General features: G+C 42.2%; 3 protein-coding genes across 3 annotated transcripts in view; 1 reads left to right on the top strand and 2 right to left on the bottom strand.

Annotated features, from left to right (window-relative positions):
* Window positions 1–35,355: 35,355 nt before the first annotated feature.
* Window positions 35,356–51,744, bottom strand: LOC118240641. Its single transcript, XM_035521712.1, has 7 exons — window positions 51,445–51,744; window positions 43,106–43,370; window positions 37,004–37,279; window positions 36,006–36,109; window positions 35,807–35,881; window positions 35,569–35,619; window positions 35,356–35,413 (listed from the first exon to the last, which is right to left on the bottom strand). The coding sequence occupies exons 1-7, from the start codon at window positions 51,742–51,744 to the stop codon at window positions 35,366–35,368; spliced, it is 1,119 nt and encodes a 372-aa protein (XP_035377605.1). The 3' UTR covers window positions 35,356–35,365.
* Window positions 51,745–62,373: 10,629 nt separating this feature from the next.
* On the top strand, window positions 62,374–67,029 carry LOC118240640 (asparagine--tRNA ligase, cytoplasmic-like; the record flags this gene model as incomplete). Its single annotated transcript, XM_035521711.1, has 10 exons — window positions 62,374–62,457; window positions 62,652–62,717; window positions 62,887–62,999; window positions 63,072–63,189; window positions 63,585–63,806; window positions 64,125–64,352; window positions 64,509–64,622; window positions 64,858–64,989; window positions 65,380–65,511; window positions 66,898–67,029. Coding segments are annotated over 10 exons (1,341 nt in total), but the record flags the coding sequence as incomplete, so codon positions are not given.
* A 1,164-nt stretch (window positions 67,030–68,193) lies between these two features.
* The window catches only part of LOC118240639 (Fc receptor-like protein 5), an 8,158-nt gene continuing 4,262 nt past the window's right edge, over window positions 68,194–72,089 (bottom strand). The window contains exons 4-6 of the mRNA XM_035521710.1: window positions 71,910–72,089; window positions 69,684–69,800; window positions 68,194–68,516 (exon numbers count right to left, since the gene is read on the bottom strand). The exon at window positions 71,910–72,089 is cut by the window's right edge and continues 96 nt beyond it. Of these exons, the coding sequence (XP_035377603.1) occupies window positions 68,473–68,516; window positions 69,684–69,800; window positions 71,910–72,089 (341 nt within the window). The 3' untranslated portion in view covers window positions 68,194–68,472. The remainder of the gene's footprint in view (window positions 68,517–69,683; window positions 69,801–71,909) is intronic.

Raw genomic sequence — 72,089 nt, 5'->3', positions numbered from 1 at the left:
ACACATGCATGGCTGTACATATGATCTCCATGGCGAAGTGTGTTAATGTGAATATGTGTGAACAATTCTTCAGCACAGGGCTGTGTGTCCTCCTCATGTCTTCCAGGCTCTGGACACCTTGACACCTGACCTGGACACCCACAGACACACACCTGACCTGTACACCACACACCTGACCTGGACACAATACGCACACATCTGACCGGATCTGAAACTCTGCTGCCTTACTGTTCTCTAGTGCTCATTATTATGATAATTACAGAGATCATTAAAGCTAAACCTGTATATGAGTGTAAAGAAAATATTTATTAAAATAATTAAATGTAGTTGTAGTTTTATTCTTTACCCCATAAAAAGATCAACACTTTAACATTATGGGACCACCATTATGGATAAGTGGAATTGCTGTTTTCCACTGAATGTGAAACTGTACCAGAAAAACAGAAAATGTGTGTATGATGGAGTTATGTATAATATTATGATGATGAATATTATTATTATGTGGATGTTGATTTGCTTTCAGTTTGAACACAGGTGATCAGAATTTAAAATGTCTGAAGCGAGTGAATGAATATTTACTAGCTATTGTGTACTAACTACACTTATTAGCTAGATACATTAATTTCTCTAGTACAACAATAAACCAAACATCAGACTTCATTTGAACAGAGATCATGAATGTAACTTACTACTGTATCATATAACAAGAGATCATGGATGTTACACTTACTACTGTATCATACAAGCAGTAGTGAACCCATAACAGAAGAACTTTGGTAAAGAACTGGAACTGCACCTTTAATACTGAGTGTGTGTTTGTGTGACTTTCCACTGTGGATACTGTGTGTCTGCTCAGTAGAAACCCACCATTGTTTAGAGGATCAATAAACACATCATGATCACAACAAACATGCTAATGTTCATATTTTTGCTTTTCACAGAGTAGGTGCTACATGTACAGTTCTACTTATGTTAGTGTAGCTTTATGCAGTATTTACTAGGGTTACCTGTATGGTTCTACTTATTTTAGTGTAGCTTTATGCAGTATTTACTGGGGCTACCTGTACAGTTCTACTTATGTTGGTGTATCTTAGCTTTCTTACTTACACCCTATTGAGAAGAGTGTGGACACATTTGTCCCTTATTTAATGGAAGGGATTTCTTTGGTTTTATTTGCAGTTCAAGAGACGGTTCGTGGGTCTCTTGGTGTTAGTCCTGCTCAATTAATGTTTGGACATAAAGTTAGAGGACCTCTGAAACTTTTGAAAGACAGATGGCTACAAAGCAATGAGCTGCAGTTGGGACAACTACATTATGTGAGTCATTTTAAAGAACAGGTAGAGTCTGCTTGTGAACTTGCTAAAAGGAGTTAGCCAGAGCTCAATCGAAAATGAAGAAAAGATACAATAAAAATGTGACAGTCCGTTCATTTCAGCCAGGTGATGAGGTGTTGGTTTTGTCGCCTCAAGTAGGGGCTTCACTGCAAACAAGATTTTCAGGACCATGTGCCATTGTGAATAAGATCAGACCAAACTGGACCAAAAACGTAAAACTTTGCCAGATCACTAGGTTAAAATGGTATATTCCACGGTCACATTCAACACCTGATGCTGTTCCTTCTGCTGTTGCTAAGTTGCTAAAAGATGAGAACGATGAGTTAGTCCTTTCTGCGGAAGTGACAGCTGTGCATTTGCCCAACTCCACTCAACTACAGGATTTATATTTATCGCTTCTAGAGCACTCTGATGTTAAGTCTTTAATTACACAATATCATGGTTTGTTTTCTGATATACCTACAAAGACCTCCGAGATAGTTTATAACATCGATGTGGGGGCTCATCCCTCAATCAAGAAACATGCATATTGAGTTAGTCCAGTAAAGTGTGCATGTATACAAGCCGAAAAGTGATACTTAGTAGAGAATAGATTTGCCGTTGTGAGCACATCCAGTCCTTTGAGTTTGCCATGCATTCTTATACCTAAGCCTGATGGTACTTCACATTTTTGCATGGACTACCACAAAGTAAATGCTGTTGCTAGAATGGGCGCTTTTCCTTTGCCACAAGTTGAAGATAGTATAGATAATATAGTGTAACAGTGAGCAGTGAGGAGGCGGACGCATGTGTGGAGATTTATTATGGGCAAATCCAAAATCAGAGTTGTTGTAGTAGTCCAGGGTCATATGACCAACACGGAAAGCAAACAGGGGAAACTGGCTATAATAGATACAAGGAAAAACTCCAAGAAAGAGTGCTAAGAAACACGAAGCCTAGGACACATGGAGTACAAACTTACAGGGATACAGAGACGGGCTTTCAAAAACATTCAGACATTAAACTAGTCAAACACGATGAACCTAACACATGCATTCAAATTAACAATGAACAGCCAAGACACAGGGATCAAGAAAGGATTTAAATACATGAACCTAACAAGACTAGAAACAAGGGGCAGGTATGGAAAATCAAACAAGGGGCAGAGAAAACTACGGCAAGGAACTAAAATACACAAGACAGGGAAAACATGGAACACGGAAACTGGGAGGGACTAATTGTGACACATAATTCAGCTCGGATGGCAGTAAGTTAGACCTGCTGAAGGGTTATTGGCAGGTCCCTTTGCCGTGCTTCTGGTATTTCTGCTTTTGTTACATTTAGAGAAGCGGAGAATCTCCTGCAAAGGTTGTGATAATGGATGTGGGTTCAAGTCCTTATCTGGGTGGAGTCTGCATGCTCTACCTGTTGTATTTGTGGGTTTCCCTTGGGGTCTCTGGTTTCCTCCCACAGGGAGGAACATGAAAACATGGAGGTTAGGTTGACGGGATACTCTAAATTATCCTGCATGAATGTGACCTGTGTAAGTGTATAATATCAATATCAAGTGCTGGTTGGTGCTCTGTCCTGTCTTAACCTCTGCACCTGATGCAGTTCCCTTGGGGGGGTTGTGGTTTCTAATGTGCAGGCTGTGCACAAATTGGCTTTGGCTTCTCGTTGGTGTGAGTGATTGGAGGGTAAAAGCTGATTTCTGTCTGTAAGGCGTCCTTGAGTTTGCAAAAGGTACTATATAAATGTGATTAATAATAATAGTTTATCGCAGGCACAATATACAGGTACATAGTACAGCATTCTTATTCAACAATAAGCACATAGAGATGAACTGTCCAATAGTAGTCGTAGAGAGCGAGCACAGGCTATAAATATCTGTAGGCTGGAAACTGGTAGCTGAAGTAAGTAAAAAAACTACAGGTCCCACAGAGGCAGAATATGATAGTGTACTCTGAAAGTAAACAGACAGTTTACAAAGTAAATAATTCCACTTCAGGATGCAGGAGATCAAACTTTTTAAAGGAAAAAGCACACAGACTTGGTCGCTGAGGTGAGAGAATGTGGGTAGCAAGTGTATATAAGACCAGTAGACATAGATGTTAGACCTGTAGATAGGTGTTAGACCAGTAGAGATAGGTGTTAGACCAGTAGAGATAGGTGTTATAGCAGTAGAGACATATGTTAGACCAGTAGAGACATATATTAGACCAGTAGGGATAGGTGTTAGACCAGTAGAGATAGGTGATATACCAGTAGAGATAGGTGTTAACCCAGTGGAGATAAGTGTTAGACCAGTAGATAGGTGTTAGACCAGTAGGGATAGGTGTTAGACCAGTGGAGATAAGTGTTAGACCAGTAGATAGGTGTTAGACCAGTGGAGACAGGTGAGAGGGAATGTCATTGTTGTAAGTGTTTCTTCTTCAGTCCTGTCTACGTCTGAAATAAACACGTCTGAACACTGAAATAAAGTCATTGAAAAGGCTCGTCAGTGGTTGTGGATGAGGAGAACAGACACTAGCTGGAGAAATGTACTATAAAGGTGGGATGGTTGAGGTGTTCAGTATTTCAGGTAGATGGAGGACTATGCATGTGAATGGGGTGTGTTGTGTCATTGTGTAATGTGATAGATCCAGATGGATCTGGTGGCACTGCGCGTACATTTGTAATGATCACACATAAAAAATAATGTTTACATGTGTAATAACCTTTTTTTTCTTTTTTGTTTTTTCTCGTGTTTTTTGTTGAGTGCATATCCCGTAAGGAGGGGATGTAGTACACAAGTTCCCCTTCCTGAACAGATGACTGTAGTTGGGACTGATCACTCAGTGGGCAGGACAATCGTGAATGGATTGACTGGGAAATAGGGAATCCCAGGAACCAGGGGGAAAAAAAAAACTTTTTTTTGGACACACGGAATTAGCCGGTTGTAGGATTTCACTTGGGGAAACCACATCTTCTCCCTCCACTTTCGTGCAGTGGAAACATACCTAGAGGTGTATGGTATTTTTATCATTCCTGACTATTGACGGAGTTTGCTGAGGGATTTACGAACATTGTTTTCCTGTCTACCAAAGGGGATGTTTGAGGTGAGCTTCGAAGTGGAAAAGAGGCTGCCGAGTCCCCATCCTGGTTTACCTTGCTCACTATTTCCTGATTACGAACACTTTTACCGCTGCCATAGTAGTTGTGTTGTCTGACCTGCGTGATATGTTTGGTATATTTGTATAATGCTACTACTTGTAGGGAATGTAGCATATACATATTGTTGAGTGTTATGAAATGTCATACATTTTTACATTAGTTTGTGATTTTGTGAGAAAGTATTTATGAAATAGCGCTAAAGTGTTAGTCACACCACCCCAACTTTGTTTGTTTGTGAAAGAGTCCTGGGGAAAATGGGGTTAATGTCATACATTAACAGAGCCAGTGGGGCTGGGTATGGTCTTAGTCACCAGGGAGGCCAGTTATGCTTTAAGGTTAAAGAGGTGTGGCTTGGTTTAAAAGTGAGTTTGGAGGGAGTTGGGGCTAGGATACCAGAGCTCACTGCTGAGACTTGTGGAGGTTTGCTGATGACACAACCATGGTGGGTCTCATCAACAAAGACAACAAGTCAGCATAAAGAGAGGAGGTGCGAGAACTGGTGAGCTGGTGTAAGGTCAACAACCTGTATCTGAATGTTGACAAGACAAAAGAAATGGTTGTTGACTTCAGGAGAGCAAGGCAAAATCACTCCCTGCTTGCCATCAATGGCTCCTCAGTGGAGATCGTCAAGAACATCAAGTTCCTTGGTGTTCACTTAGCGGAGAACCTCGCCTGGACCCTGAACACCAGTTCCATCACCAACAGAACCCAGCAATGTCTTTACTTCCTTCAGAAGCTGAGGGAAGTCCATCTCCCATCACCCATCCTCACTACCTTCTATAGAGGTACTGTAGAGCATCCTGAGCAGCTGCATCATTACCTGGTTTGTGAACTGCACCGCCTTTGACCACAAGAGCCTCTAAAGAATAATGAGAACAGCTGAGAAGATCATTGGGGTCTCTCTTCCCTCCATCATGAAAATCTACATAACACGCTGCATCCGGAAAGCCACCAACATTGTGAAAAACTGGTGGGGTGGGCACTGCAGGGGCCACTGCTACTGGTGGAGAGTGAGGCATTAGTGGGCAGGAGTCGGTATCGGGGTCAACCTTGGAAACCTGCACAGACTGAAGCATCTGAAACATGCGGTTAACATCCCGCTCCCTCTTTTTCCTCTCTCTCTCTTCTGCCTCCCCCATCCAACTCTCCCATGCTCCCCAAATGACTGTAATCAGTCTTTTCTTTTCTGCCTCCCTCAAATTATACTGTATACTGTGTACATTGTAGTTCATTTATCCCCATATAACCTCCCGGGGGAAATCCGCATTTACTCCATAATGCTATTTGAGCCGTTACGTCTGGCCCATATTTATTCTCATGTCTGTACATAACTGCGACTTCCATTTTCGAGGCTGCCACCCTGATGGTGCAGCTGTTTCAGCTTTTTGTGTCTTACTTTTATTGTTACCCATCACTGCATCAATAATAAAATCAAAATCAAGATATCAATAAAATGTGTTATTAACCCATTGGTGTTACAGAATAATATTATTCTCTCACTCTTTTTTTTTCTACACAATCAGAGGCATCAAACATTCAATTTCATACCAATACTGGAAAGTTATTTACTACTTACTCTACATCAATTGGCTTCGGTCATCCGCACAACGCTGACACTGTCGTCCTCCATTACGAAAATAAACTTTCCCGAGTGGCCCTGATCTGCAGCTCGTTAGAGTCGACTCTTTACTGCTCGTGTCCGTCGACGGGAGGGGACTCCGGTGCCACTGTTTCCTTACAGTCCACCTTTTGGAGTTTACACTTTTTGCCCCAGTGTGGTCACACTGCGCCGGGTCCCAGACCTCCCTACAACAGCCGCCGGATCTGCCGTACCCTCTGTTCAATCTACGGTCGATTACAGGAGTTCAGATCCCGCCTCTGGAACTCGTACTTTTCCTCTCATAGTTAACTTTTTTAAATGAGTCAGGTTCTATCACTTATGTTTCATTTTTATAGCATGGTCTTTCCATAAAGTTATTTTCATTTTTATAACATGGTCTTTCCATAAAGTTATTTTCATTTTTGATACCAGCCATGTTTCTATTACTCCTTTTAATAAAGTTTTTAGAAGGTTTAACAGTCTCATTCACCAACACTCAGTCTACATTTTCTACAACCCCTAGGCCCAACCACTACAGAACTTTGTGAACTTAAGGTCTGAAATTTCCAACTATGCAGAACTTTTAAAAGGTGTCTGCTTACCTTCAAAATGCAGACTTTGGAACTTTCAACCCTCACACACAGAACAATGCAGCTCTTAGGTCATCCGTCAGTTGGTGCTGATAAAGGTGTGGGTCCACAGCCAAAGGTCCCCGTAGTACGGGGCAACAATAAATGTCCTTCCTAAATCCTTAGTCAGTTAGTTGTAAAGTTAAACATTCAAATATAAAATGAAGATGCAGACTTCAGAATTAGTTCAAAAGAACAGCTCGTCTGTCTTTTATTGCAAGCTAACATTAACAAGCATTATTGCAGCACCCTCCAGAGAATGTTACAAGTGCCTGTTAACACTTTTTTATTACCTCAATGCTCTGGCATTACTCAATGATGAGGTAGATAAGATTCGCTGTTTAACAAAACCGCCTAGCCCTAGATCTCCTCTTGGGAAAAGAGGGAGGCGTCTGCAAGGTCATTAATGAAACATGTTGTTTTGACATCCCTAGTTATAACAACATTACTGACATCACTTCGCCCATGAAGGCCGCTATTGCTGAGCCTCCACTTGCTGATGATTCTTGGTTCAGTTGGCTGACGGGCCTTGTCAGCCCTTGTCGGCTCTTGGAGATCTTGACTCATAAACGTGTTCGCCCATAATCTTGATTATTGTGTTGATTCTTGTTTGTGGACCCTGCTTATTGTCACTGCTGTCTTCTTTCATAACTCGCATTTCTACCTCCGTGATTAATCATGCTAATGTTGCCTTGGTACCTGTGTATGAGAAAGGTTTATATACTGATATGTGAATCAAAGGGGGGAGTGTTAGATACTGGAGCCTTTCTGCCTTCAGGCACCCAACGCAATGTCTCTGCCTATCAGCCATGACATGACGGCTTGACCGCAAGCTGGTCACCTGAGGTCATCCGCTCCCTCTTCTTGTCTCCTTTACCCCTCCCTTTCTCTTTCTTTCTCTCTCTCTTTCTCTCTCTCTCTCTCTCTCTCTCTCTCTCTCTCTCTCTCTCTCTCTCTCTCTCTCTCTCTCTGTCTCTCTCTAAGCACAGGAGTGGCTCATGGCGGGCACGGGAACAGCTCGTGGCTCGTTTATATATATATATATATATATATATATATATATATATATATGTGTGTGTGTGTGCTTTCCTCAATAAAGTGGAACTCTCTTGATTCACTACCCTGGTGTCAGTTTTTCTTGACTTCCCTGTATCCGGCTACAGAGGACAAAGGGCAGAGGGTAACTTAGAAGATATCAAACCTGAAGTACTGGTCACTTTGAACCAGTTTCTAACAGCCTGGTGTCAGAAGTTGGATACTGCGCAAGTTAGTGATACCCCATTTAATGTGTCTGCTTCCTACTCAGTATGTCTGTGTTTAAATTTAGTTTAAATTCAGTTTAGGAGTGTTTTTGTCTCTAATAAAGTGGAAGAAGTCTTGTCCATTGGCACGAACTGAATGCTGAATTCTGTACGTACTGGTTATCCTGCCTGCTGATAGTGTGGAAGAAGTCTCGTCTGTTGGCATGAGCTGTACAAACTTGTTATCCTCCCTGTTGAGAAGGTGGAAGAAGTCTCATTTGTTGGCATGAGCTGAATTTTGTGAACACTGTGTAAAGATTTGTTATCCTGCCTGAGACTTATTGAAACACAATTTACTGTTTATTGGTGAACCCTCCCTCCTCTGTACCAATTTGAGCGCTCTTTGTATAGTTATATACTTGTGATTTTTGCTGTGTGACCCATGGGTTCTGGTATTAGTTATGTAAAACACAAAAAGGGGGAAACCCCAAAGAATTGGATATCCCAGTGTGGTTTGGGCTCACATTGTGATCCGTACACTGATTGTCTGGCTGGTTGGGCTGGGTTTAGACATTATCCATGTAGAGGCTCGTTTGAACGGGATTTTATAGTGCACTGTGCTATGTTTATTTATGAGGGATATGGGGACGCTAGCTGGGATGTTCAGTATATGAAGAATTCTTGGCAGACCTGGAGTAAGGTCAATCCGATGTGGGAAAAGGCGCATGGTGTAAAACCCAATAAGATGCCTGGGTCTGAAATAGCTGTTTTTGCTGCCACACAACTGAAAGGATCCCTTCATCCACTTGTGAAGCATGCACTGATAAGACAGGCTCCTGCTCAGGCAGATGTTTCTGTGCAGAAGGCCACAAACACATCTGAGCTAGATCAGGAATCTGAGAGGGGGCCTTCTGGAGGAGGAGGGGACACACCTGCCATCTATTCTAACCTCACCTCTCTACAGCAGGGTGAGACTTCGGGACATGGCTCCAGCCCACCCACTCCCCCTGAATATTTCTGCTCCATTTATGATGCTGGGTGAGAAACTGTGTAGAATTATGCCTCCTAACATGACTGATATTAAAAATATTTGTGACAGTTTACCTGATATGACTAATGTTTATGCATTTGTGGATGCTTTAAAGAAATGGACTGATCCACTGGTTCAGGAGGGCACTACCTCTGGTCACCAGGGATCAGCCCCACTGCAGCTCCTCCCTCTTGTCAATCACTCTATTGTGTTGCACCTTTTTTGGTGGTTAGTATTAGTGTGGTTAAGATTCTCTTGTTGTGTAGTTTAGTTGGGGAGTCTTGCTGCTACTTTGTAGTCTGCAATCCCAAAGCGTTCTTTAAGTCTTCATCAGTCTGACAGGTTTTGATCTGACTTTTGTCTGTTACTGTTGCTTTGTCTCTCTGTTACTTTGTTACTTCTGGTATTTTTGACCTTTGCCTGCTGTTTCAGATTGTGGTACTGGATGTGTGTTTAGGGTTTATCCACCACACATTAAACTCACTCGGGTTAAACTTTGGTTCCTCACATGTTTTCTGGTCTCGTGTGTGTGTGGACGTCACTTTCCTCTTTGTTGTCAGGTCTGATTTTCTCAGTATGTGTGTGAGGGCACTGAGACTCAAAACACAACATCTGAAACCCTTTTAACTGGTTGGATCATTTTATTGATGTTTTAGTAATACAAGCCTCTAAAGATTATATTTCAAATAAATAATTGTATTGGTGTTTTTTTTTGTTTTATTATTATTGTTAGACACTGGAGCCTTTCTGCCTTCAGGCACCCAATGCAAGGTCTCTGCTTATCAGCCATGACATGACGGCTTGAGCGCTAGCTGGTTGCCCGAGGTCGTCCGTTCCCTCTTCTGGCGTACTTTACTCCTCCCTTTCTCTTACAACAGCAGAGAACACAGCCAGGGGGTCCAGGAAGCCTTGGGGGAGCCGGCACCACGTGTATTGCCTACCCTGAAATGTAAATGCGAAAAGTGCTTGGCTGTCTGGGTGGATTGGTACAGAGAAAAAGGCAGAGCAAATATCTACAAAAGTAAAATAGTGATGGTGTGCAGGTATAGTGTTTAAAATGGCAGACACATCAGGCACCAGCGGGGCTATAGGAGCTACTATATTATTAATGTACCTGAGATCTTGTGTAAATCTCCACCCCTTACCGCCTGGTTTACGCACTGGGTTTACAGGGGTACTATAGGGTGACACAGTGGGAATGATTACACCTTGGGTGAGCAGGGAGTCATTGATAGGTGACAGACCTGCTTCTTTTTCAGGAGATAGCGGATACTGTTTACAGTAAACAGCGGTACCATGCTTGAGTCGAGCCTTGTAGGGCGGATAATCTACATCATTCTTATGGGTGGCCCACAGAGATTTAGGGATGTCTTCCAGCTCAGGAAATATAGAGTGCTTTGCTGTGTTGCTAGGCTGGCCCAGCATGTCTGTAAACATAAAGATATTTGGTCTGGAATGGATCATCATTTTTCCCTGCTCAACAGAGAGAGAGAGATTCATTTTAAACATCAAATCGTGACCCAACACGAACCGAAGAAGGATACCTGGGAAGGGCAAGAAGAAGGGGAAGAAGGGGAAAAGATGCATTCCATGTTCTCGGGTACCCTCCTGACTCCTGCAATAGGAGAGCATGGTCCAGGTGCAGAAGTGGAGGAGTCACATGGGACTATGTCTGACCAAAACAACTGGTATAATGATTTCTAGTCCTCGGAGTCGGACACTGCGGACTTCTCCCTTACTGCGGCGAGACCATCACTCATCCGGGCTTCAATCCATGGGATCACAACGGGGGAGGGACCCACTGGGTACTTGGCAGTGGAATTTGTAGGGTCCTAAATGGACCTCACAGAGGGCTATGCGGAGTATGAAGAGCGAAGGGAGCGCGGTGACGTCACGCTGGAGTTGGACCGGTGGTCCGATCAGGATGAGGACCCGTCGATGGAGGTGGAGGAGGTACCTCAGCGGGATCCCTCCGCTCAGACTGATACCATGGGCTCCAAGGGTGATGAGCCACCAGCAACCAAGGCCTCTCCTAAGGCTCTGCCCAGGGCAAGGTGCTCTAGGGGGAGACCTCCCCCTCCGAACAACGTCACGAGCTCCGAGGACGACGAGCCCCCAGCACCAAGCTTCACAGACTGTTTAATTTGTGTAGTGTTGTGCCTGTTCCCGTCACCATGTCTCTCCCCGTTACCATACATGTGCCTGTCCTGTTGTTCTGCTCTGTGTCCATGTCAGTCCCCATCAGTGTGTGCATTCCTGTGTCTGTCATTGTGTTAGTCCCAGTGTTCCTCCCTGTGCTCCTGCTCATGCTAGCCCGGGGCGGACTGCCCTGTCCTCTGGCCTCTCCGTTTGGCATTGGTCTCGGGTCCGCAGCCCGTTTAGCTGGCATGCCGGGAGTCGCGCCCTTAAAGGGGGGTTCTGTCACGTTATGGCCCTGCCCCCTCCTCAAACGTCTTGGTGTGTGTGTGGGTGTGTGTTTGTCCATGTTGCCACAACCTCTCATGTTATCCACCTGTTTTGCATTATGTGTAATCGTCTTTAGTGTATATATGTCTCCTGTGTCCTAACGTGTTTGTTGGTGTTTGAGATGTGCATAGCGTTAGGGCCTTGTCTTCTGTTTTTGAATGTTCGTAAGAATAAATGCCTGTTTCATCGTGCCTCATCCCCGCATCCTAGGTATCCTCGAATGGTCACAGGTTAAATGGAGAACCAGGAATAACTACAAACTGATGCATCAAAAAAATTGAGGGGCATCCGGACTTCTAACAGCCAGAGAGTGCACTTTAGGACAGTCTGCAGGGACCCCTGAAATTCCCACAGAGCTAACGGATGAGCCAGTGAGTGGACCAGTATAACAGTGCGAGCTAAAGGATGAATAAGTGGCACTGGAGTCCAAAAATGAATAAGAACAGATATTGACCAGCAGATCAGTAACGGGAAGCAAATGAACATCATTAGCTAGGATGGCATTTAAACCTGTAAACTGGTTCGGATCATTGTCCAGATGGCAGTGCTGGATGGGAAGGCAGGCACAGCCTGACAATTACTAGGATGTTGGAATATGTCCCTGGGCTGCTGACCCTTCCCATCGTCATTCTTTGACCTTGACTCATCCCACCGTTTCTTATGGCATTCACAAGCAAAATGACCCTTTTTGTGGCAATAATGGCACTCCAAGTTCTTCTTAGACTGGGTGCTAGCCATGGCAGGGACTGGTTGCTCTATTGTACATGCCTGCAGCCTGTAATTCACACACCCTAGCTGCAAACTCAGTTAGGGACTTACTAAAGAGGTTCCCTGTGTTACACCACAGAGTTTTTGCATGTTGGGGTTTCATATTTTGCAGACAAGTTGATTTGTACAGGTTCCTGTCTGACTCAGAGGTTGGTCCAAGGCCCGTCTGCGCAGTCCAGGCCTTAGAAAAACAGGAAACAAACACTAAGCACAGCTCATCAGGGCCATATCTGCAGTTGGTTGCCACATATATATTTCTCTGAGAGGCCTGTAGTTTAAGTAGGAATTCCCTCAGGTATCCTCGAATCCTCGAGGCGCTTCCGCTCCCTGAAGGCCAAGACAGAGAGGCTGAAGAGGAGCTTCTTCCCACAGGCCATTCGGGCCCTGAATCAGGGAAACTGATAAACTGTGGGGACCACCACCACCACCACCACGTAACATGACTGTATATCTGTACATCTGTATATATAGATTTAGATTTATACTCAATTAACCTGTTACACAACAACTGTAGATATGGTATTATACAAAATGGATCTGTACATTCTGTAGATTGTGTACATATATACCCAACCATATACATTGTACATTGTGTATATAATCATAATATACATATATTGTACATACATTGTTAATATACTTTTGTACATACATAGAATATATATATTTATCTGTATATATATTTTTTTCTCTATGCACCCCTGGTTCTCTTCCTCAGTTTGGACAGAGCACTCTCCACCATTTCACTGCGTGTTATACTGTGTATGACTATGTATGTGACGAATAAACCAAACTTGAACTTGAACTTGAACTTGAACTTGAAGGTCTTGATAAATGGTGTCTAGTGAGCTGGGCCCAGTAATAAACATTGTTGCAGTGACTTAATGCCATTAATCAGCTCCTCCTCAGTAAACGTGTGCTGTAAACAACACATCAGAATGTGTTCAAAACCTGTCAGACTGATGAAGACTTAAAGAACGCTTTGGGATTGCAGACTACAAAGTAGCAGCAAGACTCCCCAACTAAACTACACAACAAGAGAATCTTAACCACACTAATACTAACCACCAAAAAAGGTGCAACACAATAGAGTGATTGACAAGAGGGAGGAGCTGCAGTGGGGCTGATCCCTGGTGACCAGAGGTAGTGCCCTCCTGAACCAGTGGATCAGTCCATTTCTTTAAAGCATCCACAAATGCATAAACATTAGTCATATCAGGTAAACTGTCACAAATATTTTTAATATCAGTCATGTTAGGAGGCATAATTCTACACAGTTTCTCACCCAGCATCATAAATGGAGCAGAAATATTCAGGGGGAGTGGGTGGGCTGGAGCCATGTCCCGAAGTCTCACCCTGCTGTAGAGAGGTGAGGTTAGAATAGATGGCAGGTGTGTCCCCTCCTCCTCCAGAAGGCCCCCTCTCAGATTCCTGATCTAGCTCAGATGTGTTTGTGGCCTTCTGCACAGAAACATCTGCCTGAGCAGGAGCCTGTCTTATCAGTGCATGCTTCACAAGTGGATGAAGGGATCCTTTCAGTTGTGTGGCAGCAAAAACAGCTATTTCAGACCCAGGCATCTTATTGGGTTTTACACCATGCGCCTTTTCCCACATCGGATTGACCTTACTCCAGGTCTGCCAAGAATTCTTCATATACTGAACATCCCAGCTAGCGTCCCCATATCCCTCATAAATAAACATAGCACAGTGCACTATAAAATCCCGTTCAAACGAGCCTCTACATGGATAATGTCTAAACCCAGCCCAACCAGCCAGACAATCAGTGTACGGATCACAATGTGAGCCCAAACCACACTGGGATATCCAATTCTTTGGGGTTTCCCCCTTTTTGTGTTTTACATAACTAATACCAGAACCCATGGGTCACACAGCAAAAATCACAAGTATATAACTATACAAAGAGCGCTCAAATTGGTACAGAGGAGGGAGGGTTCACCAATAAACAGTAAATTGTGTTTCAATAAGTCTCAGGCAGGATAACAAATCTTTACACAGTGTTCACAAAATTCAGCTCATGCCAACAAATGAGACTTCTTCCACCTTCTCAACAGGGAGGATAACAAGTTTGTACAGCTCATGCCAACAGACGAGACTTCTTCCACACTATCAGCAGGCAGGATAACCAGTACGTACAGAATTCAGCATTCAGTTCGTGCCAATGGACAAGACTTCTTCCACTTTATTAGAGACAAAAACACTCCTAAACTGAATTTAAACTAAATTTAAACACAGACATACTGAGTAGGAAGCAGACACATTAAATGGGGTATCACTAACTTGCGCAGTATCCAACTTCTGACACCAGGCTGTTAGAAACTGGTTCAAAGTGACCAGTACTTCAGGTTTGATATCTTCTAAGTTACCCTCTGCCCTTTGTCCTCTGTAGCCGGATACAGGGAAGTCAAGAAAAACTGACACCAGGGTAGTGAATCAAGAGAGCCACTTTATTGAGGAAAGCACACACATATATTTATATATATATATATATATATATATATATATATGTCCTATATCTACTACCTAAATCTACAGGATGATGGGGAAAAGTGAGGCATGTTCTAAGGGTCTATGTAGAAAGGAAAAAAGCAAGGTTAGTAAAGATTAGATGTTCTCTGCATGAACGAGCCACGAGCTGTTCCCGTGCCCGCCATGAGCCACTCCTGTGCTTAGAGAGAGAGAGAGAGAGAGAGAGAAAGAAAGAGAAAGGGAGGGGTAAAGGAGACAAGAAGAGGGTGCGGATGACCTCAGGTGACCAGCTTGCAGTCAAGCTGTCATGTCATGGCTGATAGGCAGAGACATTGCGTTGGGTGCCTGAAGGCAGAAAGGCTCCAGTATCTAACACTCCCCCCTTTGATTCACATATCAGTATATAAACCTTTCTCATACACAGGTACCAAGGCAACATTAGCATGATTAATCATGGAGGTAGAAATGCAAGTTATGAAAGAAGACAGCAGTGACAATAAGCAGGGTCCACAAACAAGAATCAACACAATAATCAATTAATAATCATTAATGACCTTGCAGACGCCTCCCTCTTTTCCCAAAAGGAGATCTAGGGCTAGGCGGTTTTGTAAAACAGCGAATCTTATCTACCTCATCATTGAGTAATGCCAGAGCATTGAGATAATAAAAAAGTGTTAACAGGCAATTGTAACATTCTCTGGAGGGTGCTGCAATAATGCTTGTTAATGTTAGCTTGCAATAAAAGACAGACGAGCTGTTCTCTTGAACTAATTCTGAAGTCTGCATCTTCATTTTATATTTGAATGTTTAACTTTACAACTAACTGACTAGGGATTTAGGAAGGACATTTATTGTTGCCCCGTACTACGGGCACTTTGGCTGTGGACCCACACCGTTATCAGCACCAACTGACGGATGACCTAACAGCTGCATTGTTCTGTGTGTGAGGGTTGAAAGTTCCAAAGTCTGCATTTTGAAGGTAAGCAGACTCCTTTTAAAAGTTCTGCATAGTTGGAAATTTCAGACCTTAAGTTCACAAAGTTTATGGAGAGACCATGCTATAAAAATGAAAATAACTTTATGGAAAGACCATGCTATAAAAATGAAAATAACTTTATGGAAAGACCATGTTATAAAAATGAAAATAACTTTATGGAGAGACCATGCTATAAAAATGAAACATAAGTGATAGAACCTGACTCATTAAAAAAGTTAACTATGAGAGGAAAAGTATGAGTTCCAGAGGCGGGATCTGAACTCCTGTAATCGACCGTAGATTGAACGGAGGGTACGGCAGATCCGGCGGCTGTTGTAGGGAAGTCTGGGACCCGGCGCAGTGTGACCACACTGGGGCAAAAAGTGTAAACTCCAAAAGGTGGACTGTAAGGAAACAGTGGCACCGGAGTCCCTTCCTGTCGATGGATGCGAGCGGTAAAGAGTCGACTCTGACGAGCTGCAGATCAGGGCCACTCGGGAAAGTTTATTTTAGTACGGAGGACGACAGTGTCAGCGTTGTGCGGATGACCGAAGCCAATTGATGTAGAGTAAGTAGTAAATAACTTTCCAATATTGGTATGAAATTGATTGTTTGATGCCTCTGATTGTGTGAGAGAATAATATTATTCTGTAACACCAATGGGTTAATAACACATTTTATTGATATCTTGATTTTGATTTTATTATTGATGCAGTGATGGGTAACAATAAAAGTAAGACACAAAAAGCTGAAACAGCTGCACCATCAGGGTGTCAGCCTCGAAAATGGAAGTTGCAGTTATGTACAGACATGAGAATAAATATGGGCCAGACGTAACGGCTCAAATAGCATTATGGAGTAAATGCGGATTTCAACTGGGAGGTTGTACGGGGAAAAATAAACTACAATGTACACAGTATACAGTATAATTTGAGGGAGGCAGAAAAGAAAAGACTGATTACAGTCATTTGGGGAGCATGGGAGAGTTGGATGGGGGAGGCAGAAGAGAGAGAGAGGAAAAAGATGGAGTGGGATGCTAACCGCATGTTTCAGATGCTTCAGTCTGTGCAGGTTTCCAAGGTTGACCGCGATACCGACTCCTGCCCACTAATGCCTCACTCTCCACCAGTAGCAGCGGCCCCTGCAGTGCCCACCCCACCAGTTTTTCACAATGTTGGTGGCTTTCCGGATGCAGCGTGTTATGTAGATTTTCATGATGGAGGGAAGAGAGACCCCAATGATCTTCTCAGCTGTTCTCATTATTCTTTAGAGGCTCTTGTGGTCAAAGGCGGTGCAGTTCACAAACCAGGTAATGATGCAGCTGCTCAGGATGCTCTACAGTACCTCTATAGAAGGTAGTGAGGATGGGTGATGGGAGATGGGCTTCCCTCAGCTTCTGAAGGAAGTAAAGACATTGCTGGGTTCTGTTGGTGATGGAACTGGTGTTCAGGGTCCAGGTGAGGTTCTCCGCTAAGTGAACACCAAGGAACTTGATGTTCTTGACGATCTCCACTGAGGAGCCATTGATGGCAAGCAGGGAGTGATTTTGCCTTGCTCTCCTGAAGTCAACAACCATTTCTTTTGTCTTGTCAACATTCAGATACAGGTTGTTGACCTTACACCAGCTCACCAGTTCTCGCACCATGGTTGTGTCATCAGCAAACCTCCACAAGTCTCAGCAGTGAGCTCTGGTATCCTAGCCCCAACTCCCTCCAAACTCACTTTTAAACCAAGCCACACCTCTTTAACCTTAAAGCATAACTGGCCTCCCTGGTGACTAAGACCATACCCAGCCCCACTGGCTCTGTTAATGTATGACATTAACCCCATTTTCCCCAGGACTCTTTCACAAACAAACAAAGTTGGGGTGGTGTGACTAACACTTTAGCGCTATTTCATAAATACTTTCTCACAAAATCACAAACTAATGTAAAAATGTATGACATTTCATAACACTCAACAATATGTATATGCTACATTCCCTACAAGTAGTAGCATTATACAAATATACCAAACATATCACATCAGGTCAGACAACACAACTACTGTGGCAGCGGTAAAAGTGTTCGTAATCAGGAAATAGTGAGCAAGGTAAACCAGGATGGGGACTCGGCAGCCTCTTTTCCACTTCGAAGCTCACCTCAAACATCCCCTTTGGTAGACAGGAAAACAATGTTCGTAAATCCCTCAGCAAACTCCGTCAATAGTCAGGAATGATAAAAATACCATACACCTCTAGGTATGTTTCCACTGCACGAAAGTGGAGGGAGAAGATGTGGTTTCCCCAAGTGAAATCCTACAACCTGCTAATTCCGTGTGTCCAAAAAAAAGTTTTTTTTTTTCCCCCTGGTTCCTGGGATTCCCTATTTCCCAGTCAATCCATTCACGATTGTCCTGCCCACTGAGTGATCAGTCCCAACTACAGTCATCTGTTCAGGAAGGGGAACTTGTGTACTACATCCCCTCCTTACGGGATATGCACTCAACAAAAAACACGAGAAAAAACAAAAAAGAAAAAAAAGGTTATTACACATGTAAACATTATTTTTTATGTGTGATCATTACAAATGTACACGCAGTGCCACCAGATCCATCTGGATCTATCACATTACACAATGACACAACACACCCCATTCACATGCATAGTCCTCCATCTACCTGAAATACTGAACACCTCAACCATCCCACCTTTATAGTACATTTCTCCAGCTAGTGTCTGTTCTCCTCATCCACAACCACTGACGAGCCTTTTCAATGACTTTATTTCAGTGTTCAGATGTGTTTATTTCAGACGTAGACAGGACTGAAGAAGAAACGCTTACAACAATGACATTCCCTATCACCTGTCTCCACTGGTCTAACACCTATCTACTGGTCTAACACTTATCTCCACTGGTCTAACACCTATCCCTACTGGTCTAACACTTATCTCTACTGGTCTAACACCTATCTACTGGTCTAACACTTATCTCCAATGGTCTAACACCTATCCCTACTGGTCTAACACTTATCTCTACTGGTCTAACACCTATCTACTGGTCTAACACTTATCTCCACTGGTCTAACACCTATCCCTATTGGTCTAACACTTATCTCTACTGGTCTAACACCTATCTACTGATCTAACACTTATCTCCACTGGTCTAACACCTATCTACTGGTCTAACACTTGTCTCTACTGGTATAACACCTATCTACTGGTCTAACACCTATCTACTGGTCTAAAACTTATCTACACTGGTCTAACATCTATCTACTGGTCTAACACCTATCTACTGGTATATCACTTATCTCTACTGGTATAACACCTATCTACTGGTCTAACACTTATCTCTACTGGTCTAACACCTATCTACTGGTCTAACACTTATCTCTACTGGTCTAACACCTGTCTCTACTGGTATATCACTTATCCCTACTGGACTAACAACTATCTCTACTGCTCTAACACCTATCCCTACTGGTCTAACACCTATCTCTACTGGTATATCACCTATCTCTACTGGTCTAACACCTATCCCTACTGGTCTAATATATGTCTCTACTGGTCTAACATATGTATCTACTGCTATAACACCTATCTCTACTGGACTAACACCTATCTCTACTGGTCTAACACCTATCTCTACTGGTCTAACACCTATCTACAGGTCTAACATCTATGTCTACTGGTCTTATATATACTTGCTACCCACATTCTCTCACCTCAGCGACCAAGTCTGTGTGCTTTTTCCTTTAAAAAGTTTGATCTCCTGCATCCTGAAGTGGAATTATTTACTTTGTAAACTGTCTTTTTACTTTCAGAGTACACTATCATATTCTGCCTCTGTGGGACCTGTAGTTTTTTTACTTACTTCAGCTACCAGTTTCCAGCCTACAGATATTTATAGCCTGTGCTCGCTCTCTACGACTACTATTGGACAGTTCATCTCTATGTGCTTATTGTTGAATAAGAATGCTGTACTGTGTACCTGTATATGGTGCCTGCGATAAACTATTATTATTAATCACATTTATATAGTACCTTTTGCAAACTCAAGGACACCTTACAGACAGAAATCAGCTTTTACCCTCCAATCACTCACACCAACGAGAAGCCAAAGCCAATTTGTGCACAGCGTGCACATTAGAAACCACAACCCCCCAAGGGAACTGCATCAGGTGCAGAGGTTAAGACAGGACAGAGCACCAACCAGCACTTGATATTGATATTAAACCCTTACACAGGTCACATTCATGCAGGATAATTTAGAGTACCCCGTCAACCTAACCTCCATGTTTTCATCTTCCTCCCTGTGGGAGGAAACCAGAGACCCCAAGGGAAACCCACAAATACAACAGGTAGAGCATGCAGACTCCACCCAGATAAGGACTTGAACCCACATCCATTATCACAACCTTTGCAGGTGATTCTCCGCTTCTCTAAATGTAACAAAAGCAGAAATACCAGAAGCACGGCAAAGGGACCTGCCAATAACCCTTCAGCAGGTCTAATTTACTGCCATCCGAGCTGAACTTATGTGTCACAATTAGTCCCTCCCAGTTTCCGTGTTCCATGTTTTCCCTGTCTTGTGTATTTTAGTTCCTTGCCGTAGTTTTCTCTGCCCCTTGTTTGATTTTCCATACCTGCCCCTTGTTTCTAGTCTTGTTAGGTTCATGTATTTAAATCCTGTCTTGATCCCTGTGTCTTGGCTGTTAATTGTTAATTTGAATGCATGTGTTAGGTTCATTGTGTTTGACTGGTTTAATGTCTGAATGTTTTTGAAAGCCCGTCTCTGTATCCCTGTAAGTTTGTACTCCGTGTGTCCTAGGCTTCGTGTTTCTTAGCACTCTTTCTCAGAGTTTTTCCTCGTATCTATTATAGCCAGTTTCCCCTGTTTGCTTTCCGTGTTGGTCATATGACCCTGGACTACTACAACAACTCTGATTTTGGATTTGCCCATAAATCTCCACACATGCGTCCACCTCCTCACTGCTCACTGTTACACTATATTATCTATACTATCTTCAACTTGTGGTAAAGGAAAAGCACCCATTCTAGCAACAGCATTTATGTGAAGTACCATCAGGCTTAGGTATAAGAATGCATGGCAAACTCAAAGGACTGGATTTGGTCACAACGGCAAATCCATTCTCTACTAAGTATCACTTTTCAGCTTACATACATGCACACTTAACTGGACTAACTCAATATGCATGTTTCTTGATTGAGGGATAAGCACCCACATCGATGTTATAAACTATCTCGGAGGTCTTTGTAGGTATATCAGAAAACAAACCATGATATTGTGTAATTAAAGACTTAACATCAGAGTGCTCTAGAAGCAATAAATATAAATCCTGTAGTTGCCTGGAGTTTGGCAAATGCACAGCTGTCACTTCCGCAGAAAGAACTAACTCATCGTTCTCATCCTTTAGCAACTTAGCAACAACAGAAGGAACAGCATCAGGTGTTGAATGTGACCGTGGAATATACCATTTTAACCTAGTGATCTGGCAAACACAAGTTTTACGTTTTTGGTCCAGTTTGGTCTGATCTTATTCACAATGGCACATGGTCCTGAAAATCTTGTTTGCAGTGAAGCCCCTACTTGAGGCGACAAAACCAACACCTCATCACCTGGCTGAAATGAACGGACTGTCACATTTTTATTTATCTTTTCTTCATTTTCGATTGAGCTGTGGCTAACTCCTTTTAGCAAGTTCACAAGCAGACTCTACCTATTCTTTAAAATGACTCACATAATGTAGTTGTCCCAACTGCAGCTCATTGCTTTGTAGCCATCTCTCTTTCAAAAGTTTCAGAGGTCCTCTAACTTTATGTCCAAACACTAATTGAGCAGGACTAACACCAAGAGACCCACGAACAGTCTCTTGAACTGCAAATAAAACCAAAGAAATCCCTTCCATTAAATAAGGGACAAATGTGTCCACGCTCTTCTCAATAGGGTGTAAGTGAGAAAGCCAAGAAACACCAACATAAGTAGAATCGTACAGGTAACCCCAGTAAATACTGCATAAAGCTACACTAACATAAGTAGAACCGTACAGGTAACCCCAGTAAATACTGCCTAAAGCTACACTAACATAAGTAGAACCATACAGGTAACCCCAGTAAATACTGCATAAAGCTACACTAACATAAGTAGAACCGTACAGGTAACCCCAGTAAATACTGCATAAATCTACACTAACATAAGTAGAACCGTACAGGTAACCCCAGTAAATACTGCATAAAGCTACACTAACATAAATAGAACCGTACAGGTAACCCCAGTAAATACTGCATAAAGCTACACTAACATAAGTAGAACCGTACAGGTAACCCCAGTAAATACAGCATAAAGCTACACTAACATAAGTAGAACCGTACAGGTAACCCCAGTAAATACTGCATAAAGCTACACTAACATAAGTAGAACCATACAGGTAACCCCAGTAAATACTGCATAAAGCTACACTAAAATAAGCAGAACCATACAGGTAACCCCAGTAAATACTGCATAAAGCTACACTACCTTAAATAGAACTGTACATGTAGCACCTACTCTGTGAAAAGCAAAAATATGAACATTAACATGTTTGTTGTGATCATGATGTGTTTATTGATCCTCTGAACAATGGTGGGTTTCTACTGAACAGACACACAGTATTCACAGCGGAAAGTCACACAAACACACACTCAGTATTAAAGGTGCAGTTCCAGTTCTTTACCAAAGTTCTTCTGTTATGGGTTCACTGCTGCTTGTATGATACAGTAGTAAGTGTAACATCCATGATCTCTTGTTATATGATACAGTAGTAAGTAACATTCATGATCTCTGTTCAAATGAAGTCTAATGTTTGGTTTATTGTTGTACTAGAGAAATTAATGTATCTAGCTAATAAATGTAGTTAGTACACATTAGCTAGTAAATATTCATTCACTTGCTTCAGACATTTTAAATTCTGATCACCTGTGTTCAAACTGAAACACACTGAAGTTCAAACTGAAAGCAAATCAACATCCACGTAAGTGCATCATCCACATAACTGTCATATACATATCTTCATCATCATAATATTATACATAACTCCATCACACACAAATTTTCTGTTTTTCTGGTACAGTTTCACATTCAGTGGAAAACAGCAATTCCACTTATCCATAATGGTGGTCCCATAATGTTAAAGTGTTGAGCTTTTTATGGGGTAAAGAATAAAACTACATTTAATTATTTTAATAAATCTTTTCTTTACACTCATATACAGGTTTAGCTTTAATGATCTCTGTAATTATCATAATAATGAGCACTAGAGAACAGTAAGGCCGCAGAGTTTCAGATCCGGTCAGATGTGTGCGTATTGTGTCCAGGTCAGGTGTGTGGTGTACAGGTCAGGTGTGTGTCTGTGGGTGTCCAGATCCTGGAAGACATGAGGAGGACCCACAGCCCTGTGCTGAAGAAATGTTCACACATATTCACATTAACACACTTCACCATGGAGATCATATGTACAGCCATGCATATGTGTGTTTGGTCATCCTCTTCTCTGTGTGGGAGACTCAGACCACGTCAGCAGTGTGGTGTCCAAGTCAGATCTCCATCCATCCCACAGGTGCACACACACCAGACTGGTACCTGTTGTGTAGGGTTGAAAGATGTATGATTCTTATAGGTTTAAATTGTATTATGTCAATCCCTACAGTCTTTGAAAACATGTAAATATTAGCTCACACTCTCTCTCTCATACACACACACACACACACACACACACACACACTCACATACAGTGGGAAAATCATGTGCTGAACCTTTCATACTTCACGAGAAGTGATCATGCGCGTGCCCTGCGGTTTGTCACCGATATCATAAATATCATCCGTAACAATGCAACAGCTAAAATCACGCAGTAATGGGTAGCGGTAGCTCAGTGGTTTAGGTACTCGACTTAGAGTTGGAAGGTTGCTGCTTCAACCCCTACCAAGTTGTCACTGTTGGGCTCTTGAGCAACTTAACTCTCCACTTTCATTTGCCAAGTTGTACTCAGTTGTATATAATTGTAAGTTACTTTGGATAAAAGTGTCAGGTAAATGAAAGACTGTTAGTATTTACATCACCAAAACACATCTGCTTCTTAAACACCTATAATGCTTGATTGTAACCAATTGATTTTACAGTCTCATTGGAAATGTGCTAGCTACCTAAACGATGACCTTCGCTTGTGTTGTTTAATGTTAACAATTATCTGTTTATTCGACTCCAGATACCACATGAATAATCTTACTTTCATTTATCAATAACAGCAGGTGAAATAAAGTGTGTGAATCACCGTCTGTACGCTAATACACCGTTAGATGTTCGACACATAATCCACCCCTCCCCCACTGAATCTCCATAGTCAGACATACAGTGAACTCCCCATAACTCCCCATACCCTTAACCCTCAAGTTGTAAGTTGCTTTGGATAAAAGCATCAGCTAAATAATTTAAATGTAAACCTGGTGGGTGGGACACAGATGTGAAATACAAAATGATAGCAGGACACAAACATATACAAGCCCACAGCAAGGTGGCAGTTACACAAACAGCACACAGAGAGCACAAGACACTGTCAAGACAATGACCAACAAAGCAGATGTTTAACCCAGGGATTTAAATACACGCAAGAGGCAGGTGTGTGTACATGGAAGCACATGACACCTCAAACACAGGAACAACAACACAGCCACATGGTGGGCTGTACCATCTAGAGGAGAGTGGAGCACACCATTACAGCTGAGTGGTAAACCTCTGACAGAGCAGGTGTCTTAGCATTAACAAACTTTATAAAGGTAATTACACAGATTCTCATGACACTGGGCTACACAATAGAATTTACTATAATACCTTTGTAATAATAATTTGCAGTCAGACACATGTATGAAATTTTACACACATTACACACATTAATGAGACATAGAGTGATAATGTCAGTGTGTGTAAGAGAAAGATATACACTTACAGTGTGTGTGTGTGTGTGTGTGTGTGTGTGTGTGTGTGTGTGTGTGTGTGTGTGAGTGAGACAGAGAGAAAGAAGTGTGTGATAGGTTTTTATGGTGTATTTGATGGTCACTGCCTGTAGTCAGACGAAAGGCAGTACAAAGACATTTAAGAAGCACTTTAGGATTAATGAGTGGGTCTACTAACACCTTAAATAGTGATTAGGGCACATGATACATTAATTACAAAGGGGTCTATGTAATGGCTCGAGTACCACAGGGTGAGGAGCAGGACACACAGGCTCGCTTGACATAGACAGACATTTATTATAAATACACGAAGGATGAATATATTGGCACTGACAGAAAACCAGGTAGGTGAACATGTACAACAGGTTACAAACAACACACAATACTGCCGTGACCTGAACAAAGACTGACAATTCTGCACTCTCCTGCAACAGTGTAAATACATACAGACATTATGTATGCCGGTGCAGGTGTGCAAACACGGGCGTGGTTACAAACGTGGTTACATACAACATGACCAGTGAGACTGGGAGCAGTCTGTGACAGTTCAGGAAACACTCACAAATTAACAAATGACTTTACAATAGAGTTAATGATGTACTGATCCCAGCACAGTAATATGTCTATGAATGAATATACTCACTCAGATTTTCTGGATGCTGTGACCACTCGCAGCAGTCTCAGTAGACATTCCTCTGATGGGTCATATTTACCCAGGTCAAACACATCCAGCTCCTCTTCTGAGTTCAGCAACACAAACACCAGAGCTGACCACAAAGCAGGTGAGAGCCTGACTCCATCTAGATGACAGTAACCTCCTCTGATCATATACATTTGGACTTCATGCACTACAGAATGATCATTCATTTCATTCAGACAGTGGAAAAGACTGATGGATTTCTCTGGAGAGGGATTCTTCCTGATCTTCTTCTTGATGTACTTCACTGTTTTCTCTTTGCTGTGAGAGCTGCTTCCTGTCTGTGTCAGTAGGCACAGAGTCTGTGCCTGTAAAAGAGTCTGACTGGACTCCAGTGAGAGACCCAGAAGGAAGTGGAGGAAAAGGTCCAGGTGTCCATTCTTTCTCTGTAAGGCCTTGTCCACTGTATTCATAAGGAATACAGACATTGTTGATCTTTTAAAGATTTATTTTTCTGGTCCAACACATTTGTGTTGTTGGAGATGAAGGAGAGAAATGTGTATAAAGCAGCCAGAAACTCCTGAAAGCTCAGATGCACAAAGCTAAACATTTTCCCCAGGTGCAGCCCAGACTCCTCTCTGAAGATTTGGGTACACACTCCTGAGTACACTGACACCTCTGTAACTTCAATGCCACACTCTCTCAGGTCTTCCTCATGGAAGATCAGGTTTCCCTTTTCCAGCTGTTGGAAAGCCAGTTTTCCCAGTGCCACAACAACATTTCTAGTCTGCAGAAAATCAGTCTCAGTTTTGCCATGGTACTTTCTGTCCTTGTGTTTGATCTGAAAGATCAGGAATTTTATGAACATTTGAGTCTTGGGGATCTCTACACTCTCGGCGTCACACACCATTGTCTCTAGAACAGTGGCTGCAATCCAACAGAAGAATGTGGCACAAGATGTAGAGGCTTCTTGATGACTTCATTTGTGTGATGATTCTATTGGCCAGGCTCTGATCACTGATTCTCTTCCTGAAGTACTCCTCTTTCTGAGGGTCGCTGAACCCTCGTACCTCTGTTACCTGGTCAACACACTCAGGAGGGATCTGACTGATTGCTGCTGGTTGAGAGGTTATCCAAAGGAGAGCAGAAGGAAGCAGATTCTCCACGATGAGGTTTGTTAGTAACACATCCACTGAGGTCGACTCTGTTACATCCGATAAGCTCACATGGTTGTGGAAGTCTAGAGGAGGTTGACACTCATCCATACCATCAAAGATGAAAATGACTTTGTAAGCATCACAGTCTATTAACTGTAATTGTTTTGTTTCTGTGAAAACGTCATGAAGCAAATCCATCAGACTGAACTTTTTCTCCTTCTTCAAATTCAGCTCCCTAAAAGGAAGTGGAAATATGAAGACGACATCCTGATTTGCTCTTCCTTCAGCCCAGTCCAGAATGAACTTTTGCACAGAGATTGTTTTCTCAATTCCAGCAACTCCTTTAGTCAGCACTCTTCTGATGGGTTTGTCTTTAAAGAGGTATTTGATGGGTGTCTCCTTTGTTCCTCTTCTCCTGGATGCTGTCTCAATCTGTCTCACCTCATGTTCATTATTGACCTCTCTAGTCCCTCCCTCTGTGATATAGAGTTCTGTGTAGATCTAATTCAGAAGGACTGAGCTTCCATGATGTGAGATTCCTTCATTAATTTCTTGTATTTCTTCTCCAGTTTGGATTTGCGGAGTTTAGATTTTTCATACATAATTTCTAATAAGAAAACAGAAAACAACACATAGCATATTAATTTCAATTGCTATAATCAGTCAAGTGTATCTACCAGTAAAATCTGGTACAGTATACAGTAGTGTTGCACCATGTCTGGCTCCGAATCCATGAACTTGTATTCGTATTACACATGCTACCTACCCTTGGATATGTGTATGAATATCTTAATTTTCTCTTGGTGACATACTGAGGAGTCATAAATTAACTAATACGGTAAATCAGTATTTGCTATATGGTTATAAGCATGTTAACAAATGTGTTTTTAATAGGTAAGTAAACTATGAAAAATGTATTGTTTGTGTATTGTTCCTCAGTTAGATAATACAAACTAATCAGACTATGTAAGGTGTGCTGTCACCAGTGTTATTACATTTGTTTGAGCAGATTTAATGAGGTGTTAAACTAAACAAAGTGTGAAACGAAACATGTTTGATACATGTAACAGTGTAGTCCAGGCTATGCCATCTTTGGCCACCAGAGGGAGATACAGAGTGTACTCATAATAAACAGAGGCAATCAATTACAACTGTCATTCAGCCTACTTGAGAGGTGCTCACAGACACCCTGATGCTCAGTCTTTGTTCAGAGTTCTGGTGAATGATAAAGTGGATCTGTTGGGTCTGAAGTTCTCCCTATCCTTGCTTGGTTGAGAAGGTTGTTTTAAGCAGTTTTAAGTGCTCCAGACCTTTCCCCTAACAGCCCTAGTTGTCGAAGTTTTCTGTGCTGGTAGCACACTGGCTTGGGCACCCTGAGGGTGGTGATTCCTTCCCCTCCATGGGTGTTTTGGACTTCTTCTTTTGGGAGGCTCTTCTAATCCTCCCCCATACCCAGTAGCTGTGAGCTCTCCAGTAGGTCTGGTGTCTCCTCTAATCCTCCCCCAGACCCAGTAGGTGTGAGCTCCCCAGTGGGTCTGGTCTCCTCTAATCCTCCCCCAGTCACAGTAAGTTTGAGCTCTCCAGTGAGTCTGGAGTGTTAGTTCCTTGCTGGCTGCTCACTCAGTTTTTTGGAATCTGTTGGAGTCACTCCTCCATCTTAGGGGTCACAGCCCCAAGTGCCCCCATCACCACTGGTACAACCTTGGTGTTAACCCTCCACATTCTCTATTACTACTTTAAGTCCCTGATATTTATCCAACTTCTCATATTCCTTCCTTTGGATGTTTCCATCACTCAGGACTGGTACATCTATTAATCCTGCTGTTTATGCTTCTTGTCCACTGAGTGCTTCAGTCATACAGAACACACACTATTGCTTACACAAGGTTCTATATTGTCACAGTATGGCCCCTGCTCCCAAACTTCCCCTTGTGTGTGTGTGTGTGTGTGTGTGTGTGTGTGTGTGTGTGTGTGTGTGTGTGTGTGTGTTCATCTGTATGGCCATGCCCTCCCTGTGTTTCACACCTGCTCCTCATTTTGTATCGTTAATGTGCATGTATAAGTCTTGTGTTTTGAATGTGAATGTTGTCTATGTTTGAACCTGATTAGCCTGCTAGCCACATTTACATTTACGGCATTTAGCATACGCTCTTATCCAGCGCGACTTACAAAAGTGTTTTGTTATTTACTGATACCTAGAAGTGCAAAATACATAAGGTCTATCTTAAACAATGATAAGTGCTATAAACAATAAGTGCTAGAGTTTGTTAAAAAGCATAAATAGTGCCCTACAATAAGTACTAAATTAGTCAGTCAATAAGAGAGCAGTGTCAGTTGTCCCTTAAATATTCTGCAAATAGATGGGGCTTCAGTCTGCGTTTGAATACTGCAAGGGACTCTGCTGTCCGGACAGCAAGCGGGAGTTTATTCCACCATCTTGGAGCCAAGACAGAAAATAGTCTCGATGCTTGTCATCCATGAGACCTGAAGCAAGGTATTTCAAGCCGAGCCGTACTTGAGGTTCGAAGTACTCGAGGTACAGATCGCGCTTTGACCATTGACCTCATGTATGAAGGGGCTGGTCCATTTTTGGCTTTGTAGGCAAGCATCAAGGTTTTAAATCTGATGCGTGCAGCTACAGGGAGCCAGTGAAGGGAGTGCAGCAGTGGAGTAACGTGTGAACTTTGGAAGATTGAAGACCAGTCGTGCTGCTGCATTCTGGAGAAGTTGTAGAGGTTTGATGGTTCTTAGAGGAAGACCAGCAAGTAGCGAGTTGCAGTAGTCTAGCTTTGAGATCACAAGAGACTGCACAAGCACCTGGGTAGCTTCCTGTGAGAGAAAGGGTCGAATTCTTTGTATGTTACAAAGGAGGAATCTGCAAGACCGGGTTAGATTAGAAACATGAGTTGAGAACGACAACTGGTTGTCCAAAGTTACGCCCAGGCTACGAGCAGCTTTGAATGGTGATACCAGAGAGTTCTCAAAGGAAACAGTGAGGTCATGGTAAGGGTTTGGAGTACCTGGAATGAACAGAAGCTCAGTTTTACTGGGGTTGAGCTTCAAGTGGTGGGCTGTCATCCATGACGCGATGTCAGTCAAGCATGCTGAGATACCTCTGGAGACCTGCGTGTCAGAGGGTGGAAAAGAAAGAAATAATCGAGTTTCATCAGCATAGCAGTGGTAGGAGAAACCATGAGAAGATATTACATCACCAAGAAAACGAGTATACAAAGAGAAGAGAAGGGGGTCTAATACTGAACCTTCTAGAACACCAGTGCAGAGTCTACACGGTTTGGATGTGGATCCTCTCCATGTCATCTGATATGACCGTCCCTCCAGATAGGACTGAAACCATCTCCAAGCAGAGCCAGTCACACCAAGCCTGGAGAGAACAGAGAGAAGAATGTTGTGGTTGACTGCGTCAAAGGCTGCTGAAAGGTCTAGAAGTATCAAAACAGAGGACTGTTTGGCAGCTTTAGCAGCATGATGTTTCTCAGTTAACTGTTATTAAAAGTCCCCATTAACCTTACTAGTAATAAAAGTCCCCATTAACCTTACTAGTAATAAAAGTCTCCATTAAGCTTACTGGTAATAAAAGATCACTTCACCTATACCATTAATAAAAGTTCAGGTCAAATATATCATTAATAAAATGTCCCATTAAACATGTGCAGAATCACAATTACAAATAAATGCAAACACTCACACAGACACACACATCCAACAAATACAAATGTTTTTGTTAATATTCACACAAAGGTTCATTTTAATATTCACTCAAATGATCATACTGATGAGTATGTCCAGTGCATCCTTTGGTCAGGTTCCTACCTGCACATTCTCTCTTCTACACTCCACAAACTGTGTTGAGTTTGCATGAATCTGGTGTTAAAGTGTTTAGAATGTGATCATCTGTGGTGTCTGAGTGATGAGGGCTTGATACTAGAACACATGTGTCTGTCCAGAGAATAGTGAGAACAGCTGAGAAGATCATTGGGGTCTCTCTGTCCTCCATCACAGACATCTACACAACACGTTGCATCCGAAAAGCCACCAGCAATGTGGAAGACCCCATGCACCCCTCACACAAACTGTTCACCCTTTTTCCATCTGGAAAAAGGTAACGCAGCATCCGGTCCCTTACCTCTAGACTGTGCAACAGCTTCTTCCCAGAATCCATCAGACTCCTGAACTCTGGCTAATTCCAATTACAAACAAATGGACACTTCTATACAAACACACACACACACACACACACACACACACACACACATGCTTATACACAGTAATGCACACGCGCGCACAGACACGCACACACACACACACACACACACACACACACACACACACACCGGTTTTGTATTGAAGAAGTTGCTGAAGTCAAACTTCACACAAATATATGATCTCCTTTTGCACACTTGCACATTCTTCCTACTTGCTACTAGAGTGCTGTACTAAATCAGCACTGTACTCTGAAGTGTTCTGGCTGCTACCGGTGACTGCTATGTTCAGTACAGCATGTCACTGACTCCTGTGCACAATCCACTTTACATATTCCCAGTACTGTGTACTGGTAAAAATAAAGGCACTGTCTGTTCATTGTGTATTGGTCCTGTCCTGCATTTATTGTATGACAATATTGCACTGTACTGTATTGTTTGAACTCATGTAGTGCGTTGTCTGTTTCACTTGTTTTGTGTTGCACCATGGTCCTGGAGGAACTTTGTTTCATTTTTGCTGTGCACTTGTATATAGCTGAAATGACAATAAAGCCTTTTGAACCTTTGAAGTGGTCAGACGTTAATTTGAAAATTTAATTCAAAAGAATTGTGTTTTGACGTGGTGGTTGTTCTGGTTGAAACAGCACAAGTTTCCACATGGGAAATTATATGATGCTGTGTCAGAAATAAATACAGGCCTTGACCAACCTGTCCCACTCTGTAAAATAAAACACAGTTCCTGCTTCTGAAGGGTTAATTAACAGTCCACAATATCCACGTGTCTTTTTGTTAATGTTTTAATGTTAATGAGCCGCCCTCATACTGGAGAAGTAGATACGCATGCGCAGAAAGCCGTCCTTCTGCAGTTCGGATATCGTCTGGATAAATAGAAAGTAAACAGATCGGACGGAGGAGCAGACGAAGATATTACATTTGGGAAATAATTTCAAAAGTATTTTCTTTGATCGTCCAAGTTTTCCTTAGTTAACAGTTCCCCTGGTTGAGGAAGCTCATCGTAACTCGTAGATATATTTAATGTGGCGTTTCACAATCGTTCCTGAATCCAGAGGATGGGTTAATATATGAAATATTTTAAAGTATTTTTAAACATTATTCAGTAAATGTAATAACATTTGTTAATTCCAATAATACTGAGGCTTATGTCTGATAGTTATTAGAATATCCAGTGATTCTGGTCGGTACAATATCTTGAGTTGTCCTACTTCAGAAAAGCGTTGACAGGAACGCTGACGTCACTATAACCGTTACCAATCTGTGCACGAGGACAGTCCGCGTGAGACTCTACGTTTGCTCGTTCTAAATCAGAACACTTTTTAAAGTTCCGCGGGAAATTAAAGCCTCTGCTGTGAACCACGTGACATGACACCAATGGCAATTTGACTTTATGTTCGACTGGTAATAAAGAAATAAAACCATTGTCATGTCTGTGATGAAACTGATCATGAAGTAAACATAACCAAAACCAAAAGGTGGTTGATTATACAGCTACACAAATCAGTGGAAAATAATGAGCTTGATGACTGAATTTGCACTTTGCTAAAGTAGGAGAGTAACACTTGTGTAAATGGTGGCTGATAGGTAATTCTCCATAAGTAGGAGAGCATATCACTGTAAGTTCAAATGACATTATTTCTTTACGTATTTGAACAAGAACCACCGTCATACATGTTATACAGTATAAGAACTATATGTGTTAAATATTTATGTGAAATGGCACATGAAATATTACATTGTATATGAAAGGGGCCCCAGTTATAAATGTTTTATAATAATTTTATCAAGTTCATGAATGTTGCTTTACAGAATGTTTGCATCTGGTCAAGGTACATAAAGCACATCTTTGCCTTTTGCATTCACAGTAAATAATAATAAAACAAAGAAAACACCAATAAAATTCTTTATTTGAAATATAATCTCTAGAGGCTTGTATTACTAAAATATCAATAAAATGATCGAGCCAGTTAAAAGGGTTTCAGATGTTGTGCTTTGAGTCTCAGTGCCCTCACACACATACTAAGAAAACCAGACCTGACAACAAATAGGAAAGTGACGTCCACACACACACGAGACCAGAAAACATGTGAGGAACCAAAGTTTAACCCAAGTGAGTTTAACGTGTGGTGGATAAATCCTAAACACACATCCAGTACCACAATCTGAAACAGCAGGCATAGGTCAAAAATACCATGATGCATTTATCCAAAGCAACTTACAACTATGACAGAACACAACTTGAGGGTTAAGGGCCTTGCTCAGGGATTCAACAATGGCAATTTGGCAGTGTTGAGGCTTGAAACCACAACCTTCTGATTACAAGTCAAGTACCTTAACACTGAGCTACCACTGCGCCAAGAAATGACTAAATATCCAGGGAGACAAAGCAACTAACAGACAAAAGTAAGCTCAAAAACCTGTCAAACCGATAAAAACACGATGGAGTGATTGACAAGGGGGAGGAGCTCAGTACTACAGTGGGGCTGATCCCTGGTGACCAGAGGTAGTGTCCTTCTGAACCAGTGAAACAGTCCAGTTCTGTGATACTGACACTATAATAAAGTAATAGTGGTGGATCTGCTGTCATTAGTAACGGTGAGACAGTCCAGTTCTGTGATACTGATACTAGAGAGAGAGAGAGAGAGAGAGAGAGAGAGAGAGAGAGAGAGAGAGAGAGAGAGAGAGAGAGAGAGGAGGAGGAGGAGAGAGGAGGATGAGAGAGAGAGAGAGAGTGTAGATGAGGCCTGAGAGTCATCACCTCCTGAGAGTCATCACCTCCTGACCTTGATACCTCACATACAGACATCACGGCACAGAGGAGTTACAGAGACATTTAGGAAAGTACAGAAATACGAACATAATATAAAATTTAATCAAAAATATCACAAAATAAAAAAATACATATTGATTCCTTCACCCTAGTGAGGCTCACTACAGAAGATCACCAGGAATCTCCAGGTCTTTTATTTACAAAGTGCTGCAGTTACATAACACTGCAAAAAAAAATTAAAATCTTGGCTCAAAGGTTAAAAAGTGGAGCTTAATGTGTCTCTCTGAGTGACTCTAGTAACAGACACACAAACATAAACAGTCACTCAATCACAAGCTTCAGAACTTCTGAAAAGACAGAAAGTCTGTTGGCTGTGAAGCCCCACAGAACTCATACACGTATCTCCTCTACAGAAAAGGAACTCCAACACCACTGAATCTGATTCTCCTGGAATGTTTATGCTACAATCAGCACACTTCATATTTAGATTCACATGATAAAACAAACAAACAAAACAATTATAATGTTATCAAGCATTTCTACAATAAGAGTGAAACTAGTATGTTCATTATGGTGAAACTAAACTTTCACTGTAAGAGATTTTACCTCCAACCTGTTACATCTCCATCTGTTATAAAACACCTTCCTGTTGTAGACATGAGTATCTGACATGATCATTTAAAATGTGTTTAAATCAAAAAAATGAATGAACAGTTGGATAAGAGGGTTTAAACTTCTGGTCTTGTAGCAGCTTGAGTGAGTAACACAGGAGGATGAACTCTGTTTCCCAGCAGTCTGTGCTGTTCCTCAACAACCTTGACAAAGATGATTCAGAAAACATTCATTAGGATCAGTCATTATTTCTGTTTAATGTACATAGAATCACTGTCAGTTCAGCTCCACTCTGCCTGTCTTCTATTTAACAAAGTTGGTAAGTTCAGTCCTATGCACATAAACAGTGAAGGGCTCTTACATGTTTCAGGATTGTTTATTAATTATTATAAACCTGAGAAGAAGTCACTTTGCATTGTTATTCAGTTTCACTTGAAATAAGGTTTAAAATGAACACTGGCTCCTTTTTCTCTGAGTCATGTTTATTAAAAATCCTCCAACCACAGCAGCTGCTACTGACAGTAATGAATGGAGTGGAGATCAGTGAGCACTCTATGGAGTGATATCTGCTGACTGGCTTCAGCTCTGTTTCCTTCACTGTTAGCTGGTTTTGAAGGACTGGTTTAAGCTCTTCTTATGACCAGTTATAGTGTTCCTTTAGGTCTTTGCGTCCAGTAGTGGCTCAGTACAGCCTGGTACCTCTGAAATCATACCATAGATCTTGAAGCTCTGACCTTTGTGTGAGTCCTGCCTCAGCTGTGAGTACACACTGCTCTTCTCTAGTAGGGACAGAAGAGACTGAATTACACCACAGGAAGAAGTCCAACCCTCCAAATGAATAAACACAACATGACCTGAAAAACCTACAGTGGGTAACTAAACACACAATGTTACTAAGCAGTGAATCAAAATGTACAATTTTCTTCAATTCTTCAGGTCAGCTGTATCTTGGTGTGTCACTGCTGTAGGTAACTAAAGTTTCTCCTTTTCATGTACCTTCTTTTTTCTTTGCTTTCTGTTTTGGTTTCAGTTTGATCTCAGCATAAGTGACTTCACTGGGTCCAGCACCAGTGTCTGCAGTAACAGAGAACAAAACCAAAGCAAACACAGTTGTGACATCTTGCTGACCTTTAGCATTCTAACCCACCAGCCAATAACATCTCATCATACACACTTCATTCCCACAATGCACTGCTGCTGCTTTTGGAGACCAGCATGTGTTTCCTTTGTCTCATGTGTGAATTAAACCCCAGTGTGAGGGAGATGTGGATGTACCTTTATTCCTGCTTTTCTTGTTGTGTTTCATGACCTGAGCATAAGTGACATCACTGAGGTCGTCTGCAGGTTCATCTGACACAGAGTGCAGTGTGTTTATCACAGAGTTCAGTGTGTTTATCATAGAGTACACTGTGTTTATTACTACAAGAGGTTTCTGGTCTTTACTGTATAGCTGCACTCTGTCCAAAACTTTCAATGCTACATTCAGTGGGAATTGAAATCATTACCTGTGCTGCTCCTGTCTGCTGGCTCAGCTGTGTCATATATGTGGGCAGCTTCTGGGGTTAAAGGAAAATAAAGCTAAATTGAAAGTTTACTGGACACAGTAGAGAGTGAATCACAAGTCATGAAGGATTATTTAAATTGTCTTAGAGAAGATAAAGCTTTAAGTTGATTGTCAATAAGGAAAGTTGCTGTTGTCTCATGGTCTGAGCAGTGTGCAGTGGTATGACTGACACCCCTCACCTCCTGACTCTCTCTGGGTCTGATCTGATGTCTGATTGATGTCTGACTGACTCCCAGTACAGTGACACAGAGATTCTGCTCCAAGGCAACATGGAAATAAAAGAAAAGTGTTTAATACTGTAAAAGGTTTGATGATGTGTATCATACAAACATATAATAATTTAAACTATTCATAAATGACCTGCAGCTGATCTCAGACCTTTTTGGTTTTGTAGCACCACAGCAGGGTCAGTAAGATGAACAACACGACCAAACTCTGTCCCACAGTCAAACTAATCTGGCCAAGAGAGGAGGAATCAGCAGCTGAACTCATAGGAACAAAAACATCACATCAATCACAAAATAATGTGTCACATGTCTCTGCTCCAGACTATGTGAGGTCACTGTGTACTCTCTTCTTCACCACAGTAGGGGGCGCTATTAGTGAGATCAGGTCTTGTAGTGCAGGGTGCAAACAAATGCTTTTAAATCAGGGGTGCCAAAACAACAGTCCTGTGTATTATTTTTTAAGATCCATTATAAGTTGGTAATGATATTAACAAGAAATGTAGTAAGTTTGCATTTCATTGCTATAATACCATGCAGTATTACTGGAATAAAGGTACATTTACAGTATATTTTTTACCCTTAATAAGTAAACACAATACATGTGGACTGCGTGTGTTCTGCTCATTTCTATAAAGAGTTTAAATGAGTAAAATAGATGTTAAATTCATGAAATGACTGTGATCTTACCATGTACAGTCAGAGTTACTGTACAGACCTAAATCTATCACACAGATAACCAACACAATGTTTTCTATAATTATACACTTTAAACTCACTAGTATACAGAACTAAATCTAAATCTTTCAAACAAGTCAATGCTGTGTGGTCCAGTATGTTTTAATGCTGAATAAATACATACATTCAGGAACACATAAAGCATGTCCTGTAGCAGATATGACAGCTTCCTGTTATTCAGGACATCAAACATTTATTGATTTGCATTGTTATATTTCTACTAAAATATTATTGATTGCTGCCCTCTGGTGGCCAATCTGTGCACATGTCCAAGACTCCACAGTACAAGTAGTGACACTTGTAATCTAATATTGTGCCAACTTTTACTGAGGGTTGACAAGAACTGATATTGTTGAATATCTAACTGATGAATTTAATTTCTACGGTAGTTATACACTGTAAACTGTTCCTCACCAGTAACGTTTACCCACAGTGCATCACTGTAGTGTGTGTAGTAGACTGGGTTTCCTCTGCCAGCTCTGCACCAGTACTGGCCTCCATCAGAGGGCGCCACTGAGCTGATGTTGTAGGAGTTTGCTGCAGTGTTGGTCTCATTCTCAGGGTTCTGTGTGTGTCTGGACCAGTAAAAGCTCCAACCAGCAGACTGGTCCAGCTTACAGTGCAGAGTCACTGGGTTTCCCACTAGTGCAGCTCCTGTAAGGCTTGATGTGAGTTCAGGTGTAGGTTTAACTGCGGATGGAGATGAAACACACAGTTCAGGACATGTAATGGCGGAGCGCATAGAGATATCTATGAAATGACTAACATTCTCAGATTAAAAATAGATGAAGTATTTTAGTAGTTTAAATATTTTAAAATAAAAACAAGAGAATCTCAGTAACATGGTGTAGCAGTAGTGAAGCAGTAGATTAATCAACAGACTTTTAATTAACTGTTTATATCAGATTTGTTTATAATCTGATTAATTCAGTTGTTTTTCACTTTATTTGGGTGTCCAAGTTCATATCTGTAGATGTTAACCTGAGAAGTCACTGAACATGTAACAGGTATAATACATACCATCTTAGCATACTCAACAAGCTGTTATAGACATGCTGTTAACATTCTGTAACTGGATTTTAACTGGACTTTGAGAAGGGGTTGGGGTCAGGATTACAGTCCTGCTCATACACATGTGAGTCTGAGGGTTTCTCTACTCAATATTTGTGTCCAATTCGATTGCACAGTCTGAACCAACTCAGGCTCCCTTGTAGAAATCACACAGTACTTAGTAAATACAAAGTAAGTTTGCATTTCAGTTCCAGTCCCATGTAGTGGAACTGTAATTACAGTACAGGTCTAATACCATGCAGTGTAACTGTAATTACAATATATATCTAATACAATGTAGTGTGTAATTACTTTACATCTACAATTTCCTTTTTGCCTAGTAAACACAATACATGGAGTGTGTATTATGCTGATGAATACAAATAGTGTAAATTATTTAACAAACAATAATTTAAGTAAATGAAATAGACAATAAATTCATGAAATGACAGTAATCTTACCATGTACAGTGAGGGTAACATTGTTACTGTACTGTGATGTTGTTGGTCTGTCATGTCTCTCTCCTCTACACTGGTACTGATCTCCATTAACTACAGCATCTCCACTGATGGTGAGAGTGTCTCTGTTTACAGTGTCAAACACAGATTGAGACACTGTAGTCCACTGACTCTGTGCTTTCTTCTTATACCACTGATATGTCCACCAAACATAACCCTGAACCTCACACTTCAGAGTGACTGACTCTCCAGTGAACACAGGACTCTGAGACTCCACAGTCAGTGTAGTTGTGGGTAAATCTGTGGAAAGAGATGGAGAACACTGCATGTTACAGCTGACTGACCCCCAGTGTCTTCCTGGAGTCAATCTGTATTTACATATATTATAATAAACAGGTTAGACCCATGATGCTGCATTCTAATCTGTTAATCACTGTGTTTTGTGGAGATTATCTGGAGATTATGTGGGATCTGATTGTGATTGGAGGGTAAAATGTGAACCCATGACTGTGAGTCACTTAATTATTCCATCCAGTACCACCTTGGACACTTTGTCCAGTAATGTGACACTTGTAGGAGTAATGTGGTGATGGTACAGTAGGAGTAATGTGGTGATGGTACAGTAGGAGTAATGTGGTGATGGTACAGTAGGAGTAATGTGGTGATGGTACAGTAGAAGTAATGTGGTGATAGTACAGGTGGTTCTTAAAGTCAACAGAAATTAACACAAATGTTTTTATTGTCTAAAACGCTACCAGCCAGTCCTAGAATTAAAATGGCCCCTAGTTTACAAATAGATACAACGCCACTGGAACCAGTTATCTACAATATATCCAGCAATGTAATAGCATTTTATTTTTCTATAATAAATGAGTGTATTACCTGTAAATTTAAGCCTTAATTAATGTAACTGGATTCCCTGTGAACGCTTTATGTTACATTTATGTAAATACTGATTCACACCACAAGATGGGGCTTTTTCCTTGAGTACTTTGGTTACTGTAATTTGATTTCCTATTTCTGCTGTCAATAGAATTTGTAGAAAACATCTATTCTGTCTCTTAGAAAATGATGGGTAACAGTTACGTTTTGTGGCTTGAATGACTAAATGTAAGTAATGTATATCCATAGTCTCAAATACTCAAATGCATATGAAAATACAAATATATAAACTGAAGAGAGTTCAGTCAGGGACAGGAAATGGTGTTCATGGTGTTTACAGTAAACTCAGTACAAACGTAAATTCACTACATGGAGTCTCACCCTGCACTGTGATGTTCACAGGATTACTGCTCCAAGATTCAGAATTATAAAATGATTTTCTTGCCAACATACATTTGAAGCTCTGGTTAAATTTGAAGCTCTGGTTAAATTAGTGTAATAATAAAGATGTGAAATCTTTAAATTCTGACCTCACACACAATTACCCAATTATTGGAAAGCAAACTAACTAACACACACACACACACACACACACACACACACACACACACACACACACACACACACACACACACACACTGAGAACATGTTAAACAGCTTTTCTTATTAACTCTAGTTAACAGTTTTCTTAGCCAGTAACTGATAGTTCTACATATTGTGAACGATAATATCCTGTTATCAAACATTTCCTTTTCTCCTTAACTAGCGAGTGCACTACATGTAGACTCACTGTGCACTGTGATGTTAACAGGATTGCTGCTCCCTCCAGATTCAGACTGACACCAGTACACTCCAGTGTGTGTTGTGTAGAGGTATCTGATGTTGCATCTAGATCCTGTAACTGATCCCCAGAGTGATAAACAATCTGACACACTCCCACTGTGTGTGTATCCTATCACTCTCCATCCAGTAGAGTCACTCTGTCCCTCACAGCTCAGTGAGAGAGAGTCACCACTAAAGTGTTGAGTTCTGCTGGGACTGATGATCAGAGAGACTGGAGGAGACAGACCTTAGAAACAGAAATTATACATCACGTGTTATTGTTATTGTCTTATCATAGCAGGAGTGTAGTGAACAAATTTAACGTGGAAAGATTACAAGCATTGTGTTGATTGGTCTGATGAGAGAAAATAATTTTAATAAATTCTGTTTAATAATATCTAGGTAGTGACATCTATCTAAGATCATGATTGTGTCTATTGAGGTAACATAACAGCCCGAGTACCACAGGGCAAGGAGCAGTACGTACAGACTCCCTTGATGGTGACACACGTTTATTAACACACCATCAAGACAACGGCACTCACGTATAACATAAACAGTGAACATGAATGCAGCTACAGCTACAACTACAGCTACAGCTAACACAGACACCATGAACATTGTGACCATAAACGTGAATGTGAACATGAGCAAAGACTGACAACAACGCACACACCAACAAGGGTTTAAATACTACAAACATAACAAGACTAAACCAGATGCAGGTGTGTGCTGACAGCTGGCCGTGGTTACAAATAGGACGAGTCACAAATAGTCGATGAGAAACTCCCACTGCATGCGGCGGGCCATACCACGTGATCAGTGGGAAGGTAATAAAAAGAGTGTTTAGAGGGGAAAGAGACTCAACATTGCATTAGACATGATAACATTAACCATCAGGGAGTACAGGCCAGAGCCCTAGTAGAGGCCTCTGCAGGCTTCAGTAAAGGATCATGGGTAGGTTTTGGTGGAACTCAAGGTAAGATATACGACCTCTCCACCAGACTCAGGACTGTAGAGAAAAACATCTTCTTTAGGACAAGGTCAAGAGAAGCCTCCTCTTGGAATGTAGCGGTAACAGCTTCTAACTGGTGTGGGTGTTGAATATCAGTTTGCATATTGAGGTTGTTACAGAACGATGTGTGTGTGTGTGTGTGTTCCAGATTCACTGCCAGGATTTCCACCCTGTTTGAGACTCCGCCATGTTCCTTGCCGGGTTTTCCAGCCAATTGTGTCGGCTGTTTAAAAGGCCCTCCCACGAGAGAGGAAGAGGAAGACAGCGAGTAAGGAGACTATGTGTTAGCTTGGAGTTTGTTTGGCTGTGATTGAACATTTGTATGGCGTGTTGTGTATCACCTTGTTTTTCCACATTTTTGAACTTCATCTTTGGCTTCGCACCTCCTGCTTCGGTAGCTGTGTATACATACATATATATATATATAGATTGTGTAAAGAGTGTAAATATTGTTTGTGTGGTACATTGGTGTTGGACACTGGTGGTAAGTAGTGACTGCAGTTTTTGGTGGGTGTGGGTTTTGTCTGTTTGTGTCAGGAAGTTAGAAAGGTTTGTTGTATGTTTCTTGTGTTATTAGGATTAGTTAGGGTATAGTTTTATTTCCTTAGTGTGGGTTTTGTCTGTTTGTGTCAGGAAGTTAGAAAAGTTTGTTCTATGTTTCTTGTGTTATTAGCATTAGTTAGTGTATAGTTTTATTTCCTCAGTGTGGGTTTTGGTTATTATTTTGGCCAGTGTCACTCCTGAAGGAATTGCACCAGTAAGATTATTTGTAAATCACAACCTCTGTACAATACACTCAAAAAACCTTCCATTTGTGCTTCTGTTTGTTTTGTTGCTGTTCATTTTTTTCCACAACTTCTGTTACGTTAGACATTTGCACTTCTTTTTCCTTGTTACAGCCTCACAGCCTGACGGGGTCATAACAAGGTAATAAAATGATATTGTAAGCACAAAAATAGGGAAGGTCCAGAATAAACTGGTTTCATGCTGGAAAGACCTCTGTAGGCTTCAGTGTAAATCCTCAGGAGGCCTCTGACAGGCCTCTAGGGGCCTCAGTCGATGGGGAGCCTTGCTTCAAGGACGGGACAGCCCAGCCAAGCACTGGAAGAAACAATATGGACATCACTGGAAGAACCAATATGGGCATCTGGTGTTATATAATATGATCGCCTTTCAAAAGTAGAAGTAGTTCAGGATGAATGTAATGGTAGCAAGAACAGGTTGGTGTAAGTACTGAATATCAATTTGCATACATTGAATAATGTTTGGTGTGGAGAACAATAGTGGAACCTGGACAAGTATTATGAAAAAATAAAAATGGTGATGTAAGGGTCCTTGAAGAAAAGGTATAAAGGTGAGCCCACCTGAGACTGTTAGACATTCTCCAGATAATGCCTCGTTTATAACATTGAGCTCAGAATAAAGACGGGACCAGCGCTTCTCTTCAATTAATTCCAGAGTCTGCATCTTTATTTCTATTTAGTGTGTAGTGAGTAAACAGTCTTGAACTTAGGAAGCTCTAGGAACGAACGTATGTTGACGAATGTTTGGTTTGGATGTAATGAAGGTGAATGCAACGCTAGTATGTAAAAGAAGGTGGGGTGAATACATAATTACTTCTGAACAATGTATAAAAATGTGTTTCTTTGTGTGATTTTTAGACATTCTCTAACATCTTTATTTTATATTTGAATGTTTAACTTTAAGACTAGCTGATTGGGGATTTAGGAATGACACTGACACTGAATGTCTAATGTTTCATCCACACACACACACACACACACACACACACACACACACACACACACACACACACACACACACACACAGCTGTTGTTTGTCCTCACCAGTGATCCATAGTGGCTGTGTGTTGCTGTACTGTGTCTGATAGGCTGGTTCTCCTCTCTCTGCTCCGCACACATAAACTCCTTTGTGATGTAGATCAGCAGGACTGAGAGTGTAGGAGCCTCCAGCTCCTCTGATGCTGTCTGAGAGGATCTCAGCACAATACCTCACAGAGCCATGAATGTCTGTTACTGGAGTTAAACATTCTCTGTAGGGAACAGCTCTGTACCAGCTGAATGTCCAGCCTGTAGAGGAGTCTCTGACCTCACAGCTTAGACTCACTGAGTCTCCTTCAGTCAGCCAGCTCTGTGGAGACACAATCAGTACTGCCTGGGCTCTCTCTGTAACACAGCAAATATAAAATCCTGGGTGTTTAAAATCATGCACACACAATAACAACCTTGCTATGAATGTCTATTGGCTGAATTCACAGTCCAAGCTCACCTGACACAGTTAATGTAACAGCATTACTGATCTCTGAGCTCTGAGAGTCTCTTCCCCTGTACCCGCTGCAGGTGTATGTACCACTGTAATACTGTGTAACAGAGCTGATCATGTATGGATTGTATGTGTTGTATGGGTAGATACTGTAGTTATTCTTATACCAGCTGTTTGTCCACCCAGTGTCTCCTTCTCCCTGTATGTCACATCTGAGAGTCACAGTCTCTCCTCTGAACACGTGATTATCAGGACTTACACTCACAACAGCTTTAACATGACCTGCAGAAACATTAAACATTTGAATTCTTCATTCAGTTACTTTAAAAACAAATAAATTACACAGATCTAAATCTAAATCTACCACACCAGTCAGTGCTGTCTGGTCCTGCACATGTTTTAATGCTATATAAATTAATTAATTATAAAATACATACACTAAAATGCTAAATGTGTAAATTAATACATTTAAAATAGCAACTTTTCATAAATGTAAACTCTGCTTCAAACGGAGTGGGGAAAATGACTGCTGTTTTCACAAGCACCCTAGTTAAACAAAAGTGAAAGACATGACTCTGTCATGATAAACCATCATTAGAGTGCTTTAGAGCGCTGAAGGTTGTGAACACAAGGGGGCGTCAGTGATTTATGTTTGTGTGGACAGTGGTGTGTGCTGTGGTATGAGCAGATTCACTACTGCTGTTTCACAGTTCCACAGTGTCTGTTACTTATGGACATCCTATCCAGCATTCTCTAAGTGTGTAGAAGGTTTATGAAGAATGAACACACACTGTGTAACGTGGAGCGATAGAGAGCTGGACGCAAACGCTGAGAGTGAGATTTATTAAGCGCAAATCCAGAATCTGGGTCATTAAGACAGTCCAGGGTCATAGCACCGATACGAACAGATCCAGGAAATATATTAAACAAAAAGAAAAACACAAAAATCTGGAAAATAAATAAACAGACAAACGGAGAGAAAACAGGGTACAGATACACAGACAACAAGGCAGAACCCAGAACACTGACTGAATAAACGTGAAACAAGACAAGAGCTCAGACAACGGCTTTGTACAAACACAATGAGCAGATAATGGCTAGAACAACCACCAGCAAGATACTGAGGAAAACACTGGGTTTAAAAACACGACCTAACAAGGTAGAAACGAGGAACAGGGGAAACTAATGAAGGACAGAGAGCTAAACGAGGGGCTGAACTAACGAAACCAAAACCAGGAATCACATGGAAACGAAAACCAGGATGGGAACAAAAACAGAAAGAAGATGAATGCAGCGATGGGATCATGACACTGATTCACAAATCTGCTGAATTTGTGAACCTGTTTCTGAAATTCTTGTATGGGATTAATTGTTAAATAGTCATGCAGTATTAATGGGAGAAAATAAAAGTGTTTGTGAGCTGTTCCAGGAATGTAGAACTGTTGTTCTCCATTTCTGCTGATAACATGAAGCTCTGACAAAGAATCCAATGGAGTTGTGTGCGTTGATGTTCATGTCACAGTGTTTCCTTTCATATCTATAAAATGGAGATTCTCTCTTGTGTCAGGCTGATTACAGCCAGACTATGTTGGTCAAGATCATTCTTCCCCCTCTTAATATAAGTGTTTTCATTTATATTACAAAAACCAAACAGTTAATAATGTTTGTCTTGGTCATTTCCTGTTGATCGTCACCTTCCTTTATTGTTTACTCACATTACATTTGTTGAAGTTACAGTATTTTTACACGTTTAGTCTGTTAAAATCTTAATATACACAGTAGGTTACATTGTTCCATCACACTGTTGTAGTTATTAATTTACACAAACACACAAAACAGTCCAAGCAGTGGATGTTATCTGCTGATTTTCTACAGGGTTTGTTTGTAGTCTGTACTGAACTGTTTCAACACCACACAGCATGTAGGTTTTCCCACTTATATCTGTGGTCATTCTTTGGGTTTGTTGTACTCTACTGACTTCTGTATTCCTAAATTATGTTGGTATGATCCAAATCTCAAATATACAGACTCTCCAGTTTCTATAGTGATAGTGATGTCATGGCTGTCAACCCTGTGTAGGTAGTTATGAATCTTGGGGTTCTTCTTCACCCCACACTTTCACTTGAACCTTATGTCACATCTCTCACTAAATCTGTTTATTTTTCCTCTAAAACTCTACTCCATGATTTCAGTAGCTCTTGTGTTGATCATTGTAATCCTCTCTTCACTGGTCTTACTGTTAAAACTCTGACAAACTCATCTGCTAGAGTCTTAAGCCTCCATATCACTTCCGTGTTTCATTAGCTACACTGATGTTTAGAAGTACACCGGTAACTGGTCTGTTCCCATATTCAGTACAAACATGTACCAGACCTTCTCTTCCTGCTCTTCAACCCAATACATCAAACAGAACCCTTTCCATAACACATCTGGATACAATGAGAACACCTGAGCACATGGAAGTGAAACTCTGATCCTCCCTTCTGAGGGAACTACACAACTAACACACATAATCTCATCAGTCAGGATCCTCAGACTGCACATTTCCAACTTCATACAGCACCTCTGACTCTAATGAAGACATAAAGAGAACATTTACTCACAGAACACCACAAGGAGTGGACTGAGCTCCATACTGTCCCAGTAATGACGGACTGACTGACTGACTGTGTGTGTTAAAGACTCATCACTTCCTGTATTCTGAGAATTAAAATGTGTTATTATAATGAGGTTATTTTAAGTATCTTGACTGTCTGTGGTGAGTGCTACATATAGTGAGGCCAAGTCCTGTATTCTCATAGTCAGAGCACACTTCTGAGAATAGAGGGAAATAAACATAGACAAAGAGAAGGGTGTAGAGAGAGAGAGAGAGAAGAGGTTGTGGTTTCCATTTTATATTAAGTGTCTGTACTGTGTGGTGTGTATGTAGGACACAGTGAGGCCAACTCTTCATCATAATTATTATAAATAATATTATTCCTTTGAACTCATTAATTTAATGTAAATGTGTTGAATACTTGGGGAAAGAATGTTTTGCAGATCTCTAAAACCTCCTTTAGTGGACACAGACTGTGTGGTTCCTTCCTCTTTACATGACGATCTCACATTTTACTTCTCTCTCTCAAAGACACACACACACACACTCACACACACACACACAAACACGCACTCTCTCACACACACACACACACACACACACACACACACACACACACACACACACACACACACACACACACACACACACACACACATACACACATACATACACACACACACACACACACACACTCACACACACACACTCAGTTAACATATATGAAGAATAACAACAAATGATGCTCAGATTCTTTTCCTTCTGTAAGATAGTGAGGCCAACCCTTCACCAAACCTAATATGAAATATTATTATTATTCGTCTCAGTCTTTCCTCTGTGTGTACTGGGGTGGGTCACTTTTAGTGCTGTTCCAGGACCTCCATGCTGGGGGAGGGAACAGGAGGCAGCGCTGATCCACTTCTCTCCCCTGGAGCAGTTTGTCCTGCTCCAGGACACAAGGGTAGCAGTCAGAGGAAGAGCACTAGAGAATTCCTCAGGGTGTCAGACAGGGACAGACACACGTGTTCTAGTATCAAGCCCTCATCACTCAGACACCACAGTAAGATGATCACACTCTAAACACTTTAACACCAGATCCATGCAAACTCAACACACAGTTTGTGGAGAGTAGAAAAGAGAATGTGCAGGTGAAAGAAGAGAGAATTAAGTCTGATTCTGCACACTTTAAATGAATATTATTAAACACCACTAAGTATCAGTAACATGAAGTAGAGAGCAGGTCACTATTTATCAGCTCTAACAGTCCATAACACCCACCACCCTGCACTTCCTCCCTCTGCTACACAGCTGAAATAGAACAGAAACCACAACACTCACCTCCCTCTGATCTTATGTCTCCGTTTTATTACTGTATTTGCATGAGTGCGTGCATGTGCGTGTGTGTGTATGTGTGTGTGTGTGTGTGTGTGTGTGTGTGTGTGTGTGTGTTTGTGTGTGTGTATGTGTGTGTGTATGTGTGTGTGTTTGTGTGTGTGTACGGGTGTGTGTTTTTGTGTGTGTATGTGTGTGTGTGTGTTTGTGTTTGTGTTTGTGTGTGTGTGAGGTACGTAAAGATAAATGGTAGATGTTAACTGCAGGGTTGATGTTAAAGATAGTAGATAAATATTTGGACACTTGTTTGAGGCCCCATTTACTCTTGAACTCACTGTACTGCGATGCCTCTCATGACACTCATGACACTCATGACACTCATGACAGTGGTACTACACTGATATCCTTCTATTTACCCTTCACAAAACTTAGAATACAACATATCATACAACTCTATCATACAGGTGTACAGCTCTATCATACAGACCTTAGTATTTTGATTCCCGACAGAGCTATGAGCGTTATTCTGTACAAACCGATTCGTTTTTTTATACAAATATTTTTTTTGGGTAAACAAATTTCTAAAATGTGTGTTTGTGTGTGTATGCAGGTAATGCACTATAAACACAAGCAGAGAGGAGAGGAACTCTGGGTCAGACATTTTCATTGAGTACACACTCTACCCACAAACACTTCAGTACACTCCACCACATCTCCATGCATGTAGCCAGTACTGATGTGAGGGCTACAGGACCAAAGTCCTTTAACTCTCCAGCCCCTGTTATCTTTGTTAAGGGACAAACAGATGAAACCTTCCATGACCTGGACACTGTATAGATGTGTAATAAAAGCTGAAAGTGTTGTGTCATCACTCCTCTCAGCTGATTGGCTCACACTGGAAGAAGCCAGTCCAACAGTCCCTCAGGGTCATGTGACTATCTAGACATCATTGGACAGAGGCAGAGACCAGCTTCTCTCTCTGACAGGTGCACTGCAGGCATCTTTGGGATAATTTCACATAAGGCCCCAACATCACTACTAACATCCTACTAATGTCTACTGCTATTGCTAATGTCACTGCTAAGAAAAGAGATGTGACAGGAGACAGAACCAAAACTGTCTAAAATAAACAAAGTGTCCAAGTGTGTGAGCACCGTATTAAAGCAATATTAATGAAGACACTACCGATCTTTTTTGTACTGAATGTCTGTTTTCTGAAACAATCACATTTTCCTGAAGGTATAACTGCAAATTTTAATTAATTACATAATTACAGTTATATTTAATTAAATCCTTACAATCATTTCATGTCATTAATATGTCTAACTTACGTGTACACATTATTTGGTTGATACTAGCATTCGCATGTGTGTTGTACGGGTGAGCAAGTCCTGTTTCCCCGTGATGTAGAGCTGGTGTGTGTTTCACTCAGTGGTCTGTAGACATGTGTACAGGTCCTGTTTCCTTTAATAACAGACTGTTAATCCTAACATTTCATTAACAGTATAGTAAATGAGGACCTTTATCTACAATATAGTTAATGGGGACTGTTATAAACAGTAGAGTTAATGTGGAGTTTTATGAACAGTATAGTTAATGGGTACTTTTATTTACAATATAATTCATGGTGGACTTTTATTACAAGTATAGGTAATGGGGCCTTTTATTTACAATATAGGTAATGGGGGACTTTTGTTACGAGTGTAGTTAATGGGAACATTTATTAATGGCATAGTTAATAGGGACTTTTATTAATGGTATAGTTAATGTGGTATTTTATTATCAGTAAGATTAATGGAGACTTTTATTACCAGTAAGGTTAATGGGGACTTTTATTAACAGTATATGTTTATGGGGACTTTTATTAACAGTTAACATGTGTACAGGTCCTGGTTCCTCCTCCTCCTCCTCCTCCAGTCTCTGTTACAGTCTGAGAACCTTCAGCAAACGCAGATCCAGTGCTGATAGAAACACAAGAGAAGCTCCTTATAATGGGCTTTTATTAACAGTATAGTTAATGGGGACTTTTATTAACAGTATATGTTTATGGGGACTTTTATTTACATTATAGTTAATAGGGATTTTATTAACCATATAGTTAATTTGGACTTTTATTTATAAAATAGATAATTGGGCGACACAGTATAGTTAATGGGGGGGGTTTATTAATAGTATGGTTAATCAGGACTTGTATTAATGTTATATGTAAAGGAGACTTTTATTAACAGTATACATAATGGGGACTTTAATTAACAATATAGTTAATGGGGACTTTTATTAACAGCATATGTTTATGGGCACTTTTATTTACATTATAGTTAATGGGGGACTTTTATTAACAGTATAGTTAATCGATACTTTTATTAATAATATACTTAATGGGGACTTTTATTAACGGTTTAGTTAATGGGGACTTTTATTTACAGTATAGTTAATTGGGACATTTTGTTAATGGTATGTTTAATTGGGACTTTTATTAACAGTACAGTTAATAAAAGTTATATGGTTAATATAAATCCCCATTACCTGTGTTGTAAATAAAAGATTTACAACATAGTTCATGGTAGTTAATGGGATTTTTATTAACCATATAGTTAATTGGGACTTTTATTTACAAAATAGATAATTGGGGGACACAGTATAGTTAATAGGGGGCTTTTATTAGTAGTAAAGATAATAGAGACTTTTATTTACAATACAGGTAATGGGGACTTTTATTAATGGTATAGGTAATGGAAGATTTTATTTGTAAATGTAATGGGGACTTTTATTAACATTATGGTTAATTGGGGCTTTTTTTATTACCAGTATAGTACTTTATCGGGACTTTTATTAATGGTATAGGTAATGGGGACTTTCTTCTTAACAGTATAGTTAATGGGGACTTTTATTAACAGTATATTTAATGGGGACTTTTCTTAATTATAGAGTTAATGGGGACTTTTATTAACAGTAATGTTAATGGGGACTTTTATTAACAGTAATGTTAACAGTAAAGCGTCTTTCTCAGCCAGTTCCATCCAGCAGGTTATGCACCAGCAATCAGCCTCACAAACACACCCAGACCCAGTGTTACTCACTACTGCCCCTCTATATCTGATGTATATTTGAATACACATTCTGAACCCAGAGCGCTGCATCTATAAATCTTTAAATGATATAATAGGGCTTAATTAGGCACTTAAATGTTAATGTTTTAATGTTTAAATTCAATGGGTCAACAGACTAGTAGGTAAAAAGAAAAAACATCCCTCTTGTCCACTGACGCATTGTCCCGTCTCGCTTGCAATACCCTGTTCTTACCACTAGATAGAGACAGTGCGTTTTAGCGCTACACGACCCTGAAGAAAAGCACAAAATATCGTTGAACTGACGTCTTACCGCCCGGTGTTCGATTCTCTTATAATAATCGTTGTTAATGTTAAACGCGTGTGCTAAATATTCCAAGTCTTATTATTAATAATGTGGTAGATTTTAAATGTCTGACTCTGTTTCCCCTCAATTTGAGCTCAATCTTTAGATCTCTGGTATGATAAAATAAAAAAATAGTGGTCCAATATGCTGAAACACTTTAAAATCAAATATATGATCATGAACCTATATATGTTAGTTATATAGAAATCATATTCCATTATACAACAATAGCAGTGGCTTTGATAGTATTGGCTTTTATTACACTGATTACAAACAGTACAAGTGACCAATCAAAAGCTTTTAAATGAAGTCGTGTGTGCGATAGACTTTTGGTCCTATCAGTAGCAAGACAGGCGACGGTAAATAAAAGTTAATGTGTCTAGAGATCATTTTATTTCCTCATTTTTCCCACACACATATTACACGGACACATGGTGTAGTTTACTGTACAAGCAGCCGGACAGCCACATTGTTCTGATTAGAAAAACTAGAGAAAACGAAGGGTGTGTGGTTCCTGTAGGGTTCACACAGTGTAGATGCAAATACCTTCGAGGTTCTGCACGGTAACAGTTATGGTGGATTCATTTTACAGTTAGTGTGCTGGAGTACAGAAACAAACAGTGTCCATATATGGCAATGTAACTACACAGAGTGACACACACACACACACACACACACACACACACACACACACACACACACACACACACAGACACACACACACACAAGAGCTTGCTTTAGTCAGTAAAGTAAATTGTACAAGCTCAAAAACAATTAGAAGATTGGAGAAAAATTCAAATAATAATATATATGTAAAACATATACGAAAAATAACTTCACTTCAATGTGAAGGCCACACCGCACACCCCACTAAACCCCTGAAGACGATCCACAGATCAGCTGATCTACAGTACAAATGATCCACAGATCATCTGATCCACAGTACAAATGATCCACCCTTTACAACAACGGATGTTGGTGAGGTCAGAACACATATACACACATGCTTAGAACAAATCTTCTCATCATCCTCGACAAAGATAGACACATATTGATTCTCCTTCCACAGGAGCTGACACATCTGTGAGGCCAAGACGCAGTGGCCTGCAATGTCACCACGGAAACCGAACCTCACCATTCCGCCTGGCCGGGTTGGTGGCCGTGGCGACGACATCATCATCCCGCCTGGGGCATCGAGCTTGGCAATGAAGGCGTCCACCTCCAGCTTGTCCTGGGTGAGGAAGACACACACGTTCCTGTTGCTTTGGTTCAGCAGCCTGGTGTGAGCGCTGGTGTTACCCATCTGTGTGCTCGCACTGCCTGTGTGAAGCATGAAAGGACAAGAAGAACATTTATGGTGCAATAAGCAAGTTTTTACATTTATGGAATTTAGAAGACGCTCTTATCCAGAGCGACTTACAAAAGTGCTTTGTCGTTTACTCATAGAATATATCCTAGTACAGTAGATTAGAATCAGACATACCAATGAACTAAAATACAGGGATGAATGCTGATACCTAGAAGTACAAAATACATACGGTCTATCTTAAACAATGATAAGTGCTATAAACAATAAGTGCTAGAGTTTGTTAAACAACATAACCAACGCCCTACAATAAGTACTAAATTAGTCAGTCAATAAGGGAGTAGTGTCAGTTGTCCTTTAAATATTCTAAAAATAGATGGGTCTTCAGTCTGCGTTTGAAGACTGCAAGGGACTCTGCTGTCCAGACAGCAAGCAGGAGTTCATTCTACCATCTGGAAGCCAGGACAGAAAAATAGTCTCAATGTTTGTCATCCACGAGACCTGAAGCAAGGTATTTCAAGATGAGCCATACTTGAGGTTCGAAGTACTCGAGGTATGGATCGGGCTTTGACCATTGACCTCGTGTGGGCTGGTCCATTTTTTGCTTTGTAGGCAAGCGTCAAGGTTTTAAATCTGATGCTTGCAGCTACACGGAGCCAATGAAGGGAGCGCAGCAGTGGAGTAACGTGTGAACTTTGGAAGATTGAAGTCCAGTCATGCTGCTGCATTCTGGACAAGTTGTAGAGGTTTGATGGTTCTTAGAGGAAGACCAGCAAGTAGCGAGTTGCTGTAGTCTAGCGTTGAGATCACAAGAGACTGCACAAGCACCTGGGTAGCTTCCTGCGAAAGAAAGGGTCAAATCCTTCGTATGTTACAAAGGAGGAATCTGCAAGACCGGGTTAGATTAGAAACATGAGTTGAGAACGACAACTGGTTGTCCAAAGTTACGCCCAGGCTACGGGCAGCTTCGGATGGTGATACCAGGGAGTTCTCAAAGGAAACAGTGAGGTCATGGTAAGGGTTGTACCTGGGATGAACAGAAGCTCAGTTTTACTGGGGTTGAGCTTCAAGTGGTGGGCTGCCATCCATGACGCAATGTCAGTCAAGCATGCCGAGATCCGTCTGGAGACCTGCGTGTCGGAGGGTGGAAAAGAAAGAAATAATTGAATTTTATCGGCATAGCAGTGGTAGGAGAAACCATGAGAAGATATTACATCACCAAGAGAACGAGTATACAAAGAGAAGAGAAGGGGGCCCAATACTAAGCCTTGTGATACACCAGTGGAGAGTCTGCACGGTTTGGATGTGGATCCTCTCCATGTCACCTGTTAGGACTGCCCATCCAGATAGGACTGAAACCATCTCCAAGCAGAGCCAGTCACACCAATCCTGGAAAGAACAGAGAGAAGAATGTTGTGGTTCACTGTGTCAAAGGCTGCTGAAAGGTCTACAACAATCAAAACAGATGACTGTTTGGCAGCTTTAGTGGCATGAAGTTTCTCAGTCACCAATACGAGGGCCGTTTCTGTAGAATGTGCCGCTTTGTAACCAGACTGATTGGGATCATGCAGCTGGTTCTGGGTGAGAAAAAGACATTTGATTATAAACTGCTCGTTCAAGGGCTTTTGAGAGGAAAGAGAGAAGTGATACCGGTCTGTAGTTGGTAACGCTGGAGCTGTCAAGTGTGGCCTTCTTCAGGATTGGTACCACCCTGGCGGTTTTGAATGCAGTAGGCACGTATCCAGAAGATACGGAGTTGTTGATGATGACAGAGATGAAAGGAAGCAAATCTCTTGCAATTGTCTGGAACAGAGCAGAAGGAATTGTATCCAGCGGACATGTAGTCAGATTGCTGGAAGTCAGGAGTTGAAGAATTTCATCTGTGGAGAGAGGAGAAAAAGAAGTCAAGAGAGTTGGATGTTGGAGAATGCATATTGGTTGGAGGAGTGGGAACAGAGGAAAAGGACTGGTGGATTGCTGCAACCTTCTCCTCAAAGAAGGTTATAAAATCTTCCGGAGTAAAAGATGAGGAAAGAGGGGGAGGATTAAGGAGAGAAGAAAAAATAGTGAAGAGCTTGCATGGATCAGATGATGATGATTCAAATTTCTCTCTCTAGTAGGATGACTTTGCAAATGTTACTTCCAGTGAGAACTTGGAAAGGAGAGACTTGTATGAGCTAAGGTCTGAATCTACGTGAGATTTCCTCCACCAACTCTCTGCAGTCCTTAGTTCTCTCCTGTGGCAGTGAAGTGTTTCTGTTAGCCAGGGGGCAGGTGGGGAGAACTTAGTGGGTCTAGAGGAGAGAGGACACAGAAGATTCACTGATGAGGAGAGTGTAGAATGAAAGTATTTGTAACTGTATCCAAAGAGAGAGAGGATAGCGAGTCAGGGTGAGGAAGGGTGGACAAAATAGTAGAAGTAAGGGAAGAGGGAGTTATGGAGTGCAGATTGCGACGAAGGAAGATGTTAGAGAGGACTGGATGGAAAGAGAAGAAAGGGAGTAGTTGATGGTCTGCAGGTCAGGAAGTTCCGTATGAATGATACGCTCTGCTGAACACACCACCCTCTGGAGTGCTTGTCTGTCCTGCTTGGTGCTGTTCCCAAACCAGCCTGTGATGTTCTCCGTGAGGATGCTCTCAATAGTTCAGGTGTAGAAGTTCCGCAGCACCTTGGAGGGCAGTCTGAAGTCTCTTAGGCGTCTGAGGTGGTATAGATGCTGACGAGCCTTCTTTGCCAGGGAGTTGGTGTGGTGGGACCAGGACAGGTCCTGTGAAATGTGAACTCCAAGGTACCTGAAACTATTTACTCTCTCCACCGTCCGTCCACTGATCCTCACAGGTTGGTAGTGCTGCTCCTGCTTCTTGCTGCAATCCACGATCAGCTCCTTTGTCTTGCTGATATTTAGGAGGAGATTATTTTCCTGGCACCAGTTTTCCAGGTGTTTAATCTCCTCCAGGTAGGCCCTCTCATCGTTGTCCGAGATCAGGCCCATGACGACGGTATTGTGAGCAAACTTGATAATGATGGTGGAGCTGGAAGTGGCTGTGCAGTCCAACATGTACAGTGAGTAGAGCATGGGGCTTAGGACACAACCCTGAGGAGCTCCAGTGCTGAGGGTGAGGGTGGATGAGACACAGTTGCCCACCTGTACTGATTGTGGTCTGTCTGATAGGAAGTTGGAGATCCAGTCACACAGGGATGTATGCAGTCCTAGATCCTCCAACTTAGTAGTGAGTAGGGAGGGGATGATGGTGTTAAATGCTGAACTGTAGTCGACAAACAGCATTTTAACATAATTAGCCCTCCCTTTGTCCAGGTGGATCAGTGTGGTGTGCAGCAGATGTGCAATTGCATCATCAGTGAAGCGGTTGTGGTGGTATGCAAACTGCAGTGGGTCCATGGAGGCTGGCAGTGAAGATGTGATGAAGTCTTTGACTAGCTTTTCAAAGCACTTCATCACGACTGATGTGAGAGTAACAGCGCGGTAGTCATTGAGGCCGGAGGGTCGAGGTTTTTTTGGGACGGGTACGATGGTGGATCGCTTGAACCCGGATGGCACGATACTGAGCATCAGAGAGAGATTGAAGATGTTGGTGAATACCGGGGCTAGCTGGTCTGCGCAGGCTTTGAGGACCCTCCCACAGATACCGTCTGGTCCCACCGCCTTCCTGGTATTCACCCTTTTGAACACTCTCTTCATGTCACTCTCCGTGATGATGAGAGGGTGCTGTTCTATGGTGGGCTTTGCGCATGCGCCGTTGGCTGTGCCGATAGTACCATTAGCACTAGCGCTGTTAGCATTAGCGCTGCTAGCATTAGCGCTACTAGATGTAGCCTCGAAGCGAGTGAAGAATGTGTTCAGCTCGTTCGCCAGAGACTCATCCGCACTCATCAGTCCGGAGGGTGGGTTCCTGTATTCCGTGATCAGCCATAGTCCCTGCCACAGGGATCTAGAGCCACTCTGCTGGAACTGTGTCTCTAGTTTCCTCCCGTAGCGCCGCTTCGCCTCCCTCACCGCCCTGCGCTCTCCATATGCCGCAGACTTGCAGTCGTCCATGTTCCCGCTGATGATCCCCGCGGTGTAGGCAGCAGTGCGAGAGTTCAGAGCCTGGCGGATGGTTTTGTCCACCCAGGGATTCTGGTTGGGAAACTTGATGGTGGTTCTTGGAATCATGTTCTCCACCAGTTTTCCAATAAACCCCACTACTGCCTCCGTAAACTCGCTGACATCATCATTGCTGCGCCGGAACATGTCCCAGTCTGCATCAACAATTGGTAGCCGCTCTGGATTATATTTTGGTATGAGGAAGATGGCAGCGTGGTCCGACTTACCAAACGGTGGATGAGCTAGTGCCTCATAGCTGTCCTTGTATGGGGTGTAGCAGTGGTCGAGTGTCCTCTTTCCCCTGGTGGGGTAGGTTATGAGCTGATAAAAGTTGGACACTGCACGCTTGAGGTTAGCGCTGTTGAAATCCCCAACCACGAGTTGTGCAGCGTCCCGGTGTGCCTGAAACTGTGTGAGAGCCTCATAAAGCTTCCACAGTGTGGTGTCCGTGTTGGCTTGAGGTGGGATGTACACGGTGTTGATAATGACCGAAGTGAACTCCCGTGGAAGGTAGAAAGGACGAAAGTTGGGGGCGAGCAGCTATTGTTTACCATCACACACACACTCCACTGCCTCTCGACTTCCCCGAATCTGCCATCCTGTCCATACGGTGAACCAAGGAGAACTCGGCTGGCTGAATAGTGTGGCTTGGTACCACTGGGTTCAGCCATAACTTGGTGAAGCAGAGGAGGTTGCAGTCCCGAGTGTCCCTCTGGAACTTTATCCTGGCCTGTAGGTCGTCGAGCTTGTTGTCCAGAGACTGGACGTTGGCTAGCAGGATGCTAGGTAAGGGAGCTCGGTGTGCCCGAGCCCTCAGCCTGTTCCTGACGCCAGCTCGCTTCCCTCGAGGCCTTTTCTTTGCACCGCGTCCTTTGTTCTCCCTCAGGATCTCCGTCGGCCATCTTGGGTCCAGGGTCAGAGACGGCTTGAGGTGGGTGCTATGTAGATTAAGAGAAATAAGAGCGTCTCTGCTGTACGAGATACGAGATACGTGAAGAGAGAAGGGCTGCAGAGAAATCAGGGGTAGCGGGAAAAGCAAAAGGAGCAAACAAGATAGCAAAAAAGGTGTGGACGGAGCAGTCGTGACGGCAGCCGACCTTACCGGCACCATCTTGTATCCAAATGTTCATTTATTTATTTGGTTTATTTGGTTTAAACACATTTTAAATGATCATTTCAGATACTCACATCTACAACAGGAAGGTGTTTTATAACAGATTGAGATGTAACAGGTTGGAGGTAAAATCTCTTACAGTGAAAGTGTATGTGTATATATATATGTATGTGTATGTATATATGTATGTGTATGTATATATATATATATATATATATATATATATATATATATATATATATATATATATATATATATATATATATACACATACACATATACATACACATACACTTTCACTGTAAGAGATTTTACCATTCAATACACAAGTTTCACCTCATCTACCAGGCCCGTCCACTGATTAGTCATTCCACATACCATCCTGCTACCATTCTTATCACATTACTGTTGCGACCTCACCACCTAGACAGGGTCATAACAGGTTCACAAGGAGTGGGGAAACTGCTGTTTTCACAAATGTCCTAATTAAACAAAAGGGAAATAAATGAATCTTTCACGATAAAACAACTTTAGAGAACTTTAGAGCGCTGAAGGTTGTGAACACAAGGGGGCGTCAGTGATTTCTGTTTCTGCGGGCAGTGGTGTGTGCTGTGGTATGAGCAGATTCACAGTTCCACAGTGTCTGTTGCTTATGGACATCCTGTGCAGCATTCTCTAAGTCTTTAGAAGGTTTATGAAGAATGAACACACACTGTGTAACGTGGAGCGATAGAGAGCTGGATGCAGCCGCTGAGAAGAGCGAGATTTATTAAGGGCAAATCCAGAATCTGGGGCATTAAGACAGTCCAAGGTCACAGCACCGATACGAACAGATCCAGGAAATATATTAAACAGAATGCAAAACACGAAAATTAGGAAAATAAATCAACAGACAAACAAAGAGAAAACAGGGTACAGATACACAGACAAGGCAGAACCAAGAACACTGACTGAATAAACGTGAAACAAGAGAAGAGCTCAGACAACATCTTAGTACAAACGGCTAGACCAACAACCAGCAAGACACTGAGGAACACACTGGGTTTAAAAACACGACCTAACGAGGTAGAAACGAGGAACAGGGGAAACTAATGAAGGACAGAAAACTAAACGAGGGGCTGAACTAACGAAACCAAAACAAGGAATCACATGGAGATGAAAACCAGGATGGAAATGAAAACAGAAAGCAGGTGAATGCAGTGATGGGATCATGACACTGATTCACTAATCTGCTGAATTTGTGAATCTGTTTCTGAGACTCTTGTATGGGATTAATTGTTAAATAGTCATGCAGTATTAATGGGAGAAAATAAAAGTGTTTTTGAGCCGTTCCAGGACTGTAGAACTGTTGTTCTCCATCTCCCCATTTCTGCTGATAACATGAAGCTCTGAAAAAGAATCCAGTGGAGTTGTGTGTGCAGCATCTCTCTGCTACTAGGACATATTCATTTGGTAAGAGGATGGAGGTTTTTTTTATATTAGAACAATAAAAGGGATAATAAGGATATGACCCACACAATCTTATTTCTCGTCACCTTCCTTTTTGTTTATTGAGGTATTTTTATCCATTTGGTCTGTTAAAATCTTAATATACACTGCAGATGTAGTATAGTTATGTTATCGTGAGATTTAGAAAAGGGGGAGATTTGGAAAAGAGCTGGCCATAAAATGATGGTTCCTACATGTTAATAAATCAAGTAAATGAAACCGGACGGCCTGGTTTTTTTATATAACATTTATGACGACGAGGATGTTTCATGTGTTGTTCATTTTACACAAGCTGCACCATGCGGTAGTTGTGCAGGGCTAGTGGCATTAATATGGGTTCGACTACAGAAGCCGCCCCAAATCCAGGTGCAGGAAGTATGCACAATGCACAACTCATCACCCGTACCCATGAACCTGGGTCTGTCAGATTTGTGCACTGAATTCATGCTGTGGATGGAATCACAGGAGTTTTTCAAAATAGCCAGTGGAATAGTACATGCTCTGGATGTAGCACGAAGAGTTACATTATTGAATTGTATTGGAGCACCTGTTCAGAGGATTTTCTCTAACCTAGCAGGAGAGAAAGTAATTATGCGCAAACAGTGAATGTACTAAAGGCATATTTTACACCTCCAAAGAACGTAGTGTTGGAAAGACATAAGTTCAGACGGACAATGCAAGCGCCAGATGAGACTGTTGATGCCTGTGTAAACACGCTGAGAGTTAGCTAAATCGTGAGTTTGGAACGCTTGAATCAGACATGTTGAAGGACCAGCTTGTGGAAAAGTGTACGCCTAAAAGACTGCGTGACAGATTTTTACAAGAAGAGTGACTAACATTAGACAGGGCTCTCACAATTGCTAGAATTTCTGAGTCAGCTCAGATGGAATCAAAACTGCTGTCTGATAATGGTAAGACCAAAGATATTTATGTAAATTATACGAAAAGTGCAAGAAATTTAGGCCATCTGAAATCGAACTTGCCAGACAAAGCGTGAACTGGAGCCTACGACTCCGTAAAGGAAGAGTGTAATGGTGCTACTAAGTGTCATAGTCATAGACTTGCCACACATACAGCAACTAAATGTGCAGGGAAAAGGGCAAAATGCCTTTTTTGTAAGCAAACTGGACATTATGCATGTGTATGTCAAAAACAAACAAACAAACAAACAAACAAAAAAAACAAGGGAAGTACAAAGGAAATAGACCGAAAGTCAAGACAAAAACTAGCGAGAAACCAGTAAGGGCCTTGAACGAGTCATCAGCGGATTCAGAGGAATTTGTCTATTCTATAAATCCAGAGGGCAAAGAAACTATTAAAGTGAATGGACAGAAACTGAAAATGGTCCTACATACTGGAAGTGGATGAAACTTTGTATCACAAAAAGAAAAATAGTATCGCAGAATGTTTGCAGGCCAGCATAAACTGAATGCAACCAAAAAGAAATTCTATGTATATGCCCAAGACAAATCGCTTTTCAGTGCAAAGGTTACTTAGAGGCACATTTATTGTGGCAAAACAATGAGTCAAAAGTTGAAATCTATGTGTAACTGCCACAGGCAGTGGCTGGAGGGAGACGGCTTTGCGAACCGTGTTTAGGAGAAGTTTACTGAGAAATTTACAAGCCGAGCTCGTCTGAAAGGAGAATCTACAGACCTTTAGAGTGTCATTCAGTCGACCATTACCATTGATAATCTGCAACGCACCCACCGTCCTGGCCATGACATTCGAATGGTGCATGAGAGAGAATTACCGATGCAGGCATTCCTGAACCATGCACACGCAGAGGAGGCAACGCACACGCAGGTGGACTGCTCTAGCCTATCAGCGGACGAACAAAGATAACGTATCTCCCTTGGTCTCTGCCTCTACTGTGGCGGCGAGGGCCATTTTTGCGTGCAGTGTCCAAGACGACCCAAAAGGAGAAAAGCCATAACTCTGACAGGATTTCCTCAACAATATTTTCTAGACATAACCAGCTTACCTTACCTTCACTAGTATCATGGGGAGGGAGTTCAGAAGCCTTTACTGCCCTCGTCATCTCTGGTGTTGCCGGAAACTTCATAGACTCATGAATAATTGATAGGTTGCATATAGCCACCATAGCCGTGGACCCACCATTGCATGCACATTCCCTAAACGGCCAGCGCATTGGGAAGGGTTTAGTTCCCCTTCAGACAGTTCCCGTGGTATTCCAGATAGGGTTGTTTCATTCTGAAACCATTCAGTTTTTTCCCATGCCCCTATCACATGACAATATCATCCTAGGCTACCCCTGGTTTGCTTTTTTTCTCCGTTTTACAAATAAAACTCGTTTGGTTTGAGGCGAATTTTGACCACTTTGGCTTTGCATAAGAGTTAACGGCCGTCCGACTCTCAGCACAGGCGCGTGCGTAACGGTTGGTGTTTGGACTGAGCGGTTTGTTGTCCAGCAGAGACAGTGTGGACTCATCTGAGAGTTGTCCAACAGAGACAGTGTGGACTCATCTGAGAGTTGTCCAGCAGAGAGAGTATGGACTCAGCTGAGAGTTGTCCAACAGAGACAGTGTGGACTCATCTGAGAGTTGTCCAACAGAGACAGTGTGGACTCATCTGAGAGTTGTCCAGCAGAGAGAGTATGGACTCAGCTGAGAGTTGTCCAGCAGAGAGAGTATGGACTCAGCTGAGAGTTGTCCAGTAGAGACAGTATGGACTCAGCTGAGAGTTGTCCAGCAGAGAGAGTATGGACTCAGCTGAGAGTTGTCCAGTAGAGACAGTATGGACTCAGCTGAGAGTTGTCCAGTAGAGAGAGTATGGACTCAGCTGAGAGTTGTCCAGTAGAGAGAGTATGGACTCAGCTGAGATTTGTCTTTTAATAGCAGCGCTACTTTCCTGTTCACTGGTCATGGTGGACCTGCAGGTCACTGATGCTGGTGAGAATGCAGTAACATTACTGACTAGGCTAGCTAGTTAACGCCAACGTTTGTTACGTTAACAAGTATCAATCAATAAATTATTAACAAAAGGGTCATTTTTAATTAATGTTAAAACATTACTGTTAAAAAAACAACAACAACAAAGACCCTTTAAAATAATGTTAGCTGGCTGTTTATTCGCCGAGCCTAGCCTAGCTAACTACCAGTCAGGGTAGTAGACGCAAAAACAGGCCAGTACACTACAAACACTTTTAATAGGCAGGTGGCTGTATGGCTCGTATGTGTGACTGAATGTGGCGTATGGCTTTCTTATTTATTTTTAATTTTTTTCTTGGTTATAAATGTTTTGTTTAAAGTTAATAACCAGGACAGTCATCTGTAGGTGACTGGAGTCTAAGTGGTTTGTGAGGCTGCTTTTTGAACAAAATGTCTGCCCATTGCAACATTAAACTTTAGTTAGTGGTTAACGTAACAGAGGAAAGTTTGGAGATATACACATGAAACTATAATCTCATCTCACATAAACCGGTTTATCCCTCTATAGTTAAGTAAACCCATTATAGATGACTAGTAAGTGTGACGCCTGCAGTCGCGAAATCACGGCTGGAGTGCATCAGCTCGACTAAGACTTGCGTTAGTGTTAGCATTAGCATTAGCATTAGCGTTATCGTTGGTTCTCCTTCAGCTAGGGTCTCATTTCGCCGTGTGTTTTGAGAGATGACGGCTGATCGCAGATCAGACAGGTAGTTTCGCTTCAGCTGATGTGTTCTCTGGTGAAATGTCTTGAGTTAACTAAACGTAGCTATGTTGTTAGCTAGCTAGCTTCCCAGCCATACGGATGACAAACACATGGGCGGCAGATTCCGGGGTGAACTTCAGCAGAAAACGCCAGAGTGGATTTTCTTGGCAGCTGCTAGCTGGCTTGTCTGAGGCTTTTCATGACGGATGCACTGAGCAAATGCACTCGTCTGGAGTCCTGAGTCCTGGTTTATGGACTGTGTGACGGGAGGTGTACGTGTCTGATAAACATGGCAGTGATGAGAGCGGAGATGGGACGGAACACAAGCCGTTCAAAACTCCCTTAAAGGTGAGCCTGCTTAATCTTCCTTATCTTTCTGAGGATCCCCTAAAATCTTCTTAATGGACATTTGATTCAGCATTCCTGTAAAATAACCAGACTAATATGGTGTCATTGGTTTGATTTGCAGCGTTTGTGTCCTTTGAGCTCGGCAGGTTGTAAAGTTGAGTAAGGATGATTATTTTGTCCACACTGTGTTGCAGGCTCTGCTGTTTGCTGGTAAAGAACCATGGCCAACTATCTACGTGGATGCCCAGAAAGATGGAGAGGTGAGTCTGGGGCTTTTGTTTGTTGACTGAGCCGGAAATGAAGTTTGTTCACAAGCTGTCCTTGACATGGTAGTTCCATCAGACCAAGTCTGTTTCCATGATCAGTCTCACACTCACTCTCTCTCTCTCTCTCTCTCTCTCTCTCTCTCTCTCTGTGTCTGCATGTCAGCGGTGGGCTGTGATCTCCAAAACCCAGATGAAGAATACGAAAAAGCTCTTCCACAGGGAGCAGCAGAAGACTGATGCTAAAGACATGAAGGAGGTGTCTGCCAAGGAGAACCCGTGCCACACGTGTAATCAACAAGTCAGCACGTGTGTGTTGCTAGCGGTGTGTGTCGTGTGCTCAGGCAGAAGGTGCAGAGAGGAGAAGAATCTGGAGGATGCCAAGAAGATTGTTATTGAGAACAACCCCAGCCTACCAGATCCCCAGACTGTAAGCCAGAGCTCTCCTCTGCTTCTCACAGCTAGCTGTGTTAACAGGCCATACAACAAAAAGTAAACTGGATTACTGCGGCGGTCTTGCTGGATTAATGAGGCCGTCTTGCTGGAGTCTTAAATTTATTCTGTGATGCTTTTGTTTCAAGTGTTCGTTCATAGTTGTGCTGCTGTGATGAGACGTTTCTCACGGAGCACTGCTATTGGGTGTCTGTAAAACATTCCCACACCGTACGCGAGCGTAGGAGTAGGTTTTAGCTGGTGCTTGATGTCTGGGGGAATCTAAACTGGGCGCACATTATGCAAATCGACATGTTTATGTAATGGGTTAGGCTGGTTACGACGAAGAGTCGCACCAGTAGTAATGTGTGTGTGTGTGAGAGAGCAGGACACAGGTCTCATACTGCAGTGCTGTTTCTGCTTCCTCTGTAGGCCCCTGGAGGGCATGAGCTGCACTGTGATTTCTGGGAGCTGATCGGCCTGGCTCCAGCAGGGGGCGCTGACAACCTGGTGAACGAGGAGTCTGACGTGGACGTGCAGCTGAACAACAGGCACATGATGATCCATGGCGAGAACGTCTCCAAGATCCTGCGTGTGCGCTCCACCCTGACGCAGTGCTTCAGGGATCGCTTCTTCAGCCGTGGCTACTATGAGGTCAGCGCCGTAACAGACGCTAACCCACGAGGTCTGACCCAGAGTGGAGGTTGGTAGAGAGACTAACCTGTGCAGTGCTGTGACCACGCTGCTGACATACTGAAGACACTCGTTGTCGACCCTCATTATAAACACGTTGTAGACCCGCGTTGTAGCCACATTGTAGACCCTCGTTATAACCCACATCAGGGTGGGCAGCTGTGTTCCTCAGCACGGTGGGCACACAGAAATAAAACAACAAAAATGAAATAGAAGTGTGATGGCGGTGATATTTTGTACAGTGGCCGCTGACTGACCGAATGGCCGTCTGGTGTGCAGATCACCCCGCCCACGCTGGTGCAGACACAGGTGGAGGGCGGCTCCACCCTCTTCAGCCTGAACTACTTTGGTGAGCAGGCGTACCTGACCCAGTCGTCCCAGCTCTACCTGGAGACCTGCATCCCCGCGCATGGTTTGTGCTCATTTTCGTTCGAGGACCTGGTTTGTGCAGTGGTGGACCGCGTTCTCAAATCCCCCATAACCCCCCTGCTCTACGACCTCAACCCCGTACGACCTCTGACCTCTTCCTACATGATTCTTCACTACAAAATGAACTCATGCAGGTTTAAACTCCAGGGTGATCTACAGCAGGCAGATTTACACACACACACAGATTTACCGGTCTGTTCAGAGCGGACCCTGACGGGACCCGTTGTGTTGCAGAACTTCAAGCCCCCGACGAGGCCGTTTAAGAGAATGAACTACACGGAGGCCATCGACTGGCTGAAGGGGCACGACATCCAGGAGGACGATGGGACCCACTACGAGTTTGGGGAGGTTCATACCCTTAACCTGCCCCCACTGGGGTAGAATGCCCCATGCTGTGAACCTGTCCCCACTGGGACAGAATGCCTTGTGAATACTGATACAAGCGTCTGTTTTTGTGTTGACTGCCAGTCTGGTGTAGCCGTAGATTATTGTGTAGTTGAACAAAATTACAACTAGTGATCGTTCATGCGTTTTTAAATAATTCTGTTTTCTCCCCCTTCTGTGTGTGTTTCATGACCTGTAGGATATCCCAGAAGCCCCTGAGAGGCTCATGATGGACACCATTAACGAGACCATCCTGTTGTGCCGTTTCGCCGCTGAGATCAAGTCCTTCTACATGCAGCGTTGCCCTGATGACCACCGCCTCACCGAGTCGGTCCGTAAGACGGAACATCTTTCCCCGCTGCACTGATCAGCTGTGTGAACAGAAATCCACAGCTGGGCTAAAACAGACACACACAGCTGTCCTGGTGTGAGACTGAGCAGAAGGGTTTAGTCCAGGGTGTGACTGGGGGTTTAGTTGGGGCTGCGACAGGTCAACATTCATCTTCTCATGATGCTGAGTTCAGTAGAGCTGAATCACTCTCACGTATCTGAATGGCTTGTGATGTCATGTGATTAATAGCACCCTTATTTTCAACATTCCAGTTATGAGAAAGCGCTCTCTGTCTCTCTCTAATTTTGTGTGTGTGTGTGTGTGTGTGTGTGTGTGTGTGTGTGTGTGTGGTGTGTGTGGTGTGTGTGGTGTGTGTGTGTGTGTGTGTAGGTTGATGTGCTGATGCCCAATGTTGGTGAGATCGTGGGGGGCTCCATGCATATCTGGGACGCTGAGGAGCTCCTGGAGGGTTACAAGAGAGAAGGCATTGACCCCACCCCCTACTACTGGTACACTGACCAGGTATGTGCAGCCGTAGGCCCACCCCCTACTACTGGTACACTGACCAGGTGTGTGCAGGTGTAGCCCCACCTCCTACTACTAGTACACTGATCAGGTATGTGCAGGTGTAGCCCCACCCCCTACTACTGGTACACTGATCAGGTTTGTGCAGGCGTAGCCCCACCCTCTACTACTAGTACACTGACCAGGTGTGTGCAGGTGTAGTGCCACCCCCTACCACTGGTACACTGATCAGGTGTGTGCAGCCATAGGCCCACCCCCTACTACTGGTACACTGACCAGGTGTGTGCAGGTGTAGCCCCAACTCCTACTACTAGTACACTGATCAGGTATGTGCAGGTGTAGCCCCACCCCCTACTACTGGTACACTGACCAGGTGTGTGCAGGTGTAGCCCCACCTCCTACTACTGGTACACTGACCAGGTGTGTGCAGGTGTAGCCCCACCCCCTACTACTGGTACACTGACTAGGTATTTACAGGCGTAGCCCCACCCCCTACTACTGGTACACTGATCAGGTTTGTGCAGGCGTAGCCCCACCCCCTACTACTGGTACACTGATCAGGTATGTGCAGGTGTAGCCCCACCCCCTACCACTGGTACACTGATCAGGTATGTGCAGGTGTAGCCCCACCCCCTACTACTTGTACACTGATCAGTTATGTGCAGGCGTAGCCCCACCGCCTACTACTGGTACACTGATCAGGTATGTGCAGTTGTAGCCCCACCCCCTACCACTGGTACACTGATCAGGTATGTGCAGGTGTAGCCCCACCCACTACTACTGGTACACTGACTAGGTATTTACAGGTGTAGACCCACCCCCTACTACTTGTACACTGATCAGGTATGTACAGGCGTAGCCCCACCCCCTACTACTGGTACACTGATCCGGTATGTGCAGGTGTAGCCCCACCCCCTACTACTGGTACACTGATCAGGTATGTGCAGGTGTAGCCCCACCCTCTACTACTAGTACACTGACCAGGTGTGTGCAGGTGTAGCGCCACCCCCTACCACTGGTACACTGATCAGGTGTGTGCAGGCGTAGCCCCACCCCCTACCACTGGTACACCGATCAGATATGTGCAGGTGTAGCCCCACCCCCTACTACTAGTACACTGACCAGGTGTGTGCAGGCGTAGCCTCACCCCCTACCACTGGTACACTGATCAGGTGTGTGCAGGCGTAGCCCCACCCCCTACCACTGGTACACTGATCAGGTGTGTGCATTGTTACTGATGGGCGTGTGTGTCTGTATAACGTGTCACTGGCGGGTGTGTGTATCTGTGTAACGTGTCACTGGCGGGTTTGTGTATCTGTCTAACGTGTCACTGGTGGGCATGGGTGTCTGTGTAATGTTGTTACTGGTGGGCGTGTTTTTCAGAGGAAGTACGGGACGTGTCCACATGGAGGTTATGGTCTAGGTCTGGAGCGCTTCCTCACCTGGCTACTCAACTGTAACCACATCCGCGACATGTGCCTCTACCCACGCTTTATCCAGCGCTGCAGACCCTGAACACACACACACACACACACACACACACACACACACACACACAAACACACAAATACACACACCCTCCTGCCACATTCAATCTACCTGTGCTGTTCTGCAAGACATCACATCACAAGTAACAGTTATCAGACCACAGTATGAAACATTTAACTATACTATATGAATACTGTGTAGACATGTTGAGACAATTTCTATGGAGTAATAAAGACGTGATGGTTGTGTGTGTCCATGTGCTATTCTTATTAACTCCTCTAGAGGGTCTTTAAAGAAAAGCTCTAAAGGTTGTGCTCTTTGACTATTTGGGTCCAAGTCCAGTTCGGGTGGTGCTGTTTGTATTAGCACAGGTTGGTAAACGCCCCATCACAGTGCAGCACGTTGGGAGAGTCTATAGTCCTAGATGATAGAAGCTTCAAAAGTATCCAAGCCAAAAATAGGACAGTTGTAGGCAGAAAATGAAAAGATTTTTCTTGATTTAGCAGTGAATATTAGTTGTGGATATTTAATGCATTCTTTTAGATTATACAAAAGGAGGTAAAGGATGTTCTTTGTATATTATAATATTTCGACCTCCTGGAGATCTACAGCTCAGCAGATGTTAGTTCTGCTAATCACACACACATATTGTGTGAATACTGGAGCAGGTGTGTTGGAACTTCCCCTTTTGGAGATGTTCCCTCTACCCAGCTGTCTAGTCATCACAGTTTTTCCTTGTTTAAGTCTCTCAGATCCTTACGTTTGCTAATTTTCCCTGCTTCCAACACATGGACATAAAGACCTGACTGTTCACTGGCTGTCTAATATACCACCCCAGTTCCTCCTGAATTTACTGTGCTGGGATGATGCATCTGAGCATCAGTGCCACTACATCCTACAGCAGGGGTGAGTGATCTTACCCTCACAGAGCTGGTGTGTTCATTCTAACAATCAACTGATGAGCTGTCTCAGGTAAGTCCAAGCTATTATGAGCTTTGTAGTGACTTCACTACCCAGTGATCAGTTTCACATTAAAGCTGGGGAGAGTCAGTGTGACATAATGTGTAAAACACTAATCTGTGGTATAGTTGTTGATTACTTGAAATCTAAAGTCTGTTATGAAATACAGAGACAGTGTTTCTTTGGCTGCTGAATATCTCATCTGACATCAGTGCAATGATAATGAAGACAATGTATTAAATTTTTATTTATTTAACTAGAACATAGAAGTAAAACAGTCCAACAAAGTAAAAGATCATTAAAATAAAGGAGAATATTCTAACATTGGAAGAAATGACACACACAATAGTAATGTGCTTAAAAGTGAAAACATTACTGCACGATGCTTCCTATAAACTGGTGGTCAGCTGGAAGTAAGTTAGCAGAGTTCAAACATTCAGTCTCACATGTGAAATGACTTCAAGCAAACAGAACAATGTCCTTCCATCTTCAGTATTTTCCTTTAGATTCTCACTCCTCTGAGACTGCATTCTGGCTTCTGTTTTTAGTCAGAACTGTAGAAAAAACATTAAACACAGAATTCACAGTGTACGTGTTAGAAAACTTCCCTGGTGTTATTGGATTATCATTTAATAAACTTTTATTGCTGTCTTGGTCTTGTAGTTCAGAGAAAGTGTTTTGTCTCCTGTGCAAGCAACATGTTGTCACGGAACGCTCGCCTCCCGCGAGTCCCGTGGTTGGACCACGTGTAGTGGGAGGATCTGTTTGTGGCCACGCCTGCCCACACCTGCACACAAATGCACACGCCTGCACACGCCTGCACACACCTGCAAACGCCTGCACACGCCTGCACACGCCTGCACACGCCTGCAAACGCCTGCACACGCCTGCACACGCCTGCAAATGCCTGCACACACATGCACACGCCTGCACACGCCTGCACCTTGTTTGTTTGTATGTACTTAAACCCGTGTCGAAGTGTGTAGAGTGTTGGTCATTGTTGATGTAACGTGTTGATGTTTTTGTGTCATTGTGAAAGCGTATTCATCGTGTTTGTTTAATGTCAGTCGTTTCATGTTCATGATCATCGTTTGTAATACGTGTGAGCGCCGCTTTCCGTCCACGGCACGGGAGTCTGTGCGTCCTGCCCCTCGCCCACCGCGCGTTACACATGTCGACAGTTTCAATGATTGTGGGGAGAAAATCAGGATTTTATTAAACCAGCATATAAAATAGTTTTAATGTCTGTTTCCAAAAGTATAAACTATGTATAAAACCTTTAAGTTGTTGGTGGTTGCGGTTCCCATGGTAACCTGCACTGTTTTGTTTTCATTCATCTCTCTGCTCTGTCGTGACTGTGTGTTGTTTGGCTCTAGTTAGTGTGTGTATTTACGCTCATGTTTCTTTTAGTATTTGCTGTCTTGCCTAAAGTAACATTTTCTGGTTCCAGTCATTGTTCTCTTCACTCTTGTTTTTAACTACTGGTTTCATGACCATGTGCTGCTTTTATAAACCATGATTTCTATGGATTACACATAACAGACACTTTACTGTCATGTGTCCTGCTTGTCTTAGCAGTATTAAGAGTCATGACAGAGTGGTGAAAGTCATAAAAACACAGAGAAGAAAGACCAACCTTACGATGCGCTTTCAGATTCAAACAAATGTAAGTTTGGTTCTTCCAGTGTGTGTAATGTGTGTCTAAGAGGAAGAGTTCTTACCGTGAGCTCTGTAGCATTTGACCCCCAGCACGATGGACACTAGCAGATATGGAGAGACTGCCAGTAGACTACTGAGCAGACTGAGGATGGAGAGTGGAGCTTCTGAATGGGATAGAGCTGATAACACACACACACACACACACACACACACACACACACACACAGAATTAATCACAGCTGAAGAGCTACAGTGCTTCTGTGACTCTGCGGAGTGTTGAGGGTGAGTGATGGGATACCGACGTGAGCCGTGTGAACAAAGATGTTTATTTTAAACAGATGAAAAACACGAACAGCTACAAATGAGAAGTGAAATGACGAAACATGGAAGTGAACATAATGGAATGGAATGATAAAAAATACAATTAAACTAAAATAAAAATATAAACCAAAGAAAAGTGACACTCATTGCAAACAAGCCGTATAACTTAATTAATTCATTTATTCATGTGGTAGCCACACAACCACTTTACAAAAATTATAATATCAACAATACACAGAACCTGTTGCATTGTTTATTTTAACTGGGTAATAATAAAAGGCTGTGTGTGAGTGAGAGGAGTTATTTATGTGCTGCTGCATATTTGCTCTGCTACAGTTAAAACTAAACTGAGCAGCAAATCCAAAGAGTTTGTAGGAGCAGGTTTTCTAGAAAAGGGAATCACACAACAACGATGGGAGCTTAACACTTTCATGACTGAATAATATCGATTCATATAGTAAAATATCCAGTCAGGAATAATTATATCAACTCAGATGGAGATGAAACACACAGTTCAGGACATGCAATAGCAGAGTGCATAGAGATATCTGTTAGAAATGACTAATATTCTCAAATTAAAACTAGATTAAGTATTTAAGTATTTTAAATATTTTAAAATAAAAACTCTCCGTAACATGGTGTAGCAGTAGTGAAGCAGTAGATTAATCAACAGACTTTTAATTAACTGTTTATATCAGATTTGTTTATAATCTGATGAATTCAGTTGTTTTTCACTTTATTTGGGCGTCCAAGTTCATATCTGTAGATGTTAACCTGAGAAGTCACTGAACATGTAATAGGTATAATACAAACCATCTTAGCATACTAAACAAGTTGTTATAGACATGCTGTTAACATTCTGTAACTGGATTTTAACTGGACTTTGAGATGGGTTTGGGGTCAGGATTACAGTCCTGCTCATTCACATGTGAGTGTGATGGTTTCTCTACTCAATATTTGTGTCCAATTAGACTGCACAGTCAGAACCAGCTCAGGCTCCATTGTAGAAATCACACAGTATTTAAATTCTGCTTTTATGTTCACCTCTCAATAAGATCGTGTGTTGGAATCTTATAAAACCTACTAAAACTGAACACTGGCTGCTGGTTACTGAGAAGTAGACGTCTCTCTGCTCCAGACTATGTGAGGTCACTGTGTACTCTCTTCTTCAACACAGAAGGGGGCGCTATTAGTGAGATCAGGTCTTGTAGTGCAGGGGGAAACAAATGCTTTTAAATCAGGGGTGCCAAAACATTGTGTATTATTTTTTAAGATCCATTATAAGTTGATAATGACATTAACAAGAAATGTAGTAAGTTTGCATTTCACAGCTCTAATACCATGCAGTATTACTGGAATAAAAGTAGAGTTACAGTATATTTTTTACCCGTAACAAGTAAACACAATACGTGTGGACTGAGTGTGTTCTGCTACTCTCTATAAAGAGTTTAAATGAGTAAAATAGATGTTAAACTCATGAAAAGACTGTGATCTTACCATGTACAGCCACAGTTACTGTACAGACCTAAATCTATCACACAGATAACCAACACAATGTTTTCTATAATTATACACTGTAAACTGTTACTCACTAGTATACATAACCAAATCTAAATCTTTCACACAAGTCACTGCGGTCTGGTCCTGTACATGTTTTAATGTTGAATAAATCCATTAATTCAGGAACAAATAAATCATGTCCTGTAGCAGATATGACAGCTTCCTGTTATTCAGGAAATCAAACATTTTGCGAGCTGCTACATCATATTTCTACTAAAATGTAATTGACTGCTGCCCTCTAGTGGCCAATCTGTGCACATGTCCAAGACGCCACAGTACATGTAGTGACACTTGTAATCTAATATTGTGCCAACTTTTACTGAGGGTTGACAAGTACTGATAATGTTTAATATCTAACTGATAAATTTAATTTCTACGGTAGTTATACACTGTAAACTGTTCCTCACCAGTAACGTTTACCCACAGTGCATCACTGTAGTTTGTGTAGTAGACTGGGTTTCCTCTGCCAGCTCTGCACCAGTACTGGCCTCCATCAGAGGGCGCCACTGAGCTGATGTTGTAGGAGTTTGCTGCAGTGTTGGTCTCATTCTCAGGGTTCTGTGTGTGTCTGGACCAGTAAAAGCTCC

Source organism: Electrophorus electricus, chromosome 22 (genome assembly GCF_013358815.1).
Source record: "Electrophorus electricus isolate fEleEle1 chromosome 22, fEleEle1.pri, whole genome shotgun sequence".
NCBI lineage: Eukaryota > Metazoa > Chordata > Actinopteri > Gymnotiformes > Gymnotidae > Electrophorus > Electrophorus electricus.
This window is presented reverse-complemented; position numbering and strand designations above follow the sequence as displayed.

Coding starts and splice junctions, on each gene's coding strand:
- LOC118240641 (XM_035521712.1), bottom strand. CDS start 51,744: ATGGGTAACACCAGCGCTCACACCAGGCTGCTGAACCAAAGCAACAGG. Junction 43,371..51,444: donor AGAAGATTTGTTCTAAGCAT/GTGTGTATATGT, acceptor GGTCATGTTAAA/GCTGTTGTGAGTGTAAGTCC. Junction 35,882..36,005: donor GGTGCTACAAAACCAAAAAG/GTCTGAGATCAG, acceptor GCCTTGGAGCAG/AATCTCTGTGTCACTGTACT.